Source organism: Triplophysa dalaica, chromosome 22 (genome assembly GCF_015846415.1).
Source record: "Triplophysa dalaica isolate WHDGS20190420 chromosome 22, ASM1584641v1, whole genome shotgun sequence".
Lineage (NCBI taxonomy): Eukaryota > Metazoa > Chordata > Actinopteri > Cypriniformes > Nemacheilidae > Triplophysa > Triplophysa dalaica.
In genome coordinates, this window is record NC_079563.1 from 5,150,665 (window position 1) to 5,222,753 (window position 72,089).

Consider the following 72,089-nt stretch of genomic DNA (forward strand, 5'->3'; position numbering starts at 1 on the left):
TCTTAAAGCTTTGAAAGTCCAAGAAAAATTATGATAAATAAGATAATTATGTTGCTTAACGTTAGTTGAAATGTTTAGCATACATGCATATTTCTTTTAAAATTTGAAGCAATATATAATAACATAGAATAAAAAAGAAATTCAGTGATAAAAGAAATGTTAACCAAAGAAAATCTACATCTTTAATATACAATTCATTCAATTTCAGATTTGTCACAATTAATATGATTCAACAGAGCCCCTGTTCCCCCCATAGTGGCCACTTTCAAACAAGTAGAAGGTGTCTCTTCACTGAGCAAAACTGAGAGGGCCAATTACCTTTCCAAAACTTACATGAAAGATACTTTTATTTACATAAAGTTATTATTATTGTTTTATTTTACAAATTGCAAAAATTGCACAAAACTGAACCTCGCACACAATCTCAGGCTCCTTCCCCGCCAGAGTGGTGACGTTCCATGTCCCTAGAGCTAGATTCCACATCCAGGGATCGGGTTGTCTAAGCACCGGCCCCTTACGGTCCCTCCTGCAGGTGGTGGGTCCACGGGAGGGTGGCCCCACGTCGCTCCTTCGGGCTGAGCCCGGCCGGATCCCATGAGGGGAGGACCGACCACCAGGCGCTCGCATACGAGCCCCAACCCCGGGCCGGGCTCCAGGGTGGGGCCCCCGGCTGCACCATGCCGGGCGACGTCACGGTCCTCCAATTTATTGGCATCATAAGGGTTTTTGAACTGCTCTTAGTCTGACCCGTCGCCTAGGACCTGTTTGCCTTGGGAGACCCTACCAGGGGCATATAGCCCCAGACAACATAGCTCCTAGGGTCTTTCGGGTTCTCAAACCCCTCCACCACGGTAAGTGGCAGTTCAAGGAGGGGCAAATTGCACAAATCGCATGGACTGTTTTAATGATGTTGAATACAAAGCATACTGTACACATACTGTAGTAACATGAATAGAAACAACATCAAAACTAATGTCAGCAATCTTTTGTCCTCGAGTCATGGTTCTGCCCCCTTAAGTCTTGATTTCCAAGTCTAGTGGCAGGATCATGACAGAGCCATGTGTTTTGTGTGGAGAGAAACATATTACTAGAGGTAGTTGAGATCACCTCTATGCACTGCTTGGGCTCTGGAAATACACTCTTCGAGAGAGGATGGACTCTTCACCACTCCTAGAGGCGGCGGGCTGGTGTGGGTTTGCTTATAGCACCCCAGCTCAACCGCCATGTGTTGGAGTTTACCCTGGTGAATGAGAGGGTCGCTTCCCTGCGCCTTCGGGTCGGGGATAGGTCTCTCACTGTCGTGTGCCAAACGGCAGTGTAGAGTACCCGGCCTTCTTGGAGACTCTGGGAGGGGTGCTTAAAAGCGCTCAGACTGGGGACTCCGCCGTTCTGCTGGGGGACCATTTTCAAGAATAAGGGTGTCCATCAGTGCACATGGTACCAGGTCACCTTTGGCCGGAGGTCGATGATCGACTTTGTGATTGTTTCATCTCACCTCCGGCCGTATGTCTTGGACACTCGGGTGAAGAGAGGGGCGGAGCTGTCAACTGATCACCACCTGGTGGTGAGTTGGATCCGATGGCGGGGGAGGAAGCTGGACAGACTCGGCAGACCCAAACGTACTGTGAGGATCTGTTGGGAACGTTTGGCCGAATCCCCTGTCAGAGAGATCTTCAACTTTCACCTCCGGCAGAGCTTCGACCAGATCTCGAGGGAGTCTGGAGATATTGAGTCTGAGTGGACCATGTTCTCCACCTCCATTGTCAACGCGGCCACTCGGAGCTGTGGCCGTAAGGTCTCCGGGGCAATCCCCGAACCCGGTGGTGGACACCGGAAGTAAGGGATGCCGTCAAGCTGAAGGAGTCCTATCGGGCCTGGCTGGCTTGTGGGCTTTCCGAGGCAGCTGACGGGTACCGACAGGCCAAACGGACTGCAGCCTGGGTGGTTGAGGAGTCAAAAACTCGGGCCTGGGAAGAGTTCGGTGAGGCCATGGAGAAGGACTATCGGTCGGCCTCGAAGAGATTCTGGCAAACCGTCCGGCGCCTCAGGAGGGGGAAGCAGTGCCCTACCAACGCTGTTTACAGTGGTAAAGGATGGATCGAGGATCTCCTCAATCCAGCCTTCACGTCTTCCATTGAGGAAGCAGAGGCTGAGGGCTCGGAGGCGGACTCGTCCATCACCCGGGCTGAAGTTACCAAGGTAGTCAAAAAACTCGTCGGTGGCATGGCTCCGGGGGTGGATGAGATCCACCCTGAATACCTCAAGTCTCTGGATGTTGTGGGGCTGTCTTGGCTGACATGCCTCTGCAGCACTGTGTCGCGGTCAGGGACCTTGCCTTTGGACTGGCAGACTGGGGTGGTGGTCCCTCTTTTTAAGAAGGGGGACAGTAGGGTGTGCTCCAACTATAGGGGATCACACTTCTCAGCCTCCCCGGGAAAGTCTATGCCAGGGTTCTGGAGAGGAGAATCCGGCCGATGGTAGAACCTCGGATTCAAGAGGAACAGTGTGGTTTTCGTCCCAGTCGTGGAACACTGGACCAGCTCTATACCCAGGGTGCTGGAGGGTTCATCGGAGTTTGCCCCACCAATCCACATGTGTTTTGTGGATTTGGAGAAGGCATTTGACTGTGTCCCAGGCGGTGGAGGGTGCTCTGGGAGTATGGGATTCGGGACCCTTTGCTAAGGGCTATCCGGTCCCTGTACTACCGGAACAGGAGCTTGGTTCGCATTGCCGGCAGTTAGTCAGACTTGTTCCCGGTGCATGTTGGACTCCGGCAGGGCTGCCCTTTGTCACCAGTTCTGTTCATAATTTTTATGGACAGAATTTCTAGGCACAGCCAGGGGCCGGAGGGCGTCGGGTTTGTGGACCACAGGATTTCATCTCTGCTCTTTGCGGATGATGTCGTCGTGCTGGCCCCATCAGACCAGGACCTTCAGCATGCACTGGGATGGTTAGCAGCCGAGTGTGAAGCGGCTGGTATGAGAATCAGGACCTCCAGATCTCAAGCCATGTTTCTCAGTTGGAAAAGGGTGGCTTGCCCACTTCAGGTGGGTGGAGAGTTCCTGCCTCAAGTGGAGGAGTTTAAGTATCTGGGGGTCTTGTTCACGAGTGAAGGAAGGATGGAACAGGAGATTAACAGATGGATCGGTGCAGCTTCAGCAGTAATATGGTCGCTGTACCGGTCTGTCGTGGTGAAGAAGGAGATGAGCCGCAAGGCAAAGCTCTCGATTTACCCGTCAATCTACTTTCCTACTCTCACCTATGGTCATGAGCTGTGGGTCATGACCTAAAGGACAAGATCCCGGATACAGGCAGCCGAAATGAGCTTTCTCCACAGGGTGGCTGGGCGATCCCTTAGAGATAAGGTGAGAAGCTCGGTCACTCGGGAGGAGCTCCGAGTAGAGCTGCTGCTCCTCCACATCGAGAGGGGCCAGCTGAGGTGGCTCGGGCATCTTTTCCGGATGCCCTCTGGACGCCTTCCCGGGAAGGTTTTCCGGGCATGTCCCACCGGGAGGAGACCCCGGGGAAGACCTAGGACACGCTGGATGGACTATGTCTCTCGGCTGGCCAGGGAAAGCCTCGGTGTCACCCCGGAAGAGCTGGAGGAAGTGTCTAGGGAGAAGGACTTAGACTGCTTAGACTGCTGCCCCCGTGAACCGGCCCAGGATAAAGCGGAAGATGATGGATGGATGGATGGGTGGAAGAATCATATTACTGTCGGTCACAACATAATAGGCCCTGTCCCAAATGTTGCACTCCGGTTTTGTGGACCTCCTCTGAGTCCACACTTGGTGACGCAGGAAGTGCAGTCCTATAGGGCACTAGGCACGAGTCCACAAGGGTACATGGGAGTATATTTTGGGACAGACTTGAGGTCATCACACCGGAAAGAGCAAGCGGTGCAGGACTTGTTGTAACTTTGTAGTTATTTGGGACTGGAGCTGCAGGTTTTTATAGTTCTGTATTTCATATGTTGATATGCCACCCAAGCATTATGCAATAGATACTTATGTTTGTAATCCATTCATTTGTCATGACGTTAATGCAACTGTTTATGTATATTTATTTATTTGTATACACTTTTCTTCTGTATACACTTCTTAATATACATATATGTTGTTATTTAATATTCCTCTACAATACTGAAGCTGTGTTGTTCAGCTTTACAGAGCCCAGAGACAAATACATATAAATCTACAAAATCTTTGTTTAGTTTTCCACCCGTTTCTCATTACCCACACCTGCTCAATGTTATCTTACCTTGTTAGTTCCCCTTTAAAATGCCCTCATGTCTGTTGTCCTGTGCTCGTTTGTTTTGCGTGTCTGCAGTGGTAGCGTGTTAGCTTGTTTTTCTTACACAATTCTGTAAATAACTCTGCTATTAAGTCAATGGTTTTCCTGTTGGGTTGCTTGACATTATTTCTCTAAACCATTCCAGTGTATTACAACCTGTTGTCAGACATCTACAACGGCCAGAAAACAAAGAATTATAAATACAAAGAGAAATATTTGAGAATCACAAAACTACACAAAACCAACATGCTTGTGTGACTGTGTCCAGTTCATCCAGCTATACAGGTAGTTCAATTTAAACCACAACAACCAGATCTACATCTATATTCTTAATTTCTTGTGTTGTTTCTTGAGCTGTGAAGTTGTTCATGTGGTAAACAAATGATTGACAAGTGCAGTGTTTAGTATTTGTAGCTCAAATAATATTTAAATCTTATCAGGTGACTTATAAATATGAATAAGATGACATCCTATTAAAATCCTTTAAGAAGATAATGAACTTTTTAATGTGTTAGTTCAAATGGTTACAAGTTTTTATATAACTATTAACCTGCAGCTATTCACTGCTAACATATGTGACATGTTGGAAGTCGTGTGTGCTAACATGAGCCTCAACTCAACTCAACTTTATTTATAAAGCGCTTTTTACAATTTTCATTGTTACAAAGCAGCTGTACATGAGACACATTGAATACAAGTATGAATTCTAAAGCAGCCCCCCGGCCAGGCCTATAATTTCTGGGAGCATTTCTTTCAGTGGTTTTGTAGGTATAGGGTCTAAAATTATAGATCCTCTTCTTAGTATTATTAACTCGTCTCTGACATTAGGACATGTGCCTAAAGCATTTAAGGTGGCTGTTATAAGGCCTCTTTTAAAAAAAAAAAAACTTGACCCTAAAGAACTAGGGAATTACAGGCCTATATCGAATTTACCTTTTATATCTAAAGTTCTGGAAAAAGTAGTTTCAACTCAATTATGCTCCTTCCTCCAAAGGAATGACATTAATGATGAATTCCAGTCTGGATTTCGAGCATGTCACAGTACAGAGACTGCTTTGATCAGAGTTACAAATGATCTGCTTTTAGCGTCTGACCGTGGCTGTATTTCGTTATTGGTGCTGCTAGACCTCAGTGCTGCATTTGACACCATTGACCACAGCATACTTCTACATAGACTCGAAAATTACGTCGGCATTAACGGAACAGCATTGAAATGGTTTAAGTCTTATTTATCCGACCGTTTTCAATTTGTAGCAATAAACAATGAGGTATCCCGCAAATCACAAGTCCAGTTCGGTGTACCACAGGGCTCAGTCTTGGGACCCCTGCTCTTCGCATTATACATGCTACCTCTAGGAGATATAATAAAGCGACACGGAATTAGCTTTCACTGTTATGCTGATGATACTCAACTTCATATTTCCACGATGCCTCATGAAACCCAGCAGTTTCATCGAATAAAGGATTGCATAGTTGACTTAAAAATGTGGATGAGTAACAATTTTTTACTACTAAACTCGGACAAAACAGAAGTGTTACTTACTGGACCGAAAACTGCTATGCGTAACAACCAAGAATACTGCTTAACGATTGACGGATGCTCCATAAAATCCTCGTCATCAGCTAAGAATCTTGGCGTTGTATTCGACAGTACTCTGTCATTTGAAAGCCATGTTGCCAACACCTGTAAAATTGCATTTTTCCATTTTAAGAATATATCTAAATTACGTCATATGCTGTCACTGTCAGATGCAGAGAAATTAATTCATGCATTCATGACATCAAGACTAGATTACTGTAATGCACTTCTAGGTGGTTGCCCTGCGGGCCTATTACAAAAACTGCAACTGGTTCAAAACGTGGCAGCTCGAGTTCTTACACGTACAAAAAAGTATGAGCATATAACCCCGGTTCTGTCAACCTTGCACTGGTTACCTATAAAGCATCGCATTAACTTTAAGATCTTGCTTATTACCTATAAAGCCCTACATGGTCTAGCGCCGCAGTATTTGAATGAACTTCTATTGTATCACAGACCTCCACGTACATTACGCTCTAAGGGGTCCTGTCAGTTGGTAATACCTAGAATTTCAAAATCAAGTGCAGGTGGTAGATCCTTTTCTTATCTAGCGCCTAAACTTTGGAATATTCTTCCCTGCACGGTCCGGGAGGCAGACACACTCTGTCAGTTTAAATCTAGACTAAAGACACATCTTTTTAATCTTGCATACACTACACGTCCATAATATTAATCCTCAGAGGATTTAGGCTGCATTATTTAGATCAACCGGAACCAGGAACACATCCAACAACAAATGATGTACTTGTTGCATCAAAGAGTGTAGAACAGTACTCTACTCTCAGCCAGTCTTGTCTCTTTGTTCCAAGGTTACCGCAGGATGCAGTTCATGCCTCTTGGGTTCATGCCTTTTGGGTTCCTCACCACCGTTTGCATATTGTTTTGCACTATCTGCCTGGCCGGGGGGGGCTGCTTTAGAATTCATACTTGTATTAAATGTGTTGTAAAAAGCGCTATATAAATAAAGTTGAGTTGAGTTGAGTTGAGCATGCATGTTGTTGATTTAGATGATCTAATGATTTTAGACAGTTCATCGTGATCTACTGAGATCCTAAAGAGAAGAAGTCTCTACAATGTTTTGACGCAGAGATTAAGGGCCAATGATGGTACTGCAAAGGCCGCTTGCCATTATGACTGATATAAACAACCCACATGCCTCTATGACATTTATAACTGAAAATATTCCTCTTTGGGTTTGGGTTGCTAGGGTGCTTGATAATGGTTGCTAGGGTGTGGCTAGAAAGTAGTCAATATAATTTATAATTTGCCTTTTGCTGCCCTGAGTCAAACTAGCCCACCCACATGTTTCGATGACAATGTGGCTTTTAAAGACCTGAGTAAAATGAGCTCACCACCTTGTGTCTATGACACTGGGATGCAGAATAATTTTCAATACAAAATCCCTTTTACCACAGTAAGATAAACAATCCCTGTTTTATGGGCAATCTCTTCACCATAGTATCTCTATGCGGCATTTTTGGGCGGCTCTTACACCCCAGGGGTATAAATCACACCTGATTTTCAAATGTCATCGACAGTGCCTGCCAGCCTCTAAAAAAACAATGTAAACCTCATGTTTCTACACATGAACCTTCGCTCAGAACTTTGACTTGCCAAAGTAGGTTGCAATGCTAAGTCTATTTTTCACCCACCCTACGAGCATTGTACACCTGATCACTTACTGGATAATAAGCCAGTGGATTTGAGCCCTCGTTCATGGGGACAAACAGTGTGTGGCAGGAACATGCCAAAGTTTTCTTTAGATGAAGAAGAATATGCCGTTGTGCTTTGCACCATTAATAATGGGAAAAGCATTATAAACAGAAGAGCTGTCGACATGTTCCTGTCATGTTTTCACTTAGGAGATCTGTTTTTAGAGATGACCAGATTGAGTAATGGAGAAAATTGAAAAAACGCTTGAATTTTTGGTTAATCTGTCTTTGAAACATTACCACAGTGGTGAGCTCATTCAGATATAAAATGTCCCGTAATCCGGCCTACAAAAATACATCAAGAGGTCACTTCTGCGTTTCGCTGAGAGAGAGAGAGAAATGCTGTAGTGTTATTGCTGAAGAAAGAACCTCTTATATGAGAAGAAATACAGATGTTTTTATTCATCCATTCCCAAACATCTGTGGCCGCTGCAAATGTCACGTGAAAATGAATCGTTTCTTCTCACAAACTCATTGACACTCATCAACAGAAATAGGCAACCGTCTCATGTCAACCTTAGGAAGAGTTTGGATATTGTGACTCAGATTGTGTTCAGATGAAGAAAAGAAGATGTGTACAGACATGATGGCGTGAGGGCGAACAATGCACATTGTGAAAATATAAATAAAATTGAATTGAATTGTTCTCATGAATGGCTGATTCAGTCAGAATAAATATGTAGGGTTGATGCATTGATGTTTACAGCCGTTCATTGCACTTTAAATAACCCAATGATGTCATCAGTCACGCCCAAACCAGCTCAATCCAGAACTGCCTGTAAATACATCAGAAATTCAAGATGAAAGTGAAAATATTTTCCTTCACAGCAGCTTTCACATCACATCAAGCAAATCTGACATCTGCTCATAAGACACGAGACGCTGAACCATGACTTAAATGTTGAATCTGTGTGGGCTGTTAATGAATGGGTTATTATTGAAGCCCATGGTCTCTCTCAGGTTCTCCTTAAGACCCTTTCATTGACAGAGGGAAAGCTCTCTTCCATCACATCAGCTTCATAACTCTGACTGAAGAACAAATCACACATCATTGTGTCTTAATCTTTCATTTTTATGATTTGTTTTGGATGACCACACCTTATAGAGTCATGCAGAGATCTGAAATGTCAAGCTCTCTGTCTTTCCATGTGTGTGTCAAAAGAAGTTATGTTGCGTGGCAGGTATGACCATGACGCCTATCCCTCACACAAACAAACACACAAACAGCTTAGCGATGTACGTCACCACTGACTGCCTCGGAACTGTCTCCATGCTGTAGATTTATTACAAACCAATCTCATGAGTCAGACAATCAAGCTGTCCATCTTCAATGAGCACAACATTAATGATGACTTTCCATCAGGCCAGCGGACTCCATCTTCTTTGGAGTGATTAAAGAACGACAATCAGTCAAAACATGACGATAAAGAAACTGCGATAAAGAATTGTAGCCATTATCAGATACTGGTGTAGATCAGAAATGTCAAGCAGGGAATGAAATGAAAAAGGACTTGTGAAGGATTGTGATCAAACAAGTAAAACGTCAACAGAAATAAATCTGAAACGAACAAGGCAAAGCAGAATGGCCTGACAAGAAAAGGAAAAGCTAAACATTTTGCCAGGTGACAAACGGTTACATCACTCATTTAAGAGACGTGTCAGATAAGATTTAGTGAGGGAGAATTGTTTAACTGTATGATGGCGGAAGAAAGTAGTTTCACAGAAACTGTGATGTTGTTTGTGATTGATCTACACCGAGTGTCTCACACGTCCAATGATCTTTGATCGCCCCCTGCTGGCGGCAGTACCATCTAACCAGCATATGTATAAGCATGGATGTGATTGGGCCAAAGGCACAAGATATAGAGTACTATCACACTCATACTCCAGCAATATTGCATTCATATATATTTATATACTGTATATCATCTGATGTGATGTGGAGCTGCGGTGAAGGAAAAGATGTTCAGTTTAGACATGAATTCTTTGTTATTTTAGGCAGTGGATTGAGCTGGTTTGGCCGTGACCAGTACTGTAGTATTGAGTTCAGACTTGAGATGTTATTCAGTAGTCTGGGACTTGTCTTGTCACTCAGACTTGCTCATTGCACTCGCCTCATGTTATTGTCGGTCTCGAGTGAGTCTGATGATATTTTCTCCCTGCAAACAAAAGCATTGATGAATCAGACATGTTTGCTCTAGTTGGACTCTTTCATTCTCTTTCCTCTTTGACTGGGTTACTTTTGTTTTGGGCGTCGAGCTGTAAAGAGATGTGAAATAATCCTCAATGTCGTCGATGACTGATTTGAGTCTTCTGCCTCACAACACTAAAATACTGCCACACATTAAAACAAACATTTTCCTGACATGAACACTCGACGGTGACAATCATCAGACTCATTCAGATCATCTGCAATGCATGCTGGGAGTCATGAATGAGTTTTGTACTGTGATGTTTCCCAGCATGCTTTGCATGAAGCTTTCTTTTGTTGATTGTCTTGTTGTTGAGTTTCATTGAACCTTGATGTCTGATTGATTCACAGATTTTAAGTTTTATTTGTGTGTATTCTCTGTCAATTCACAGAACACACCACAATCAATCAGAAATCAATCACACATTGAAGGAAGACTACAATCATTATCACCTGATCTCAATGATCTCAGTCACAACAACTGTATTTTAGCACCCTGTTCTAACAGACAATGAGAACCTAACGTTTAAACACAAGAATCAAGAACCCAAGTGAAGAAAACACTGATCACAATAATGATTTTTGTTGAAACTCTCAACATTAATTGTGGTTTCAAAAGTGATGTTGATTCAAAGCAGTTATGACTGACCAGTCAACAAACTGAGGATTAATCATGTGTAAATATAATGTGATAAATGTTATATATATGTCAGATATATTTATATTTGTCCAAAAAACCTGTCAAAATGATTTGCTGCGTCCGGGTCACCGTGTCTTTTTAGTTTTGAGTGGTTATTATCTAGGAATGATGAACCTGCAAACGTGGCGACAGGCCAATCAGAATCAAGCATTCCAACCAGCCGTGTAATAAACTACCATAAAAAGACTGAACATCTGAAGTTGCTCTTCCGCTTTATGTGACACAAAATTGCTTTACCTAAAGTCAATAAAATTACCTCATTTGATTCTTTTTGATCATAACAAATAAAGTATGTGGTCTTGAAGAGGATTCTTTTTCTGTCTCTGTCCTGACCGTCTTAGTGGGACACTTTAGACTCGGTCTCGACTATGAAAAAGGGTTTAAGTGCAGATCAGATCATTTCAGCTTCAGACGTGTCTGTGAACATGAGTCAGATGACACTTCAAAACATGAACAGTGTTGTGTTCTTATCTCTTTTATATAACATGAATAATACGCTGAGAAGAACTCAGACTTCTTCTTTATATATTGGTACAACATACAAAGGGATGCGCTCGAGCTCCCTCAAGTGCATAGAGACATTAAGTGCATATATCACATATTCCTCCCCACACAATGTTGTTGTACCCAATTCAATAGCCATGTTACGTACACTTAACATAAACAAAAGGTGTATCTTCTCTTTTTCTTTTTAGTTACTCTTCTATATATATTGCATGACACAATTAAACACCTATGTAACACAGTACTTCTAGTAATACCATAAATATAGAACAACTGTCAATGAACATTATTGCAATCAATAGATTAACTATTGGGTTTACCCTCTTAAACCAAACTTAGTAACATAGCTGTCCAAAATGTATACGATTTATACCTCCTAGGTGAACCTTATGGGCTAAACTATACTGGGGGCTTAATGGTACATTCAGGGTATCTCTTAGTCTCTTTGTGTGGAGAACCTAACACCTCCACCATATCGTTTGGGATTGAAACCACAGGCTGTGTCGACCCAGTCTGGACTGGTTCGGAACTCGGAAGTGATACTACTTCTGACACCGAATGTTCACAAGGATCTGTCTCACGAACATCCTTGACCTCTGGTCCCAGTTCATCTCCATTGTCACAGTTAGTTAGGCTTGCCAACATCTGATCAACATGACGCCTCCACTGAACTGAAAGTCCCACATCAACTGTCATGAATTATGTGACTGTTGTTCTTTTTTTGGCCATGTGGGGTCCTCATTGCTTCTTTTTTGTTTTATGCCTGTCACATGTTCTCATTATTGATTTGTTGGTTTCACCTGAACCTTGTTAAGATGCCTATGTCTTGAGTTGACACTGGTACAGTCCTGTTGACTAGCCACTCTGTGAATTGTCTACAGAGTAGTTACCACCTGTGATTTTTGCTTGTTACCGACCTTTTCTTGCTTGTTACCGACCTTTTCTTGCTTGTTACCGACCTTTTCTTGCTTGTTACCGACCTTTTCTTGCTTGTTACCGACCTTTTCTTGCTTGTTACCGACCTTTTCTTGCCTGTTCCTTGGATTACGAGTTTGCCTCCTGTGTCTGGATTTATGGACTTTGACTTTTGCCTGGATTTATTTTGTTTCTTTGTTTTTGTTTTTGCCTGTTCCTGGTCGGATATTTTTGGATAAGTAAAGTCTCTGCATTCTGAATCTAAACACACCACCTTGTGGCGCTGAGGTAGTGCTCCTGCGAGACCCAGGTTCGATTCCCAATCTGACATATCAACAGTATATGACACAGGGCCAGTCTTTGCTGAAACAACACCAGGTGTCCACTTCTTTCCCCTCCTATAATCACGCACCAGTGCTTTGTCACCCACCGCAAAAGTTCTGTCTTTAGCATGCACTTGCCGTTGCTGACACTGCTTACTTTGTGCTTTTTCAACCACAGAGGCAACATTAGGCTTCAACATGTCTAAACGAGATCGCAATCTGCGATGCAGAAACAACATGGCTGGCGATTCCTTCGTGGTAGCGTGTGGGCAGTTTCGGTATGCGAGTAGGAAGGTGTCCAGCCTTTGTTGCATTGAAGTTGACCCCTTAGAACAGTGGTTCTCAACTCCAGTCCTCAGGCCCCACCTGACAGAATACTTTGGATGTCTCCCTATTGAACACCTGAAGAAGTTAATGAGATAATGAAGTGATGATTGATCATTAATGATGAACAGGTGATGTTAATCGCTGAAGAAAACATCATAAGTAAGTTCAAAGACCATAATAATGTGTCCTTTAGTGGGGCTCTTACCCTTGATTTATTTTTTATATCAGCTGTTATAGTGTGTTTCTGAACAGCCATACAAAAGACAAAATTGTTGGAATGAAACCTTCTTAAATTGTTATAAGACAGATACAAATAAGGGGGATTTAAGTCTGACAGATATCGTGACACACTAAAAATCAACCAACATTTGCACAGCTATTACCAACACCAGGACAAAATAATTTTGTCTTTTGTCAGGCTCTTATAAATATGCTTCAGAAACAAACTATTTCAGCTAGCAAAAAATGTAACATAATAAATCAAGTGTAAGAGCCACACTTAATGAAAGCTCAACACTATTATGGTTTTTATTCTAGTGATTGTGTTTGTTAACATCACCTGTTCATCATTAATGACTCAATCATCACTTCATCATCTCATTAACTTGTTCAGGTGTTCAATAGGGAGAAATCCAAAGTATTCTGTCAGGGGGGGCCTGAGGACTGGAGTTGAGAACCACTGCCTTAGAACAACGCAGTGCACGCTTGAATGTTTGAACCAAGCGCTCCGCCAAGCCATTTGTAGCCAGGTGAAAGGGTACTGAACGTGTGTGTGTGTGTCACTCCGTTAGCCTTGAGAAATGTCTGGAACTCATCCGAAGTAAACTGAGGTCCATTGCCACTAACGAGCACTTCTGGAAGTCCATAACAACTTAACAGTCCCCTCAGTACCTGAATGGTCTTAGTAGATGTAGTTGATTCCATCACACACACCTCAGGCCATTTGGAGTGAGCATCCACTACTACGAAGTACATGTGTCCTTCAAATGGACCTGCAAGGTCCACATGTATGCGTTGCCACGGTGACTCTGGCCAGTTCCACGGGTGTAATGGTGATGGACCAGGAGCCTTTTCTGTCTGTTGGCATGAGTGACAGGTTTTTGACAATTGTTCAATTTGAGCATCAATACCAGGCCAACAGACATAACTTCGTGCAACTGCCTTCATCGTTACCCCGATGCCCCGAGTGCAATTCTGCTATTACCCTGGATCTCAGCTTAGGTGGAATGACCACTCTCCAACCCCACATAAGACACCCCAGTTGCATCGTCAACTCATCTTTCCTGTTCACATACGGGGCAAGCACATTGTTTGAATCTGTGACTTGTGGGAAACGTCCAGTAGCCACCAACTCCAATACTTGTGTTATAGTGGAGTCAGATCTGGTTTCCTTACAAACATCTGAACACAGCACTGGCAAGGAATCAAGATGCTTTATTTGAAGCAACTCTACAGAATCCTGTTTGACTTGGGAGGCGGTAGCAGGGGTAGTCGTGATAACCCATCTGCATTGCAGTGGTGTGGACTATCTCTATACTGGATATCATAATCGTAGACTGCCAGCAACAAAGCCCAGCGCTGCATCCGAGCCGCAGCCATAGATGAAATGGCTTTTGTTGGACTGAAGATTGTTGTCAGCGGGCGGTGGTCTGTGAGCAACCCTCTCTGAACCCTGAACTTTCGGCCGTACAAATATTAGTAGAATTTCCTTACTCCAAAGACAATCCCAAGTGCCTCCCTTTCAATTTGAGCATAGTTTTGCCCCGCCTTACTCGGCGATCTCGATGCAAAGGCTATTGGCCTTTCCTGCCCATCTGGGAGTATGTGTGAGATGACGGTTCCAACACCGTATGGCGATGCATCACAGGCCAATCTGATCGGTAACTATGGATCATAATGTGTAAAAACTCTCTGTGACAACAACAACTCTTTCGCCTTATCGAATGCATCACCCTTTGCACAGAAGAACATTGAGGGGTGCTAACACTGATGATAAATCGACTGTAATAGTTTATAAGTCCCAGAAAATGAACGAAGTTGACTGACGTCCGTCGGGATGGGCGCGGGGTGACATTTTGAGGGGACTGCACCAAGAACATGGGCATCAAGGCATTGAACGCACCACAGAATTGGTGCGTCGGCGATGCTGCTGGCCAGGTATGACGGCAGAGGTTGCCCGATGGTGCCAGGAGTGTGAGCGGTGCCAGAGGGCCAAGGTTTCTGAACCAGTGGCCCAGAGTTTCATGGGGCATTTGTTAGCATCCCGACCAAATGAAATCTTGGCTATAGATTTTACATCGTTAGAAACTTCTCGGTCAGGGTTGGAGAATGTTCTGTTATGACAGATGTTTTCACAAAGTTTACCCTTGCTGTCCCTACTCGAGATCAGCAGGCTGAAACTGTAGCTCAAGTGCTGGTGAATGAATGGTTTTACAAGTTTGGTGTCCCAGGGAGACTTTATTTGGATAAGGGTTGTGACTAAGTCATTCTTAATCCAGCAACTTTGTCTGCTGTATGGGATAGAGAAGTCTCGCACTACACCATACCACCCAGCTCGAAATGGTCAGTGATGCGCTTCAATAGGACTTTGCATAATTTATTGCGTACTCTGCCAGTTTCTAAGAAAAGGGATTGAGTGTCATGTCTTCCTCAGGTGCTCTTCTCATTTAACACCACTCTGCACCAGGCTACTGGAGAATCACCCCATTTTTTGATGTTTGGTCAGGAGCCACGGCTTCCCGTAGACTTCCTGTTAGGTGGAGTCTCTAACCCAGCTAAAGGGGAAATACATGACTGGATTGTGGAACATCAGGCAAGGCTGCAGGTAGCTTTCGATGGTGCACAAGATCTGTTTTGCCAGAGGGTATTTCTTCCCCCACAGTAAGGTCAGCTTCGCGTACAGTGGAAGGGGTTAGCCGTTCTCCTGATCTGGAGGTAAATGTAGGGCAACCACCAGGTTTATCCGTAGAGTTGCCTCTGGAGGTCAAGGAGGCCTACTTCTGGCCAACAATCAAATGTGTACCGGTTGCCCAGACCAGTTGGAGAGGCCCTAGGGAGAGTTCCATCAGTCCCTGATGTGCAAGTACAAACAACGACTGTTGTTATTCGAAGTCATTCTTGCTTCCAGTGTACAGTGTACATGGACGGGTGACTGTAAGCTTCCGTGTTCATTTAATACTGATTGCTTCCAATTTTGTTTATTGGTTGTGATCTTTTGATTAGTTTTGTTATTTGAGTTGGTTTTCTTTCTGTATGTTTTGTTTCTTTCTTTAATTTCAGTATTTGGAAGTTCAGAGACGTTGGCTGGGGGTATAAATTCACAGATTGCTGTGCTGGACATCTTGGCCCAGCCGGCCATCTCTCCCTCCTTACTGATTGGATTGGTGTTTTCTATGATTTTTTTGTCATTTGATAAAGCCACACTAATATAAACTACTAGAGTTTCTGTGATGATCTCCAGTTCTTAGCAGGATGGGTCTATTTAGAAATAATATATCACAACAAAATGACTTTATTTACACACACTTGTGTTCCAGTCTGTGAAATCTCATTAAAGTCAAGCTGATCAAACCAGTGCTTTTGGGATTGTATACAGTACAAAAACCATCTAACCTTAACTCTGAACTGGCTGAGTTAGACACAAAACTAACCCTACAACCTGTTTGTTAATACAAATCACATTTTGTTGCTAATGATTAATGGATATGTACAAAAAAATAAACAGGCTATTCAATGCTTTTGGAATTGTATTTGACAAAAGGATTCAACTTGTGAGAATTTTTCATTTGTCAGTGTTTTGTAAAATGTCTTTGCACATCTTCTATGCTTTTACACGAGTTGGTCCAGCAGTGTTTCGAACGCTTCGCAAATGGTTCATTAGATTCGAATCTTTGTAAAGCTTCGTTTCTTCTATCGCGCAAGTTATGGCTAGAAAGGGATACATACAGCTTCCTCCACTGGGCATGCGCACTTCATCGTGTTTGACAAGAGTTAAATGCAATTTTTTATTATAGTATGGTTAGCGTTAGGGTTAGTTTGGGGTAGATGTAATTTTACAGGTTTTGCATCACTTCCGGCAGTAGCTGTATCTCTTCTAGCCACAACCCTTCGCAACCCACGTGAACGCGCCTACGTCAGCGTCAGTGTCCTTGACGTCAGTTGCGTGATGTCCGCTAGCGTTAGCAATGTTAGCTGAATAACGGTGTTGATGCTTTGAGGATTTGATTTTGAGGATTAACCGATGTGATCGACAGACTATCAAATGTGAGTGAGCGTTTTATAACGACGCGCCTTTATTTCGTGATGGTATCGCGAACGAATGTGAATCAGATAGAGACGTTGTTTTCACACGCTCCCTGGATTTAATTACAACTATGACAATAACACCAGTGTAATAATAAGTGTAGTAATAACGTACTAATAATACAGTTTAAGGGTTGACGTGTCTGTATATGGTCACGTCATGAAAGATATGGTCACGTCAGTATACACACGATTAACACGGCGTATTATGGTGTACGTTATATTCTTTAATCGGTTAATATTTGCTCAATCGCACTCAATAAAGCTTTGACGCGTCCATGTTTATGCGAGTAGTAACTTCTGTTCTATATCTTTCATAGTCTCGTGACGTGATTATCATTTTGTCATTTGATGCGTTGTTTCGTTCCAGCAGTTGTGTGTGTGTGTGTGTGTGTGTGATGTTGAACGACAACACACTTGACCTCTGCCTGAAGAACCACACAAACACCACAACAAGTGTCCTGCCCCCGCGAGGCATCATGGGAGGCCTGGACGACGAGCAGCAGGGAAACGATGGTGAGAGCAACAGCAAGTGGATGAAAGAGGACCAGAATCAGAATCTGCTTCAACAGCACAACACCAACCCCAACCAGAACTCCCAGCGGCGTCACCAAGAGAAGAACAAAGCTCTGAAATCTCTCTGCTCCGAGCTGCACGACTGGAGCCACGACCAAGCGCTCCTCATTTACTCCTCTGACGACCTGAAGGAGAAACACGAGGAGCCCAAGAGAGACCAGCCCGAGCAGGAGGAGAATGTTTCTGCGGATGACGTTCAGAGGAGAGAGGGTGAAGGTGCCGTCAGAAACGTTTGTTTGCTGTTGGCTAAGAACGGAGCTCACAGCGATGAGGACTCCAGCTGCATGTCGCTGTCGCAGGGGAGCACCGCCAGCAGCACGCCGGATGGAGAGCCGGGTAAGAAGCTTGCTGTTTTTTCTTCCGTTAGCAATTGAGTTGTTCACAGTAACCAAACTGGCACCTGCGTCCTTCTCGCTGGTAGAGTCGTACTGGGACGGCAGCGCGTTTGAAACAGACTCTGAACTGCCCTCCGGATGGATGCGGGTGCAGGACACCTCCGGCACATACTACTGGCACATTCCCACAGGAACCACGCAGTGGGAGCCGCCCGGGCCGCTGGAGGAGAGCACGTCGCCCGCAGAACAGCCGCAGGTATTACGCTCAACAAACCTTATCTCAATAAACTGAGATACAGCTTCTGAGTTTGAAACAATCCTCTCTGTCTGTAGATGATGTGGAACGATGCTTCACGGCCAAACGCCTTCAGCGATGAAGAGCTCTGGCAGGTGGGCTTATGACTATCTTCTGTTTCTTTGGGGAGATTTTTGTGCGATGCGATGGGTTCCATTCTAAAGCAGCTTTCAGGAGAGCAGTAGTGCAAAGGGGAAATGAAGTGGTGGGTGATGTTCACAGATGGGTTTGTGTTGTGGTGAATGGATTTGTTTTTCTTGTGTAGAAGGAAGACGGACCTTCCGATGACAGTCTGAAAGAGTTTGAGGAAGCCACTCTGCGTTACGCCTCCGTTCATCTCAGGTACACAAACACCCTCACACACGCTCATTCAAAACAATAGCTGATGATGTCACATCTGCTTCTCCAACCGATTGGTCAAGAGCCGTCGGTGGATTGAATGTTGTTAGGTGTGTATGAGCGAGAGTGGTGATGGTGTTGTGTGATTCTCGTGTTGTGTGCAGTTGTTCTCAGTATGAGGAGGAGGAGACTAGCGTGAGCAGTGAGGATGAATCAAAGGTACAAACACACACACACATGACACAGGGCTCGTGCCCCTGATTAATTGATGGAAGTGTAAGACTTCAGTGTCTCCGCCCACTACATGCTTCCGATAGAGAGCCATGCACTAGCACATACATCATCCTACGTGATGTGTTTCTTCATGTCACAGACACACAATGAAACACATGCAGGATGTGTTAATGCAGCGCTTCTCAAAGTTTGGGGCGTGTGGGCAGATACAGGACATCACTGAATCACTCTCACCGTACATTGATGTTTCTATGCTCCGCACATCACGTCCATCACTGTTTTTCTAGAGCTGGGCCATATGAAATCCCAGACTTTTTCACAAAAAATAAGATTTACAAATTAATTTTGCTTTTTTTATGAGAGTACGGGACCACAATTTTTTTTTACAAAACAGATTTTCGGGTTCAAAAAAAACTTTACGAAACCAACTGTATCTGAACGCTACGGGAGTGTATTGAGCACAGAAATACTACTTCATCTGTCCAACTTTTGTGACAGGTGAACCATGTCAAGCATGAGAAGACAGCACGTTTAACAGTGTCAAGTCAGAATTCATGAAACACCGTTGCACATCCCCTTTAAAATTGGGAAAAATCTATATTTTAATTCATTGTAAAAATACAAAGAATCAATCAATGCCAAAATAATTCATGATTAGTTGAATAACGCCTGTGGTATACTTCTTCTGAACGCACAGCCTCGCAAAAATATACATCCTTCAAATCATCCGCTCTTCTACGGCCTTGAATCCATGCTCTCAGGACACTGTTGCCACCTGGTGGTTAAACCAACTACTGCAAGAAATGGAATGCCCATGCGTGGCCATGGTAACCAAATTCCTGTGGTGTGTTTGCAGTACACTCGGACTATTCTGATGACGAAATTTGCATCGCGCAAATCTCTGGAGGCCACAGTATTCTTCAAGTTTCGTTCAATTATTGTTTAATGAATTATTACTGATTACAATTACAATATTATTACAATTTCAAATTAAAAGTAAAAAAAATACTTCAGGTATGCCATTTGTTAATGTCATCTTATTTGACACTAGCAGAAGATATTTGCACAAAACATCAACCAGTTTGATTAGATATTGTTTAGTTGACTATTTAACTAATAAACCTTTCAACCTCTTATATCAAAATTGCCAGTCAGAATTCTGTAATCATAATAGTTTGGTTATTAAGTGAAAAATATCTATCTTTGCCAAATAGTTGCCTTTTTTAATCAGGGAAGATGTAATTATTAAAATTTAAGAGTATTTTGGGGGGATTGGGGCACATGCCTGTATCTGGTGATGCTGAAAGTAAATGTAACAGGTAGACTGATTTATCAGCTGATTTTGGGGATTATTTAATTAATTGGCATAGGCTAAGGCTGAGTGACAGGCGGTTCACCAGATTTGCCAGATTTGGTGGACAATATCCAGCCCAAAGGCTCAATAAAACCCGCCCACTTCAACAAAAGCCAGCCCCAAATTTGAGCTGCCAGAACATGTGCTAGAAATTGATTGGAATGTCAATCGCTTTTCAGCCTTTGGTTTTGACAAGCGGATGTCTTGATAACTGAAGCGTTTGTTTTGCAGTGTTTCTCGGTGCGTTCTCTGGGTTGGTTGGAGATCTCAGAGGAGGAGATGGCTCCTGGCAGGAGTAGTGTTGCTGTGAATAACTGCATCAGACAGCTCTCTTATCAGAAACAACATCTGGACGACAAGGACGCCATCTTCGGCAAGGTAAGTACATATGAATGTCAGAGCTGGATTGTTGACACTCTGAATTCTCATTGGATGAGCATGTTTGAAGCAGATGTACACGCTGCACGTCACCTTTTTGTTTTACACATGACTCTGTGAAGTACTGAATTCTGATTGGTCGAGTCAGTTATTCCCAGATAACAACAGCTGAAAGTGATGTTCCAGTGCTCACACAGGGTTTAACCTTTCCAGAGAACATAGATGAGTGAGATGATGGTGTGTTTGTCTCTTGAGCTTTGTGTCTGATCATCATCATAACACTGTCTGCTGTCCTGAGTTCTGACAGCAACTACTGGCCAATCAGAATCCAGGATTTCAGCTGTCATGTTGATGTTGTGTAGGGGAAGGAGATGCTACTCTTTCTGGAGAATGAAACACTGAATCTGTTGGAGCCGGACAGCCGGATGGTCCTGCACTCTCAGCCAATCGTCAGCATCCGTGTGTGGGGCGTCGGCCGTGATGACGGCAGGTCAGCAGCGTTTTTCTTCTCATCACTTACAGCTTGAGATTATGGCTTTAGATGATGTGTTGAATGATTGTTTTTCATCTCTGTCTCTTCTGCTGCATTCTGGATCTCAGGGAAAGGTAGGGTACAGTCCTTCTTTCAGTAGACTCTTACAAGACCCCCTAATGTGTGAAACTAGGGCCTTGTGATATGATACATATTGCGTCGGATGGGTCACAATACAAGATATTCGATGCGATACATGTTGCATGACATTGCAATCGTTTTTCAAAAAAAAAAAATGTAAAAAGAAAATAGAAACTTGCTTTGGACCACCTGAGGTATTTTTCTAACAACAATAGACACCGATAGAATACATCACATACCAGTAAACCATTTAAACCAACACATCCATTCAATGTTCTTTTGTTTTGCTGGTCTTCAGTTTATTAGTGTTTATGTCAATTCATGCACACTTTGGACTGCATTTTAGGAGACGAAAGGTTTTATTACTTGCAGTTGTTGTTTGGCAGCGGAGCACAAACTTTCACTTTCTCAACTTTATAGTCTTGTGCCTCGTTATCCAACCATTTAAAACACTCTGTGCCTTTCCTCTACATTGTCGTGATATAATATGACAGAAAGTAAACAAATGCCTGACAGAAATGACACAGGTTGAAGTGTCATACATTTGACTCATGCGCAGACGTTTGGCACTCTAAAGGCTTTGTGTTCATCACAAACACGGCAGTCGAACATCCCTGAAATCACAATGAACATGTGTTTCATGCGCACTGTAAACACAACGGCTGTGAAATCAAAGCACATCTACACATCAGATCTGAAAACTCACTCCCGCTCGAGGCAATGGCCGTCTCAACTGTATTAGGACATTAAAACAGGATTTAAAAATCTATGGGTAGTAGAGGCTGGACTATCAATACACTATCGTGAAAAATAAATATTGTGATATTTTTGCACAGCCCTTTTTGAAACAGACATAAGAAGCTGGCCCTGCACATGATTGCCCGCAAAATGACAAAGAAAACACATGGTTCTTGTAACGTTAGTGTCCGTGTTGTTTTTGCTATATTCTGACTCACGAAATGAGGAGCGAGTGCATGCAACTTTCACTTTCACTTGCTCAGAAGTGGTTTTGGGTTCTGTCATTGTTGTGGGGTAGGTAGCTTGTTCGATGTTTTGTATTTATTGGTATATTTACGTACACTTTAGACTTTAAAAGTTTGTAAAGTATCAATTTGGCACTGGCAACATTTACATGTAGTCATTTAGCAGACGCTTTTATCATTAGCGACAAGTTGGGTAAACAATGGAAGCAATTTGGTCAAACATTAGGACAACAAAAGGCATAAGAGCAAAAAAACTATCACAGTGTACAGAGCCAAGTTTAGTTTATCTAAGCCAGCTTTTTGATTATTTTTGATTAGATATTGTAGAAAAGATATAGAAATCAGAAATGATCAGTCAGGTGCTGACGGAAGAGATGTGTTTTCAGACGATTCTTATAGATGGCCACAGAATCTGCTGATCTTGTAGCAGCAGGCAGAATATGTGGAACCGATCCAGAGAAGGTTCGTGAGAGCGAGTTTTTACCTTTTTGGGATGACACCACAAGACGTCGTCCGTTTGCAGAGCGTAGGGATCTGGCAGGTACATATTTCTGGATTAGCGAATGAAGATGGTGATGAAGGGGGTGCCGAAGCACTGGTGGTCTTATAGTTCAGGAGCAGAGTCTTGAATTTGATGCGAGCGACTATAGGGAGCCAATGTAACTTAATGAAGAGAGGAGTGACGTGTGCTCTCTTCACTTCATTGAAGACCACTCGCACACGCATTCTGGATCATTTGTAGAGGTTATGCTCGGAAATGAAAGGTCTAATTTTCCTGATATTGTAGAGGAAGAATCTACAGGACCGAGGGGTGCAACATAAAAAATCTAGTGAAACTCAGCCCTAGTAGAGAGAGGAGTGATGCGTGATGTCTGAAGATGAAAGATATTTTCCCCGCTCACATACAACATAAGCATTTGTGCTGTTGTTGTAAAATAGGATTTCAGATAGACTGACAAAAGCCTAATTCATGCGCCTGTCAAACCACCAATTTGTGACACATTTTTCACATGGACATTTTAACCACTACTAATGAACTTGACACCTGATTTACATCTGTACAAATCCCCCCAGTCACATTCAAACCGGCCAGCCATCAGTCTTCCTTCACACTTACACTCCCTGTTTTCTGACTGTGATAGCTCGGTTTGTAAACTATGAAAATAGAACCATTGTCATTTCAAAAGCAGCATTTCTTTCATTCATCTATTTGTATCCGGATTACAAAAAGAAACATGCTTTGTGTAGATGAATTTATTGAAAATACCATGTGTGTTTTGCAGAACCAGACCACTTAATGAGTTTTTCTCATCCTTGTGAATCTGTGTCCTGTGTCCTGTGGCAGGGATTTCGCGTATGTGGCCCGAGATAAAGTGACTCATGTGCTGAAGTGTCACGTGTTTCGCTGTGACACACCTGCTAAGAACATCGCCACCTGCATGCACCACATCTGTTCTCAGGTCAGCACCTCGCTGAATAAAACTGCATTAACCATGAGAGCGTGATCTGGAGAAAATACTCTAACCTTCAGTGAAAGTTGATAGACTTATGCACATGGTAGTTCTTGTATAGATTCAAGGTAGTTTCTGATCTCTCTCTCTCTCTGTGTGTATGTAGATCATGGCCCAGAGAAAATCCTCCCCCAGATTAAACACTGACTCCTCCAGACTCGTGGACGTCTCTTTCCAGGGTAATACATACACATTCAACCCTACTGAGAAAACAGTTCTAGCTCTTCTTCATAACTTGAATGGGCTAGCATAGGGTTTTATGTGCAACACAACAATTTAAGTTTAAAGTGAATTTACACAGAATGTCTACCATTTCAAAGCATTTTTAATAGGGATGCACCGAAAGGAAAATTCTTGGCCGAAAGCGAAAACCGAAAAAGAGGAAACCAAGGCCGAAAGCCGAAAACCGAAACACCGAAAGAAATTTGGCCAATTATTAGTACCCTTGCATTTATGGCTATTACTGTGTACTAACTTTACTAAAATCAAGGCATTGCAATTGCATAATTAAAGTTTCAAAGAATAAATCAATTACAAATTTTGCAAATATTTATTTAGCACATTGCAACAATGCACAGTATAAAATAAAATTCAACTAAGATGTTTAACTTGACCCCACTCATGTGTATATTAAATAATAATGTACAGGGTACTGGCCTGCTGAAAAGTTGTACAATTAAATGTTCTCTCATGAAAACAAAGTGCATTTAGGTCAAGTGCATTTTACATTTTTCTCTGTAGGACTACTACAAGAAAGTCTATTCAGAACAAGTGCAACTGCTTAAAGATACAACAATATTTTCTCTGTAGGCCTTCAACATAATAGTGTATCCAAACAAAGACTCCCATAGCCCATATGTTAACTGTAGAACTTTAACAACAACAAATGCACCAAGAATTGCAGATGTGCAAAGTTGATAATAAGTAGCGTAAGAATAGAATAACCAACTTATTCTGTCGCCTGAAGCGCTATGATGTTCATGAACGGAATTTGGAGAAAAACGTGTTTAAAGTTAAGTTATGAAAATAAAAGCCCAACAGTCCAATATCACAAGTAAAAATCACTTTACAGTGGTAAGAGACTTACTCTAATAACAATTTAGTAAAAAAAACATTTCCTAGTGTTGAAGTCTATAAAAATACTGTACAAAACCGTTGGAATAAAACGAAAGTAAGGAAAATGGTGCAGCGCACATTTAAAGAACGAGAGCTCTGCCATTATCACTACACGAGGAAACATTACGGACAACAACTAATAAGCAGTGAAGCAAGTTTTAAGTTGTTTATCATGTGCATAGTGTCTGGACTTTTGATCATCTCTTGTATATTTTGCGATCGCGGTCCGGCTCGCATGAGCAGTGGAGTGGGCAAAACTCCTGGTGCTGTAGACACGGAGCTCTGTCATCTCACGAAAACATTGTATAAAAAACTTTGCATGCCATAGTTTACACAGGACTGGCGGGAAATGTGCATTAATACTTCTTCATTCTTCATGTTAAGTGGTTTACTTTGATAGGTGAACTGTCTTTCCCGTGTCCCAGCGTGACATCCGACGGGTTTTCCCAAATCGCATCACATGTCTAGTCAGTCAAATGACAACGACACGCAGATCGCTTCACGAGCATATCCCGCTGAAGGGAAACGGGTGTTTACAAATTGCCCTCATTGTAATCTGGCAGAATGACGGCGTCACTGGTAAAAAAAAATCTGTCAATGACAAAGAATCTGTCGGATTACGTGACCTCTGGTTCACACACGTAAAGGAATAATGGTCGCACTCTAGAGCTCTGAGGGTGAATGCAGTTTAGGAGACGCTTTAGTGCTGCGATTAAAGGAATAACGTCCGCTGCAGATGCATCAAAGGAGAGGTATCTGTTTGTGTCATCCGTATTGTTTCGGTGATAAAAGTCTTTCGGCCGAAAACCGAAAATGCACTTTTTGGCCATTTTCGGCCGAAAATTTTCGTTGGCCGAATATTCGGTGCATCCCTAATTTTTAATCAAAGCAGATGTATAAACAGCCACAGAAAAAAATGACAGACCGTTTATACTATTTCTAGGTATGTGTTCAGGGTTCATTCTGTAAACTTCAATATAAAAAAAAAAATATTGTGTTTCTAATAACATTTATTTGCAGAAAATAAAAACTGGATCAATGCTGGAAATAGCAGAAAAGATGCTCTGTGTTTTTTCGACCTCAAATAAAGCAAAGAAAACAAGTGCAGACTCATTTTTTACATGTACTTAGGAGAAATTCAAACATGATATTTTATGTGATAACCAGGATTTTTCTCAAAGTTTTCATGTGTCTTGGCATGATGTCGGTCTGATGGATGACTTTATGTCACTCCTAAGCTTTGGTTTTGTTGAAACGCAACAGATACTGCACTGGAATGAACACAATGCATCTAGAAATTAAGTGAAAATTTGGAATGGTCTCTTCCTTTTTTCTGCGGCTGTAAATACATGCACACTTACATACAGAAAGTAATCAAACTTAAAGTCATAAAGAGACAAAGAATACATGATTATAATTATTATAAACCTTATTAAAATACATAAACATAATTCATATTATATTATACTCAACATCAAAGTCCTTCAAACACAATGATGTAATATTATGGGTTACAGAGTGAAAAGAGAACAGAAGTGATGATGACAGACAGTAGTCAAGTGTCAATGAGGCGGTTTCACAGACAGGACTGAACATTAGTTTCATACAGATTATTAAGCAGCTTTTATAAACACACCCTAACATCACCCGTCTGTGCCCTTCATGAGAGTTCACTTAAAGAAACCTTACACTATCAATGAGTATTAACCCTTAACTAAAATCATTCCTCTTGTTTGTTCCGCAGAGTTTCCAGTACCTAAGAATGAAGTCGTCCAAGGTTTTCACGTGCGATACTTGAGCTGTGTTGCAGTGGCGAAACCAGTAGGTAAGACCATCTCGCTTTATTCCTCAAAGAAATCACTCATTCTCATCCTTGCAAGTGACACTGAACGAATGAGCAACTGGTTCTCTTACTTCTTGATTAAACTCTAACTGATCATCAGGCATGGACATTATTAACGTTGCTCTGGAGACGGCCCTCGGCGGCAAAGACAAAGATGAGTGGACACCTGTGACGGTGAACGTGGCGTCAGCGACGCTCACTATCCTGAAGTCTGAGGTAAGAGTAGCGTCATTGTGTAGTCCTAACCAAACTCAACTCAACTTTATTTATATAGCGCTTTTTACAATTTTCATTGTTACAAAGCAGCTGTACATGAGACACATTGAATACAAGAAAAACAACTAAAGGCATATACCTGTAAAAACAAGAAAAAGGTGAAAACAAGAAAAGACAGACATACACATGCTCCACACACACAATATGCATGTATACTTACACACATTGACATAGACGCACACACGCAAACACACACACACAATGAAAGCACACATTTGAGATAAAGGAGAGAGAACCACAGGTCAAATAATAAATGGACTATAAATTCTTATATGCGATATTAATTATGTCTAACTTCTGAATTCTAAAGCAGCCCCCCCGGCCAGGCAAATAGTGCAAAACAATATGCAAATGCTGGCGAGAAACCCAAAACTCCAATCGAGAAAAAAAACCTCAGGAGAACCCAGGCCCAACCAGGGGATTCCAGTTCCCCTCTGGCAAAAGCTGCTGCCTCTGCACAAGCTCAACAGTACTTGCACAACAAGAAAAAATAAATAAACTTACTAATAAGGTCAATTATAGATTTAAGATTATCATTAACAATGTAATAGCATTTTAAATTTTTTAGTGAAATCATGTCAAGTCGCCGCGCCCTTTATCCAGTTCTATCATCTCGGCTCTTGTCAGGTCACCGCTGCCCATTCTCAGCTCTGCCATCAGGTCTGGGCATGAACTGCATCCTGTGGTAACCTTAGAACAAAGAGACAAGACTGGCTGAGAGTAGAGTACTGTTCTGCACTCTTTGATGCAACAAGAACATCATTTTGTTGTTGGATGTGTTCCTGGTTCCGGTTGATCTAAATAATGCAGCCTAAATCCTTTGAGGATTAATATTATGGAGTGTAGTGTATGCAAGATTAAAAAGATGCGTCTTTAGTCTAGATTTAAACTGACAGAGTGTGTCTGCCTCCCGGACAGTGCAGGGAAGAATATTCCAAAGTTTAGGCGCTAGATAAGAAAACGATCTACCACCTGCACTTGATTTTGAAATTCTAGGTATTACCAACTGACAGGACGCCTGAGAGCATAATGTATGTGGAGGACTGTAATAGAAGTTCATTCAAATACTGCGGTGCTAGATCATGTAGGGCTTTATAGGTAATAAGCAAGATCTTAAAGTTAATGCGATGCTTTATAGGTAACCAGTGCAAGGTTGACAGAACCGGGGTTATATGCTCATACTTTTTTGTACGTGTAAGAATTCGAGCTGCCGCGTTTTGAACCAGTTGGAGTTTTTGTAATAGGGCTGCAGGGCAACCACCTAAAAGTGCATTACAGTAATCTAGTCTTGATGTCATGAATGCATGAATTAATTTCTCTGCATCTGACAGTGACAGCATATGATGTAGTTTAGATATATTCTTAAAATGGAAATATGCAATTTTACAGGTGTTGGCGACATGACTCTCAAATGACAGAGTACTGTCGAATACAACGCCAAGATTCTTAGGTTACGACAAGGATTTTATGGAGCATCAGTCAGTAGTTAAGCAGTATTCTTGGTTGTTACGTATGGCGCTTTGCGGTCCAGTAAGTAACACTTCTGTTTTGTCCGAGTTCAGTAGTAAAAAATTGTTACTCATCCACATTTTTAAGTCAACTATGCAATCCTTTGTTCAATGGAACTGCTGGGTTTCATGAGGCTTCGAGGAAATATAAAGTTGAGTATCATCAGCATAGCAGTGAAAGCTAATTACGTGTCGCTTTATTATATCTCCTAGAGGTAGCATGTATAATGCGAAGAGCAGAGGCCCCAAGACTGAGCCCTGTGGTACACCGTACTGGACTTGTGATTTGCGGGATACCTCATTGTTTATTGCTACAAATTGAAAACGGTCAGATAAATAAGACTTAAACCATTTCAATGCTATTCCGTTAATGCCGACGTAATTTTCGAGTCTATGTAGTAGTATGTTTGGTCAATGGTGTCAAATGCAGCACTAAGGTCTAGCAGCACCAATAACGAAATACAGCCACGGTCAGACGCAAAATGCAGATCATTTGTAACTCTGATCAAACGCTGTATTGACCACATCCCTCATCAGTAATGACCTGATCTGTCACCCACGCAGACGGAGGAAGTTCTTCACGAGTGTCGCGTGCGTTTCCTGTCGTTTATGGGCGTGGGGAAGGACGCGCACACGTTTGCCTTCATCATGGCCGAGGGGCCCGGAGACTTCATCTGTCACATGTTCTGGTGCGATCCCAACGCCGCCGGTTTGAGCGAGGCCGTGCAGGCCGCCTGTATGGTGAGCACACAAACACACAATTTACACAGAAATCAATGAAAACTTGTTTGTGATTTCTGGATGAACTTTATTAGTCTCGCATTATCATCACCATCTTTGTAAAGAAGCTCTGCTGGATTCTGAGTTCTGAATATCCTGTCCATCATACACTACTTTATTTTCGGTCAATGCCGACCTCACCAGTCTTTTGCAGATTGTGTAAAACCATTTCCACAACAAATGTCAAGTCGTCACGTAGAGTCTTCCACCTGTAGTGGCAACAATCCTCAAACTAGAGGGCCAATCAATCATTTACATTTATGCATTTGGCAGACACATTTGGACTTACATTGCATTGTACTTCACATTTAGCCATTTGCATTGATTTAAATATATCAAAAGGGTTCTTTAAAGTTAGTTTGTATAATACTGATAATAATAATGTGATGTGATGGGAACAAAAAGGTGTTAATCAAGAGTGAGAGCGGTGCAGTGTTCAGAGAGCACACACGTCATGTGTGCAGAGACAGCGGAGGAAGAGCAAAACAAACAACACTACCATTCTACTAAACTGAAAGATAAACTAAATCAATGTCAGGATGTGAGGTCTCTCTGTGTAGCGCAGCGGTCCACAGGTCACTCCAGTGTTTCCAAAAACCTCCAAGTCACAGTCATTCTCATAGACACAGAAACATGAACATACAGCACTGTGTAGCCACACGTTCCAATTTCCACTCCAATAAAATTGTGTTATTGACACCAGGAACACCAGCTGTTCCCTTTCTGTCGGTCTCTCGACGTTGTGCCCTTGAGAACCAATCAACTCTGACTACTATAGAAAAGGCCAATGAAATTTGGCGAATGAAATTTGCATGCCGGTCTCTGCCTCGGATGTCCGGTATAAAAGGAAGCCGGCGTGCAGGATTCATTTACCTTTTGTTCTTCAGAGCCTTCGCTCATGACTACGCACGAAACGAATTCAACAAATTCTTCTTCTACATTGGCGGATCTACGACGTAGAGCAGCGGATCATCCCCACTGCAGCTACCTTCCCCTGGGCGTCTCGGCAGTTCCAGAGGTGTTAGATATTTTTTTGAAAGATCCTTTTCAGGACTGAGCATTCTCCAGCGCGGCATGTCCCGCTGTTCTCTTGGGTGCGGCACCCTCATCGAGGAGGGGGACGGACACGATCGCTGCGTTAGGTGTCTGGGCGTTCAGCATGCTGAAGCAGCGTTCGTTGACACATCTTGCCCGCACTGCGGGCAGAGTGTCATTCAGAAGTTGCGGTCACGGGTGGCTGTCTTCCTACGGGAACCAGCCACCATTTCGTCTGTAACTCGGGCCGTGACATCGGTGGCTACGGCCCCGAAGTCCGCCTGTGATAGCAGCGTTAGTGATGTGGGGACCTCTGCAAACGTAAACCCGCCAGCCAAGTGCTCACGGGCCCATTGCACCCCGATTCGCTTTTCTGAATGTTCCCCAACTGGCGGTGGCATACCGCCCGGATCCTCAGGCACGCACTTGAAGACGATGCTAGACCCCCACACTGTCTCGGTGGCTAATGAGGACGGACCGTCTTGGTTACTCGATCCAGTTCGCTAGAGACTCTCCCAAGTTTCAGGGCATCAACTGTCCCTCTTTCAGAGGCAGGGACGCCTCCGTACTTCGGGTAGAGGTCACCACCTTTCTGATGAAACAGGCATCGAGTTCGTCCCTCAAAACCAAGATGTTCAGTGGGTTACAGCCCGCACTTCATCGTTACCAAGAAAGATGACGGGTCGCACCCCATAGGTCTGCGTACCCTGAACAAACCACCTTGACAAGCTTCAGTTCAGGATGCTAACGCAGGGGGGCATCCTGACATCCACCACATGTCAGGATTGGTTTCGTGGCAATTGACCTGTTCTCCCTTTCGGTCTGTCCCTGTCCCCACGGTCTTCACGGAGATCGTGGACGCCGCCCTATCTCCCTGAGGGGAGGAAGGTGTACGGGTACTAAACAATCTCAACGACTGGCTTATCTTGGCACACTCGCAAGATCTGTTATGCGTTGGACGAACCCCTGCCTGTGCTGGCATATCAATTGCCAAGAGTTGTGCGTTGTACTACTTGCACTGAGCAGGCTGTGGCCTCTCGGGCAAGCAAGTGCTGGTCCGAGCACTACAGCTGTGGCCTACATCAATCGTCAGGGTGGCTTACGCTCACGGCAGCTAACACGACTTGCTCAACGCCTCCTCCGGTGGAGTCAACAGGTGACCCGTTCCCTGCAGGCCACACACATCCCGGGCAAACTGAACCAGACAGCCGACGTGCTTTCTCGTCAGTATACGCCTCGCGGAGAGTGGCGACTCCACCCCCGCGCTGTCCAGCTCATTTGGATGCTGTTCGGGTAGGCCCTGGTAAACCTGTTCGCCTCCCGCAACACCACCATTGTCGCTTGGTACTCCCTGTCCGAGGCCCACTCGGCACGGATACCCTTGCGCACAGCTGACCGAGGGAGGGGCGGAAGTACCCCTTCCCCCCCAATGAGCCTTCTTGCGCGGACACTGCGCAAGGTCAGGGAAGAGGAGTACCAGGTGTTATTGGTTGCGCCACACTGCCCAACCGCACTTGATTTTCAGAGCTGAGGCTCAAAAGTTCCCACTACTCCCTTCCCAGGCCAACTGGTGAACTTGCAGGCGCTCCCCATCGTGTTGTGTCCTGGACTGCACGCAGAGCTTCAGTAGCTCTGACCAGCTCCTTGTCTGTATTGGAGGACAGCAGAAGGGGAAGGCTGTCTCCAAGCAGAGGCTGGCGCACTGGGTCGTGGATGCCGTTACGACGGCATACCGATCTCAGTATCTCCCATGCTCATTGGCAGTGAGGGCTCACTCCACACGGGGTATAGCCACCTCCTGGGCACTGGCCAGAAGTGCCTCTCTAGCAGACATCTGTAGAGCTGCGGGTTGGGCTAGACCCAAACACCTTCGCAAGGGTTAACAACCTTCGCGTAAACCCGATGTCAGCACACGTCCTGCGTGGCGACATGTAGGACAGGCATCAGGGGGGCCGTATCCCTGCGAAAGCACCTTTCCACCCTCCAGTAGGTTAGGTCAGTGTGCTATCTACCCCTCTTCTTACCCAAACATATGGCTAAGAACCGGTATCTCACCAACCTTCCATTTTACCCAAAACACTGGTTAAGAACAGGCATTCCATCCATCACTAAGCAAGCACCCCCTGGGGGTTGGCTGGGCAGAGCAGCCTTCCCCCTTAGGCCGGGACACCATATGAACTATCGCAGATAGCCCTAACCGGACCTAGTGCTACCGGACGTTTGTAACACCCCTTCCGTGGGCTGTTCCGTCTGATGTATCCTCATGAAATGGTTCCCACTCCTGGTAACCCATGATCTTCCCCAGGTTGACCTCCACCTCTCGGTTACTCAGCCCGCACGTTCCATGCGTTCTCCTCTAAGGACGAGACCATACCTATGTCCACCGTATTCCTACCCATGGGTAGGAGGTGGCCTCTGCAGCGCATCCCTAATTAAGGAAGTTGCGCTTACCTGGTGTAAACCCGAGACGGACAGCCTCTTGCCAGTAGAGAGCTAAGGCGATACAGCGTTGTGGCGTTTTCCAAAGGTAACCCCATCTGTCGTTCTCGACACAACGTAGAGAGACCAACAGAAAGGGAACGGCTTGGTTACGTCTGTAACCTCAGTTCCCTGATGGAGGGAACGAGACGTTGTGTCCCTTATGCCACAAACACGTATCGTATTCTGCTACAGTCGTGAGAGGCTCTCAGGCTCTTCAGAACAAGAGGGAAATTGATGCTGTACGCTTTTATACCGGACATCCAGGGGCGGAGACCAGCATGCAAATTTCATTCGCCAAATTTCATTGGACTTTTCTATAGTAGTCAATTGGTTCTCAAGGGAGAAGCCCATCTGTCGTTCTCGACATAACGTCTCGTTCCCTCCATCAGGGAACTGAGGTTACAGACGTAACAAAGACGTTTTCCGACATATATCTCACTGGATTATTATAATTAATGGCAAAAGGAATGTTTGGAAATGAAAACTGATTTTCCCTACTGACACACATCCGGAAAAAAAGATGTCAATAACTGGCTTAAAACTATTTTTTTTGGGTGAAAACATGGCGAAGACTTTTACTCAGTACTGTACATCATCTGTGAATGTGTGAACATGCACCTACACACTGCAGAGCTTCAGGAGTGACAAGCTCATTTAAATGTTGAAGAGATTTCCCTAAACAATCTCTTCATGTGTGTACGGAACAGGTAGTCACTCCCGCATTGTGATGATTGACACACTGGTAACCATAGCTACGTTCTAACTTATCCCAGCTGCGAATAAGAACTTAACCTGTCTAACATCATAAAGCTTGGCCCTTTAGGTGAGATCTCTTGGTGTAATAAATGCTGCTCAAGTGAAGGGCTCGTGAGAACGGCTAGCTCCGTGTTAAACCGTATCAAAGTCAAGACTTCTCTCGATGCAGCTCAACAGATGAAGACAAATGTCTGATGACCATCGAAAGACATAATTAACAGCTGGTTGTTGAGTTGGGCTCCGTTCACACACTGCGTTGTCTAGTTTTGCTAAATGTGGCTTTCACTTTCTGCATGTTGACATCCTTTAATTGAGCGAAGTGTGTGTGTAGTAGGGATGCATCAATACGGCTCACCCACAGTTCAATACCACCCTCTGTTTTTCACATTTACATTTATGCATTTGGCAGACGCTTTTATCCAAAGCGACTTACATTGCATTGTCCTATACATTTATACATAGGTATGTGCAATCCCCTGAGATCAAACCCAGAACCTTGCGTTGTTAACACCATATTCTTTCCACTGAGCTACAGGAAACGTTTTCAGGTCGGTTCCGATGGCTTCGGCACATTCTTTTTCAAAAACGATTTTACTGAAATTCTCTTTATTTTATTTTATTTTACTTATTTTAATATCTTTAAGCAAAAATCAACTTGTACAAATTCCTGGTGTACTGAATAAATGTAAAGATTTACACTGGCCTCTCACAGCAGTTCTTGGTTAAGGGTTCATCACCATGCCATAAAATACGCTTCTTGAAGAGGTTTTGCGCATCAGAGTATTTAAAATGACGTGATGCAAAAGCTGTAACGGAAGTAATTGTGTGCTCAATGGGAAGGCCAAAGATAATATATGAACAAGGTGCGTCACTGCCATTACAATAAATGAGAAGAAATGCCATGCTAAATAGCTGCCCGGAGGCGCTCTTGCTAAGACGTAAGTAGCTGTCCGAAAGGCATGACCTTGGTTAAACAGACTTTTTCATGATGCTGTAGAAGCTCTTTCTGCATGTGCTGAGAGCAACGCCAACGTGCTGCTTTCCTATGCAGTGTAAAATGCATTCTTGATGTGCCAAATTTGGACATGATCACTTTAGTACAAAAGGCATACAATAATGCCAGCACTCGTCTGTTCATCAGCATTATACTCAACAGAACATTGCTTCTCGTGTTGCATTCAGTCTCGCTTCACCGCCTGACCACCAGCACATAGACAGAGCCAGTTCACAGTGTCAGTAAGCGCACAGAATCATTTAAGCGTAAATTCACATACACCCATTGAACCTTGGAGGTCATACCGAACACTGTACAGACCAGGATTAAGGACCAAAAGGGGAAGTGACGGCCCAATTTATCTGCAGTGTGTCTGTGGCCACGGTTAGGGAGCCGCTGCGGCTCAATAGTGCTGATCACTGCTCTTTAACAAACAGATGGTGACACAAATGATGCTGCGCTTCTAAATCAGGATGTTAGTAGTTCAGATGTTAGTAGTTCAGGGACTGGCCACACTATGCCTACACGAGTCTGAACATAAATGTAAAACAGTGACATGACAAATATGCTTATTACCACGTCAAAAATGAATTACAGATACTACGGATTTCCAGCCCTGCCTCAAACAGAGATTCATATCAGTTTTCATCCCTGTGATAATCACACCATCATGTTTGTTCAAGTGGAATTGGTGATGATTGTTTTGTCTCTCTCAGTTGAGGTATCAGAAGTGTTTGGATGCCCGTCCTCCCAGCAGCGGTGGCAGTGGATCATGTCTGCCCGGCCCCCCCTCTGATTCTGTGGCACGGCGGGTGAAGAAAGGCGTTCAGAGTCTGCTGGGCAGCTTCAAGAGGTCTGGATCTCAAACGCCATGAGAACACGGCCTTAAACACACGCGCACACACACACACACACACACACACACTACAGTTTCTGGTTGTGCTCATGTTGATAGGTGAATGTAGTAGATGTCCTGTAGACACTGTGTAGTAGGCATGCTGTAGAGCATTAAAGTCAGCTTGTATAATAAGCAATGTGCTTATTTTGCTTTTGTACTTGTGCTTCTGCGTTTTGTGCTGCAGTAGATTTCAGTGTCAGTCAGAAAACACGTCTACTGTGGACGGGCGCCAGGATTTATTTTTGATTCTTAAGAACTCAACAGTCATGTCATTGTTTTACTTCATTTACTTCCGTTCACCTGTGATATGTGGAGTTATGTTTGATTTTTACACAAATTCTAGTCTTCCACAGCGGATTCCTGGATAACACTCACTTTGTCTTACTTGAATTTCTTTAAGCATTACTCTCTTCATGTTTAGGGCTTTTAGATGTGCTGTGTTGTTCATGGATGTGTTTTAGCTGAACTCAATTACAATGAACATTGCTTGGTTTATATTTGATGTCATGGACGGAGGGGTTTGTGAGACTGCAGGGTTCACTCTTAATGTGTGTTTAACCCTGTGCTCATACAGTTGCTGTCCAGTGACCCCAACCTCTTCTGTTTGTCACACCATCAAATGTTGAACTATTCCCACATCCAGTGTGTTTTTCTCTTATTGTTTAATATAAATGACATCTTTCTGTCTCTCTCATGCTCACTGTAACATATGTTGAACATTGAAGAATGTGTACCTACATCATGTGTACTTTAAGCTAACTTATATGATGATGGGGTGCTCTTGCTAACACTCAGAATAAATGCTTTTTATTTACCTTTGCATGACATCAATAAAAACAGAAAAGAAAGCGAAACAACATCACAAGCTGACTCATAAACAAGGAGACGTTACTTGGAAAGGTAGTGGCAGAATCTAGTTAAGCAAAGTTCCAAATACTTTTTAAGTATAAATAAATCTTTTAATAATTAAATCAACTCAACTCAACTTTATTTATATAGCGCTTTTTACAATTTTCATTGTTACAAAGCAGCTGTAATCGGACACATTGAATACAAGTATGAATTCTAAATTCTAAAGCAGCCCCCCCGGCCAGGCAGATAGTGCAAAACAATATGCAAACGGTGGTGAGGAACCCAAAACTCCCATCGAGAAAAAAAACCTCAGCGGAACCCAGGACCAACCAGGGTATTCCAGTTCCCCTCTGGCAAAAGCTGCTGCCTCTGCACAAGCTCAACAGTGCTTGCACAACAAGGCTTAATAAAAATATAAAAATTAAGGATTTAAGATTATCATTAACAATCTAATAGCATTTGAAATGTTTTTTTTAATTATCATTAACAATCTAATAGCATTTGAAATGTCGTTTATCAAGCTCTATCCTCTTAGCTCTTGTCAGGTCACCGCTTCCCATTCTCAGCTCTGCCATCAAGTCTGGGCATGAACTGCATCCTGCGGTAACCTTGGAACAAAGAGACAAGACTGGCTGAGAGTAGAGTACTGTTCTGCACTCTTTGATGCAACAAGTACATCATTTGTTGTTGGATGTGTTACTGGTTCCGGTTGATCTAAATAATACAGCCTAAATCCTCTGAGGATTAATATTATGGAGGTGTAGTGTATGCAAGATTAAAAAGATGAGTCTTTAGTCTAGATTTAAACTGACAGTGTGTCTGCTTCCCGGACCGTGCAGGGAAGAATATTCCAAAGTTTAGGCGCTAGATAAGAAAAGGATCTACCACCTGCACCTGATTTTGAAATTCTAGGTATTACCAACTGACAGGACGCCTGAGAGCATAATGTATGTGGAGGACTGTAATAGAAGTTCATTCAAATACTGCGGTGCTAGACTATGTAGGGCTTTATAGGTAATAAGCAAGATCTTAAAGTTAATGCGATGCTTTATAGGTAACCAGTGCAAGGTTGACAGAACCGGGGTTTTATTTACTAATACTTTTTTACGTGTAAGAACTCGAGCTGCCGCGTTTTGAACCAGTTGCAGTTTTTGTAATAGGCCCGCAGGGCAACCACCTAGAAGTGCATTACAGTAATCTAGTCTTGATGTCATGAATGCATGAATTAATTTCTCTGCATCTGACAGTGACAGCATATGACGTAATTTAGATATATTCTTAAAATGGAAAAATGCAATTTTACAGGTGTTGGCAACATGGCTTTCAAATGACAGAGTACTGTCGAATACAATGCCAAGATTCTTAGCTGATGACGAGGATTTTATGGAGCGTCAATCGTTAAGCAGTATTCTTGGTTGTTACGCATAGCAGTTTTCGGTCCAGTAAGTAACACTTCTGTTTTGTCCGAGTTTAGTAGTAAAAAATTGTTACTCATCCACATTTTTAAGTCAACTATGCAATCCTTTGTTCAATGGAACTGCTGGGTTTCATGAGGCTTCGAGGAAATATAAAGTTGAGTATCATCAGCATAGCAGTGAAAGCTAATTACGTGTGGCTTTATTATATCTCCTAGAGGTAGCATGTATAATGCGAAGAGCAGAGGCCCCAAGACTGAGCCCTGTGGTACACCGTACTGGACTTGTGATTTGCGGGATACCTCATTGTTTATTGCTACAAATTGAAAACGGTCAGATAAATAAGACTTAAACCATTTCAATGCTATTCCGTTAATGCCGACGTAATTTTCGAGTTTATGTAGAAGTATGCTGTGGTCAATGGTGTCAAATGCAGCACTGAGGTCTAGCAGCACCAATAATGAAATACAGCCACGGTCAGACGCTAAAAGCAGATCATTTGTAACTGATCAAAGCAGTCTCTGTACTGTGACATGCTCGAAATCCAGACGAAATCCAGATCCAAATCAAATGAAACTGTATGAAAAGGATGTGTCTGGATCTGTAATGCAATGATTACAAGAAATGTGCATGAATGAAAACGTGTTCTTGTTGAAGGATTGCTCTTTAATGGATCTGATTGCACAGCAGAATCAAACCCACATCTGAACCAGATACAAGTCAATGTAGTCAATCCAACTTCACCAGATTCAGCCAAATTCAAGTGAAACACTACTTCAGCCATACCGCATTTAAGCTGAGAGGAGCAAGATTTGAGCCGACAGCAGGAAAAAGTGTCAGTTATCAGTGTACCACTTCCTCAGCTGGGCTGGTTCTGCCGCAGACATGGAAACTCTGTTCAGCGATCAGTGGAAGAAATCCAGAACTGACTGCTGTCTGGACGGATCTCATAAACTCATTTAAGTCTAGTTCTAGTCTTCTTAAGCCCTGTACACCAGTGGTTCCCAAAGTGGGGGTCGCGACCCCCCGGGAGATGATTTACAGAAACTTAATAAAAAAAAAAAAATTGTATATGTTAAAAAAGGTTGTAATGATGCGAGTATAAATTTAGGATAATTAAAATAAACTGGAAATAAAACTTCCCGACCAATATGACTGGATAAGGTCACCATTTAATGTAACCACAGAAAATAATCTGGCGTCAGATATGGAAGAAGCGCTGATGGAACTTTCATCCGATCGGATCCTGAGGACGGCATTTGACAGCAAGACGCTGGATGAGTTCTGGGTTTCTGTTGAGCTGGAATATCCACAGTCGTCGAAAGCCGCGTTGGATGTAGTCATACAAATTGGCTCAACGTATTTATGCGAAAAGACATTCTCTGCGCTGACTTACATTAAGAATAAACACAGTTCACGGCTTAACGTGGAAGATGATCTGCGGGTGGCGATCTGCTTTGCTCCGCGCACAGCGCCCATCCATCACATTAGGCGTTTTTTTCTGAATACAAAGTTATTGTTGTATGCATGTTACAGGCAGCTTGTTCGTATTCTGTCTTTAGGCATTTCACAGTTATGGGATGTATTTGTTTTTTTCCATAATTTGTTAATAAAATAGCCTGGTTTAGAGATTGTGTTCCTTTTTGTTTTAGCTCTGTCAGTATGTAACCAAATCGCAAATCCTTACAAGCTGTCGGAGGAAAACACAAAGAGGAGAAAGGAGGGGGAGGAGGGGGGGTCGCGGGTCGTCAGCAGTCTAATATTGGGGGTCGTGGTCTGAAAAGTTTGGGAACCCCTGCTGTACACAAAAGCTTTGTTTCAAAGCAACAGCACAAACATTACTGCGCATGTTCCTGGACTGCTAAGTTACTCTGAAAAAGTAATTAATTACTAGTTACTCATTACATACTCAATAGTGTAATTAGATTACTGTCCAAATTACTCTGTCCAAAAAGTATTTAGTTACTCATTACTAATTACTTTCTATATCCTACATCAACCTCGATTAGTTAAGTGATTCAAGGATAGGCATGAAACTGCTTATTTAATTCATTCAAATAAATAATATTATTAACCAAAGTATTACAAATGTGAGAATTATACATTAAAGCACAGATTTTAAAATAAGACTTTGAATTTTGATGTCAATTACACTATTGCACACGCATATATTTCACAAAGTATTTAGTTTAATTACATCAAAAGTAACTGTAATTAAATTACAGAAAACATATGAGTAATCCCTTACTTTACTTTTCAAGGGAAAAGTAATTAAATTACAATAACTAATTACTTAGTAACTAGTTACACCCAACACTGAATATGATAATATATGTTTGTGTATTGTGCATATTCATTTTATATTTATAAAAAGATACATGAACATATATTTAAGAAAAATAGAAGATAGGAAAAATATATACACATTTGTATATGATTTTAATTATTTTTCAATATAAATGAATTCATCTAAATATTTCATAAATACAGTATATTTACGTACACGTAAGTTTTTGCATTTCTATGTATTCAGTGTTACTGATAGTGGGTTATTTATACTAATATGTTGTTCAAAGTAGTTACAACATATCAGTCATTATTGTCAGAACAACAACCTAAAATGACCATATAACAGAAATGTGTGAAAATATATCATAACGTGCAAATAGAAGTTAAATGTAATGTGTTTATTGAGTATAATACTCAAGAAGCAATGTCAGCAGTTTCCCTCCACTTCAAATGTAAACATGAATACATGTGGAGCATTAACCTTCAGGAGAGCCACTCCTCTTCATTACTGTGAAGTGCTATAGAAATACATTAGAAATGAATTATTTTAACCCTTTCTATCACAGAGGTCACTTATATCTTTACAACTAAACACATACTGGTCCATTGATCTAACATAAGCTTAAATCTTGTTTTAAATTCCCAACACATGATAACACAATTCAAATGAACATTAATATTTGTATTTTTCAATATATTTAATGAATGTATAAATCTATAACGAAGAGATTTAAGCAGGTAGATTACTTAAGATTAAAAATGGGATAGGCCCTCCAACTTGATGAAAATAACAGAATTCAAACAGGATTGTTTTTTATTGAAAATTAACATAAAATTGGCATTAACAAACAATATAAACCATTTACAATTCTCAGGGGGCAGACATAGTTGGAATTTATGATATGTAACAGCAATAATTATTCAATCAAATACTGTATAAATTGAAGGAGAGTAAAGCCGAAAAAAAGAAAAATTAAAGAAAAAAGTAAAACCAAGCGGATTGTCTCGTGGGGCGTTTGCTGTTGTGACGTCATACTGGAGAGCTAGAGGCAAGCATCTCGTGAAGAGAAAACTGCGCACACTCTTTTGGCTTTGGTGCTCGTGAGACTTAAAAGCAGTTTTTCGAGACTTGTCGTGTTTTTTGATGGCTCTAGTCATTAGTTTTCATTGAGCGCTTACACGAAGTGAAGCCGTAGACGTTGTTTTGGGAGATTCTCGGTTAAAAAACCCTGAGGGAAACCCGGGAAACACTGCCAAATGACAAAAAATCGAATCGGCCCCCTGTCCCGTCAAAAGCTTTACATAACTCTAATTAAAGGCTTGCAACTGTCTTGCTTCTTGTAGTTCAATAATAGTACTAGCACAATATTTACTGCTGGTGATTTGTACATGCATGCAAGTCTAGTATGCAGTTCGCTATTTGATGCAAGATTAAAAGAAAACATAAAACATGTGCTGAAGGCTATCTTTTACAGTCTCAATGTATTTTTATTGTAAAATTGACAAAATGTAAAATTATCTTATCAAAATGATTATTAATTATTAATATTATAATTTTTAATGAAAGATTTTAAAAAAGAAAAACGATCAAACTTAAATATATATTAACTTTTCAATCAAAATAAATTAACATCATCCTCTCAAAACAATGAAAACAGCAGATTTTTTTACTTAGCGTTATTTCACTATGGACATTAAGCCAACAGGTGAATTAAGCTCATAGACTATAGGCTACCCTCTTTTGTTGGTGAAAAACTGGGTTACAGTTTCACAACCTTCCTGTGTTTTTCCTCTCAATCTTTCGAAAACCAGATTTAGATTTAACGCTACTAGGCAACATTGTTGTCACTGTAGTTCTGGCGCATCTACTGACTCCAACTAAACACCGTCACTGAGACCCCCTTTCCACCAGCAGGAACCAGGTGCTAGTTCTGAGGAGGGGTGTCGAAATTAATCGTTTTTACGATGCATCGTGATGCAAACTAGGACGATTCGGTATCGGTTCAGTTACAGACCATAACCGGTTATTACGTACTTACGTTTTTCTGACGTCATGTCACATACGTGCTTTAATCAAAAATGCTTCAATTACTTTAAAAGCCGACATCTGTGCAAATTTCGGCTTTTATGAAAGATGCGGTAAGCACGACCTGGACAGGACACAAACTTTGTGTAAATCTTGTCACGCACAAATAAAACACACAGGGTCATGGGCGAAGAACCCGGGGGACGGAGGGGACACTTACCCCCCACATCAATTAAACTCATATTCTCTATTGTCATATATATGTTTATGTTTACCTAAACTAATTGTGCACTGCCTGCTCTCCGCGTTCATCTCACCTGCGCATTGCGCAACATATTTAAGTCAGGTATGTGATCAGTTCATCCGTGGTTGTTGAACTCTAGTAAGAAGGCTATTTTATTCACTTTAAATGAAGTGATTCTCTTTAATGTAGCTGATGTTGATTCATTAATAAATTAGTTTTCGCAAAAAATGCTGATTACCGATGTACTTTTTCATGAATCTGCTATGTAAGCGATTAAAACGTTACTTAGCTAGTAAACGTTAGCGAGTTAACGTTAGCTTGTTACAAAAGACGTCACACACTGCAACTAACACGCCAAAGCCGTTTTCCATGCATTGTTTTATTTTTGGCGACCTGGCATGATGCGAACATTAACCGCTACAATTAGCCACTCAGGTCCCGTGTCACACACAGCCGCGAACATACTGGTTACAATTTTGTGACGCTGGCACTATATGTAAAGTCCAAAAAAGTTGCACAGCTTTCATTCAGTTGGAGAAGGTTGTTTTCCCAGCATCTATTTTGTGCAGTATGTGCGCGGCGGATAAGATAAACATTCAGTTTACTGAAACTCGGGCGATTCATCAACGAGTTCAACACAGAATTTAAGCATTTGTCAATGTTACTGATTGTTTGTTTGGGTACACGAACATGAACAAAGTTTGTTGGAGGAGGCAGTGCACTACAAGGGAAAATTACAACCACTCAATAATTTAAATGTACGGTGACTTTATCAGACGATTTTGCTGTATAAATCAGGATAACGTCTTGGTTACGTCTGTGACTTCAGTTCCCTGATGGAGGGAACGAGACGTTGTGTCGAGAACGACAGATGGGGTTCGCCCTTGAGAACCAATTGACTACTATAGAAAAGTCCAATGAAATTTGGCGAATGAAATTTGCATGCCGGTCTCCGCCCCTGGATGTCCGGTATAAAAGCGTACAGCATCAATTTCCCTCTTGTTCTGAAGAGCCTGAGAGCCTCTCACGACTGTAGCAGAATACGATACGTGTTTGTGGCATAAGGGACACAACGTCTCGTTCCCTCCATCAGGGAACTGAGGTTACAGACGTAACCAAGACGTTCCCTTTCTGTTGGTCTCTCCACGTTGTGTCGAGAACGACAGATGGGGTTACCTATGGAAAATGCCACAGCGCTGTATCGCGTCACAATCTCTAGCGAAGCGACGCCTGGGCGTGTCATCTTGAAGCTTTCGCGAAACTAACCTTCCAGTGTGGTGGTCGGTGGGTCCCAGTGCTTTCTTGGAAAAAGATGGATACACCCTGACCGGTCACCTTTCACGGATGGAGGCCTAAGCTCTCTACTGGCAAAAGGTCGTCCGGATCGGGTTTATACCGGGTGAGCACGACTACCTTTGTTAGGGATGGGCTGGTCTCGCCCTTATGGGAGATCGCATGGAGCGTGCAGGCCGCGAGGTGGAGGTCCATCTGGGGGAAGTCATGGGTTACAAGGAGTGGGAACCAACTTATGAGGATACATCAGATGGAACGTGGGTGTTACAGACGTCCGGTAGCACTAGGTCCGGTTGGAGCTATCTTTGATAGTTCATATGTTGTCCCGGCCTAAGGGGGAAGGCTGCTCTGCCCAGAATGCCTATTCTTAACCATGTGATTGGGTAAGAAGGGAGGTAGATAGCACACTGACCCAACCTGCGGAGGGTGGGGAGGTGCTTTCGCAGGCATACACCCCACCAGATGCCAGTCCTACATTTTGCCACACAGGACGTGGGCTTGACATCCGCAAATGTTGTAAAACCTTGCGAAGGCGTTGGGCATAGCCCAACCCGCAGCTCTACAATGTCTGCCAGAGAGGCGCCTCTTGTGATCGGTATGCCGCGTGACGGCATCCACAATACAGTGCGGCAGTCTCTGTTTGGAGACTGCTCTCCCTTCTGCTGTCCTCCGGAAAAAGACAAAGAGCTGCTCGGAGCTCCTAAAGCTCTGCATGCGGTCCAAGTCGAGGAGTAGTGCGCATACTGGACATAACACGGATGGGGTTGGGTCTGCCTCCTCACTGTGGAGCGCCTCCAAGTTCACCACTTGGTCCCGGGAGGGAGTCGTGGGAACTTTGGGCAAGTATCCAGGCCTGGTTCTAAGGATAACATGAGAGTTACCAGGGCCGAATTCAAGGCAATAGGGGGACACAGAGAATGCTGAAGGGCCCCTATCCTCTTGAAGGAAGAGAGCACCATCAGGAGGTCGGTTTTATTCGAAAGGTGAGGAAGATCGGTAGGCGTGGCCTATTCTTCCAGGTGGCAGCCATCCGCAGGCACAGGTGCACCGAGACCGCATGTTCCACCTGGGGTATATCAACATAACCTTTGGCTGCCCAACCAAGGAGGGAAGTAAGGGAGCTAGAACTGGTTTGTCTGGAGCAAGCCGTGAGTGGAGCGCTCCAAGTCTTTCACAGCTCTTTCTGCACCTCCAGGAAGAATGGCCCCGACGACGGGCACAGACCCCAGGAACCACGTATCCAGCCGCGAGCATTGGGGTGTGGTGTGCACTGTTACCCAATGTCTGCGGCTGCCTGGGTAAGCATGGTTGACATATCAACATCTGCTTCCTCCTTAGCTTGACCCCCCTTGAGGGGGAGCTTGGAGTCTTCAGCGGCGGATACCAGCAAGTCTCCCTCCGATGCTGCAAGCGACATCTCATCATCGTCATGCATCGTTTCCGGATACGTGCCTGAGGATCGGGATGGTTTGCCACCGTCGGTTGGGGAACGATCAGAAGAGCGAGGCGGGTTGGGAGCGGCCCATGAGCGCTTGACTGGCAGGTTTAAGTTCGCAGAGGTCCCCGTATCACTAACGCTGCTAGCTCTAGCGGACATCGGGGCCTTAGCCACCGACGTTACATCCCGAGTAGCAAACCGAGTGGTGGTTGGTTCCCAGAGGAAGACAGCCACCCATGACCTCAACTTCTGTCCGCAGTGCGGGCAATATGTGTCTACGAAAGCGGCCTCAGCGTGCTGGACGCCCAGACACTTGATACAGCTATCGTGTCCGTCCCCCTCCTCGATGAGGGTGCCCCACCCATGCCGCGCTGGAGAATTGCTCAGTCCTTGAAAGGACTTTTTTTGAAAAAATCTCTGAACACCTCTGGAACCGCCGAGTCGCCCATGGGAAGGTCTCTGCAGGATAGGGACGATCCGCTGCTTCACGTCGTAGATGTGGCAATTGTCTTAAAACATTTAGTTTAAGTTCTTAAGTCATGAGCGATGGCTCTGAAGAACAAAAGGTAAATGAATGCTGCTCGGCGTCTTCCTTTTATACCGGACCACATATGTCGGCTCGACACAACGCCGAGAGACCGACAGAAAGGGAACTTCTGTTACCTAACAACCTTAAAGCTAAAGTTCCATGAAGTCTTTTTCAGTAGCACTGCATAAATGTATGTTTTGTAATATATTTGTAATATTTGCAGATATCGTGTCAAGATGGCAGAAAGTCAATAGTCCAACTAAAGCAAACACTGATCACCATATTGGTGACTCAAAACATAAAAAATGGCTGCATAGCTGTGAGTGTTTGCTAGGCTCAGCAGCATGCTATTGATAACCCCATTGTGAGGAACCTGTTAGGTTTTACATCTCCGAGTAAGTCTGTATATATTTGGTGATGGTTGTACTAGTTTTTTTAGGGGATTTTATATTCTTATTATGTGTTGTACATTTGTTTAGGGATTTTTCTTTAACAGCCTCATTAACAAAGAGATTAACATTTCATGTGGACTATGGTTCATTTACCATCTGATGGATCCTTTGATGGATTATACTCCCGAATGGAATGTTACTACAATGACAGATTTCAACACTATGCATGTTGAACTGTGTTTATTGTTGGACTCATAAACTCTTGAACCTGTGTAAACTTATATCTGGACTAAATGTACTCAAATCAATGATGGATTAAAGTTTATTGATGTTGTAGGGTTATCCTCCGTCTATTGTTGAATGTGATTGTCTCTACCCTTGAATGATTGGATCCCCCTTATTATGAAATGTGCATGGCTTAAATTAGCATCGTTACACCCTTAGTCGGCAGGGCCAGGTCCCCTGTGACGTGTCACAGCTGCACTCAGTGACTTTTATTAAAAGTTACTGAGTATGATTAACAATAAAAATTTAAAAAGATATAGGTTTAATCAAAACAAAAAAATATTGTCATTCTCAACTGACAATAACTAACAAGCTGATGAGTGGAAACAGATGTTTTAAACACTGAAAACAACGTGGATTATGATTTACTTAAAAAAGCTAGAAAATGTTTTCCCTCAGAAAAAGAGACATTGTCTTAAAATAGCTCTCATGTTATATTCAGCTTTCATTAAAATTCTCAGGTAGATATTACTTTGATATGTAACCCCGACAGTAAGCAATTGCCATCAAAAAACAGCATTACTGTGATCATTGTTTGATTTAGTTGAGCTCTTGAATTATAAGTTTCATTAGTCACAAACTACAATTAGCTATCTTAAATGAAAATAACTTGCCCTGAAATATCTTAAGATATGTCAGTGCCATTGTTTTGTCTCCGTGTAAGTGTGTGGGAACGATCGAACAACAAACAATCAAATAAAAAAATTGATTAATTATGTAGTAATCGATCACTCGATTTGGTGCTCGTCTCTAGCAGAACAGATCTGACGCCAATAAGGTTCCAAAAACGGACACAATACAAAATCTCTCTTCTTTTGATACATGATAAGGGGAGAGCGCGAACGCAGTCCCCCACTACCAGAAATTATGCAGTCGAGATTCCCACATTTGGGGAATTCGCAAAAGTCAACCCAACCTGAGTGCAATGGCCGAGCCTCGTCCTGGGTGAACCGCCTTCGTGATCATGGTGTCTCCCCTGCCAGGTAAGTATGATTTGCCCCGTTCGGGCAAGACATCGCTTACTTGCCTCTGCCATGCGCATCAACGCTGACCCCGAGCGAGCGTTCGGCAACTGCAAGTTCCAGTTGATTGCTCTGTAGAACCCGTGGGAAAGCGCACGAAGGCGACGGTCCACAGGCAAACATACACATGAACAGACAAATACATTAAGAATTCAACGCAAACAGTCCACATATGTGCTGAAAGTGTTTCATTTGGATGCTGGACACCTTTTGCATTTAAGCATTTGGCAGACGCCTTTATCCAAAGCGACTTACATTGCTTTATTCTATACATTTACATAGGTATTTGCAATTCCCAGGGATCGTACCCACAACCTGTTAACGCAATGCTCTTACCACTGAGCTACAGGAAGCCCCGTTCTCTCTCTATCACACAACAGCATTTAAGCCAGGCGCAAGCGTCTCTAACAGGAACTACGTTCTTCAACACATTAGTGATGGGAAGTTCGGATCATTTTATTGACTCGGACCTTTGAGTCTCGTTCAGCAAAATGAACGAATCTTTTTTCGAGTCATATCGTTCCTTTCGTTCATTTTAGGAAAGTATAATTAAAATGTTACATGTCACTTTCCTAACAAATCTACTACTTATGATCACATTACAACCAATACAAAACTATAATGCTATAATAAACAGAAAAGATGAATTACTTGTTTACCTTGGTATTTAGTCTATGATTATCTCATCTCACCTTTCAATTCAAGTTTATTTATTTATATAGCGCTTTTCACAATGTGTATTGTTTCAAAGCAGCTTTACAGGGGCAAACAGGAAAAACAGAAAAGTTAAAACACAGCACAGTGCATGGTATTATACAACTAGTAAGTTCATTCTAATAAATAACATCTAATTTATAAATAAATAAATAAATGAATGAATGCAGTCTCCCGGTGAGCAGGCCAACACTGCCCTGCTGTGGCGAGGAACCCAAACTCCAATGATTGATTAATGGAGAAAAAAACCTCGGGAGAAACCAGGCTCAACCGGGAGGACCAGATCCCCTCTGACGTGTCATAGCTGCACTCAGACTGCTGACGTGTGGTTTAGGTTTAGCATTTAATACCAAATATTGTAACTTCAGCGTTAATAAGACAAATAGTCCGTCTTTGCTCTTGGTTGGGGATGTAGTGGTCTGAGCTGGGATGGTCCGATGGTCGTATTTCTCTTGGCAGCTGGTGGAATTGCCTTAGATGGAGCTGGGATGGTCAGTCAGTCTGCAGCTGTATCTGGTGTAATCTCAAATTGGGGATGGGCATCTGTCGGTCGCCTGGACATGGTGGAACATCTTCCTACCTTGGGATGGGCATCCCGAGGCAGAGGCAGAAAGAGAATAAAGAGAATAATTAGCGTAGCTGCTGTTCATTAACTATGCATTAATTGAAAGCTTGGCTGAAAAGATGTGTCTTTAATCTAGATTTAAATTGGGAGAGTGTGTCTGACCCTCGAATAGTATCAGGAAGGCTATTCCAGAGTTTAGGTGCTACGTATGAGAAAGCTCGTCCACCTTTGGTGGATTTTGTTATTCTAGGTGTTGTCAAAAGTCCTAAGTTTTGAGATCGTAGAGAGCTTGATGGGTTGTAACGTGATAAAAGCTCGGTTAAGTAAGTAGGGTCTAAACCATTCAGGGCTTTGTAAGTAATTAAAAGAATTTTAAAATCAATACGATACTTAATGGGTAGCCAGTGAAGCGATGATAAAACTGGGGTTATGTGATCGTATTTTCTTGACCTGGTAAGAACTCTGGCAGCTGCATTCTGAACTAACTGTAGTTTGTTTATCGATGATACAGGACAACCACTAAGTAGAGCATTACAATAGTCAAGCCGTGAGGTCACAAATGCATGAATAAGCTTTTCTGCGTCTGCAACACATAAACTATTTCGTAATTTGGCAACATTTCTAAGGTGGAAGAAGGCTGTTTTTGTTATATTTGAGATGTGATTTTTAAATGACAGGTTGCCGTCTAATATAACGCCTAGATCTTTAACTGTATTTGTTGGAGTAACAGTGCAGCTTTCAATTTGCAGGCTGTAATCGGAGATATTCTGTTTACTTGATTTTGGTGCTATAAGTAATATTTCTGTTTTGCTAGAGTTTAAAAGGAGGAAATTACTAGTCATCCAATGTTTTATGTCCTCGATGCACTCTGCCAGTTTGGATAGCTTAAAGGAATCATCTGGTCTTGATGAGATATATAGCTGAGTATCATCTGCATAACAGTGGAAGCTAATTCCATGTTTTCTAATAATGTTGCCGAGGGGCAGCATGTATATGGAGAAAAGCAAGGGTCCTAAAACCGATCCCTGAGGTAATCCATAATTGACTTGCGTAAGATTTGACGATTTCCCATTTAAATGGAAAATCGGTGAGGTACACCTCACCTCTTATCTTGATTAATTTGTCATTTCACTGTCTTTGTCTATCAATAAAGAAACACTAGGGCTAGGCTATACACCCTTTTGTTAGGAAGGTTGTAAATTAGCTAATTTATGTGTCCAAAGCTGTCACGTCACATTACAAAAGACCGAATGACTCGAACCAGAAGACTCGAGAGGTGAACTAATCAATTCTCTTTCCGGCTCTGATTGCATTTGTTAAACGTCCGGAGCATGTTGCGCAATGCGCATGCGCGACTGAACGAATCACGTCCCATGACGTCTCGTTCTTCCCGAGTCACATTTAAGATTCGTTCACGAACGACCCATCACTTCAACACTTAACTATCCGCATACATTTAGGGCTATACGCGTACACAATCAAACGAGAGTGCTTGCGTGCGTGCGTGCGCCTGTGAGTGAGTGAGAGAGTGAGTTAGTGAGTGAGTTAGTGAGTGAGTGAGAGAGTGATAGAGTATTTGCCAACGAATTTTTCCGTATAAGACAGTCACGTGAGAAATAAAACTTTGCGTCTTCTCATCACTACCTTTCAACACAAGCTGCTATCCCCGAAAGGGGAATGCACCGTTCCTGGAGACACTGCAATACCAGGTCGATGCGTGGAGTGGGCGGAGCAAGCCCCGCTTCCAGCTCCGCGTTTCAAAAATCCATTTAATATATGGTCCCCAGATAGGGGACGTATCAGATATTAAACTGATAAGAACAGATTTTTTCTTTCGAAAAGTTTTATTGTCATCATGTCTTATTTTTGATCTCCATTTCACAATAATACAATTATTCAATAAGGTAAAATTCTGAGGAAAAACGGAGGTAAAACAACATAAAACAAGGTATTACATAAAATATATAAAAAACTCATCTGAAACCCAGTTAAAACCATTTTACGATGTTTTTAAAAGTACTCAAGCAATGAAAAAAAAACAATAAAATCACAATCCCAAAAAATCACTGTCTCTCGTCATCTGTTGTCCAGGACCGGGTGGAGTCCCTAACAAAAATACCTTCACCAAACTCTATAGAACGAGCCAATTTCCTTCTGTTTCCGCCAGCCAGCGGAAATCCTCTCCCTCCAGCCCGCTGGCCCGCTGTTCCCGTAGCCAGATTGGTGAGGGTGCATCTACGGGCGACCATATTTTTTTTATAAAACGGATCTGCCCTTGATTTGTGCCGCTGAACTCACACATCAGTGGACTTTGATGCTAAAAACAGGACGAACTAACAGTAATAGATGTCGCATTTACGAATTTAGCAGACACCTTTATCCAAAGCAACTTCCACGGGCCTTTTAGTCTATGCATGTCTTTTATCAGTAGCAGGTGATTTTGGTTTCCATATTACAAAAATGTAATGACTATAAGGATGCAATATTGTTGCGCAATGTTGTAATGTAACAAGCATGGACTTATTAATTCAATATAGCTGACACAGCCCAAGTCAATGCCAAATGCCTTACCGTTTACCTCCGTGAAGAGGCTGACGATATATCGTGTCCGCAAAGAAGCATACAATGAATAGCCACATTTCCTTTTGAAATGGAAAAATATTATGCATTATTTTCTAATTTTCAGCACATGGATATAGGATTCAGGCCCAGTGACCCACCCATGCAGCCAAGCATATGCGAGAACGTAGTAAAATTGAGTCGGGATGCGCGCATTTAGCTACAGGCAAACAATTGAAAATTGTCGGTTTGCACAAAGATGGTTTTTAGCCTACGGATCCCTTTGCTCCGAATAATTGCCCTTATTAAACATAATTACATTCACTGTAAAAAATATTTAAAAAAAACTTAATTAAAAAGCATTTCATACATATTAACGCACATATATATTCTAGGCTTAATAAAGTGCATTCATTACTTATTACTGCAAAAGCTGCAAAGATGCTATGTCCACTTCAAGAAGAGCAAGTCTGACTACTGCGCTAAATGAATTAACATACTGTATACTAAAGAAAATAAAGTGAGGCACTTGATCGATGTTAAGGGTTATTCCAAGATGTTAATACACAAAAATGATCTTACTCTGACTGAAACATCCAAAGTGTAAGCATCAGAATGTATGTGTCTCGCAAACATAATTATGTCTTAACTGAATGCTTGGTGAACTGCCGGGGGAAATATTGGTTCATAAGGCCTTAACTCTCGATGTCAATCAAACAAATTCAATTAAATACACATAGATAAAAATACCTATAGATGTGGGTTTTGAGTTGGTGTGTGCCAAATTTGGCGGAATTGGATGCACTAATTTGATGTCAAATTTTCTAATTTGTCATTTTCTATTTTATTTACATCTGAAACCTCTTGATTTTGAATGTAAAAATTCACTTGATAAAAGGATTTTAATAAAAATCTGCATTCCACAAATCAAAACACAGTAACAGAAGCTACAATGATTTAGTAGCTTCTCAATGGCTCGATTTAAAGTTTTAGATTACAAGTTTCAAATTTTTATTTTTTTAAAAACCAATTGTGTTGGGTAAAACGTTGCTGAGCAAAAATATGTTTACAGAAAAATCTGACCATACCATTGTTCTGCTACAGAATTAATTGAAAACTTTATAAAACACATTGAATGGCTCAAAATGTCCCGTTTTGAAGGGCTATGAATATTTTTCTGATGTAAGAATGAATTACTACTAACACAATGAGTCTAACTTGAGTGGAACTCAAACTGTTCCTTTAAGTGGGCGGGCCTTGAAACTGAATACCGCGCAATTTTGGTAAGTTCATCAAGGCAAGACTCCATTGACGGTTAGAATGAGCTAACAGTATGCGAGTATGGCGGATGGTGGAAACCGATACAGAAGACGAATTAACAATCTTCGAGACAAAATGAACGCCCAGTTCAATCGACTACTTAATGAAGACCCCCCCAGAGGAGGAACAGACCAGTCTTCTGGATAGGTATGTGACCCCATTTAAGTAATTATATGTATTTGAGTATTTTAATATTTTAATATAATAAATATATATAAGTCATTTTTACCAGTTATTTAATAATCAAAATTTGAATTTATTCATTATTGAATTAATCACCAATGCACACGTGGTTAAGAAATGTCAATAATCACAGAAATAATCAAATGTACTTGAACGATATACTTGCATATTTAAACGATGTGCTTATTTTGAAATGCTTTGTTTGTAAAGAGTTGTCACAGGGATAAGGTGTTTTTGTATGCAAAACCAGGTAGCCAGATAACAATTTAGCACGTCTGGTTCCATCGCACAAAACTAGGGGTGGGTTTCCCTATAGAGGGTATGCATCGACGTCATTTTCCCACGTGAAAATGCCGGGACATGCTGCCCTGAGTGGCAAAACACCCAGCTTATAGGCAGAGAAACTGGGACTAAAACACGCAATTATTTGCTGAAATTACAAGCAGTTGGACTCGACTCGATCCATATGGCTTCACTACGACGTTTAGGAATGTTTTGCCACCCAGGCGACCGCGGACAGGCTCACGTGGTGTTGACGTGGTAAAGTGACGAAACGTCCGTACCCTCTATAGACCAATTTGGAGTCGACGTCACGGTTATGTCACTGCCAGCTGTGCACGCATACTGGTTGTATTAAAACTGTGGAAAACAAAGCAGCAATGAGTGAAACGGAGGAGGCAATTGAATAAGAATGGCAAAAATTATGGTATTTTTCCTATGGAATACCGTCGTTGAATAAGCCATTTTAAGCTAAACAAGTCATTAAACAAACAGGCTGGAATGACAAAATCATCCGGATCTGTATTTATTTTATTCTTTATCCGTGTAATTCTCAAGTCATTATACAGGCTATCTATTCTGGGTTTTCTGCAACCAAGATGCGCGTGCATCCTGAATGTTTACAAACGTATAATTAGCCTTTTCGCACACAATTATGGTATTCAAAATAGACTTACTACGTCCTAAATTCTAGTAGGCCTATAGTAAAATTATTATTTTCCAAGTGCCCTGATGGTCTAATGTTTCCGGCGAAAATTTCGAAGCCTGCGTCCGAAATCGCCAACTTCCACACTATAGTAGACAAAATGAGTCATGAATAGTATATCAATAACTTCCGTATGCAAAAAAGCAGTTGGCGACATTTATCAATCCCATGGTGCCACGGGAGCTGAACAAAGGTCAAATTTTAAAAGTAAATCCAATAAATATAGCGGAAAACTTCAAGGCGGGCGTCCGTTTTTAATATAAGTGCTAATAAATGAAAGTCTGGTGAATAAATTAGGTTTTTATCAACGTTTAGGTTGTTGTTAATATGTCATAGATCAAAGAGCATACGGGTCACATGACCATAAAAAATGGCGGACGCAGTATCTCCCAAATGAATTCATACTACTCCCACTCAACTCTTTATAGAACGTTCTGTTTCAACGGCCGATACGTAGGTACTTATTCATATTCAGAACTTACTGTCGTAGAATACAATTTCGTGTAGTGTAGTGCTGTGTCTTATCTTTTCCTTGTACACTCCGTCATAGTGAATAACCAACCTATATAGTGAATACAATTTGAGTCCACTATATGGAGAAGTAAATGAAAATGAGAGCGATTTCAGGCAAGGACGAGTAGCCTGTATTCTCTCTGTCATGGACATTCAAACTGCTTCAACATGTTTTTTACAGGTGTGTCTTGTCTAGTAAAAAGACTATCGTCTCTTATATATTTCTAACGTTCGAGATGTTTAGAAATTCGAGTGGTGGTGGGCCGATTCGCCAACGAAGGCGCAACAGAGTCCGAGTACAAAGACAAATCACTTTTAAAGTGTCTGTGCTTAAAAACTCCTCCATTTCCCACAATAGATCACATAGGGGTGAGTTTACATAATTTTCATCGTAACATTACTATGTTTTGCTTTATTCACCTGAAAGCTGTGAAATATATATTTTTTATATTTTCAGATTCCACTCCACCCAGCCGTGTTGTAGTGCGACGGGATTTGGATGAAGAAGAGTTCAAGCAAGCACTGAGAGATCATTTTCCTCTTCCAAAAGATTTTGAGCTATGCAAAGTAAATGGCCAAAGACAGGTCATCCCTTTGCAGTTGGAAAGTTTGAATCCCGATCAGATTTACTCGAGCAGTGCATTGGGGAGATCTGCCCTTTATATTCGTGTGAAGGTGAGTGAATTATTCAGTAGAGTTCTTAAATATTCAAAACGTTATGCTGGCCTAAGGCCTTTCCTTGTTAAATCTGCATTATCAGATAAAACAAATACTTTGTTGGGTTCTCAGTTAGTTTGGCATCTTCATTGGACAAAAAAATATACTAAAAGTCCTTTAGTTTGGTTCATATTTTAACTCTTAAGTTTCTTTTTCTTTAAAACCCATGTGACAGGTTGACCAGACAACAACAAGTTTGCCCATAGATGGGAGCAGCCAACCTCCCCACTCCACCTCAAGTGCGCCCACAGATGGGAGAAGCGGACGTCCCTACTCCACCTCAAGTGCGCCCACAGATAGGAGAAGCGGACGTCCCTACACCACCTCAAGTGCGCCCAAAGATGGGAGAAGCGGACGTCCCTACACCACCTCAAGTGCGCCCACAGATGAGAGCAGCGGACGTCACTACACCACCTCAAGTGCGCCCACAGATGGGAGCAGCGGACGTCACTACACTACCTCAAGTGCGCCCACAGACGGGATCAGCGGACATCACTACACCACCTCAAGTGCGCCCACAGACGGAAGCAGTGGACGTCACTACACCACCTCAAGTGCGCCCACAGACGGAAGCAGTGGACGTCACTACACCACCTCAAGTGCGCCCACAGACGGGAGCAGCGGACGTCACTACACCACCTCAAGTGCGCCCACAGATGGGAGCAGCGGACGTCACTACACCACCTCAAATGCGCCCACATATGGGAGCAGCGGACGTCACTACACCACCTCAAGTGTGCTCACAGATGGGAGCAGCGAACGTCACTACACCACCTCAAAGGCGCCCACAGATGGGAGCAGCGGACGTCACTACACCACCTCAAGTGCGCCCACAGATGGAAGAAAAATTCAGATTTTTTTTTATTTGTGGTGTAAAATATATAAAATTTTATAATATTATATATAATATTTATAATAAATAAATATTTTTATTGACATATTTTGTGATCCTTAGAGAGGACTTCTATATGGACTCGTCAGAAGTTGACATTGAAGAAGTGACCCTTGCTTCTCCAGTGAGGAGTAATAGTCCTGCCGCCGGCTAGTTTGTATCCTCTGACACTTGGTTCACCTCACATTTGTTCCTGGTCTAAATATTAGTGTATTTTACTATAGTTACCTATCATTGTCGTTGCCGAATTATTTATAACTTTATTTTCTTAATCTATATTAATTGAAGCGTAACGCCGCTAGCATATTAGCATGTTAGCTTGCCTTCTGTTTACAGTGTGGAATATCATCTCCCCCTATTTGTCTTGTGTGCTAACTGTTTCTCTTTTTAAGCGTATATACTAAGACTCATCAAGCAACCTTGGTAAGTTAGGATTGCACTTCATACCCGGTGAGTTATGGCTTCTATTCCTATTGTTGTTACTTGCACCTCATGTCATATGTTTAGTTTAGCCTTCTCTGTCAGCGGCGAGGGTTTTACATGTGATAAATGCAGGGAAGTAGTTAGGCTGACGGAGAAGATTTTAGAATTAGAGTCTCGCATCCAATCTTTATTTGAGGATAGTAAGAGTGTAAGAACCGTAGAAAACACTTCGGATGCGAGCAATGTTAGCGCACACAGCTCGGTTCCGGTTGAAAATCCCCTGCAGCTGGGAAACTTTGTGACGGTGAGACGGCATAGTCGCAGGACAAAACATCACTCAACCGTTCCGATTAAAGTCTCGAACAGGTTTGCCCCGCTCAGTGACGCACCGACTGAGAAACCTGCTGAAAGTGCCCTAGTGATCGGTGATTCTATTGTCCGGAACGTTAACATAGAGACACCAGCCACCATAGTCAAATGTTTACCGGGAGCCAGAGCGCCTGACATCAAGTCAAATTTAAATGTGCTGGCTAAGGCTAATCGTAAATACAGTAAGATTGTTATTCATGTCGGCACAAATGACGTTAGACTCCGTCAATCGGAGATCACTAAAGATAATATTAAAGAGGTGTGTGAGCTCGCAAAAACGATGTCAGACACTGTAATATTCTCTGGCCCCCTTACTGCTTACCGTGGTGATGAGATTTATAGCAGATTATCATCATTAAATGGCTGGCTGTCTGAGTGGTGCCTGCAGAATAATATAGATTTTATAAATAACTGGAAGAGTTTTGAGGGCAGACCTGACCTGTTGAAACGAGATGGTCTCCATCCCTCCTGGGATGGGGTTTCCCTCCTCTCTAGAAATTTGGCACACAGTCTTAATAATGCTAAAGTCTGACTGCCTAGGGCCCAGGTCAGGAAGGAGACAGAATGGCTTAACCAACTGTCTGCTTGCCGTCTCGCGTTACAGAATACACAAAATATACAACATGTAATAATCCCTTCTTACAAACAACATAAAATAGAGACTGTGTCTGTCCCCCGGATTAGCAAACATAAGATATTGCGTAAACCTCTTTAAAGTAATTTAATAAACGTTAAACAAATCAAACATGAACAAAATACAGATAATCAGCTGTTACGACTCGGATTGCTTAATATTAGATCTCTCTCAAATAAAGCACTTTTTGTTAACGATTTGATAACCGATCATAAAATAGACATGCTTTGTTTGACAGAAACATGGCTAAAGCCAGATGATTTTATTACTCTAAATGAATCCGTTCCCCATGATTATTACTATAAACACGAGCCTCGTCTAAAAGGTAGAGGGGGAGGTGTCGCTGCACTTTACAAGAATTCTTTTATTACCTCTCAGAAGTCTAATTTTAAATACAATTCTTTTGAAGTCATGGTACTTCACGTATCGACACCTAATACTAAGGACAAAACATTTTTAAAATTTATTCTAGCTATTGTATATAGGCCTCCAGGGCACCACACAGATTTTATTAAAGATTTTGGTGGGTTCTTATCAGAACTAGTACTGGCCGCAGATAGAGTCCTTGTCGTCGGTGACTTTAATATCCATGTAGACAATGATACAGATGCCTTGGGACTGGCTTTCAAAGACACTCTTAACTCCATGGGCGTTAGTCAACATGTGTCAGGACCCACTCACCTTCGTAATCATACTTTAGATTTAATACTTTCTTATGGTATAAATGTGGACGATGTTAAAATCGTTCAGCAGAGTGAAGATATTTCGGATCATCATCTGATATTATGTTTGCTTCACTGGCCTACGGCTGCAAATCAAACTCCTTGTTACAAATATGGTAGAACGATCACTTCAACTACCAAAGATGCGTTTCTCGATAATCTGCCTGAATTGTCTAAAATATCTAGCATGAGTAATAACGTTGACGATTTTGACACTACTATTGAAAATTTTAACTCTACTTTCTCGGAAATATTAGACACAGTTGCTCCTCTGCGTTTAAAGAAAATTAAAAATAGCAGCCCAACACCGTGGTATAATGAACACACTCAGACTCTAAAAAAGGCATCCCGTAAAATGGAGCGCAACTTTAAGAAAACGAATTTAGAGGTATTTCGTATAGCATGGAAGGATAGTACTCGAAATTACAGGAATGCAATAAAAACGTCTAGATCCGCCTACTTTTCAACACTAATAGAGGAAAACCATCACAACCCTAGGTTCTTATTTAACACCGTGGCTAAATTAACAAAAAATAAGTTGTCATCGACGTCAGATTCTGATTATCAGCATAACAGTGATGAATTTATGAACTACTTCACGAGTAAAATCCAAGATATAAGAGAAAAAATTATAACAATGCAACCTGTAGTGAAATCCGCTGAACAAACTAACTACAGCACCCCTAAGGAGAAATTGCAATTATTTTCTACAGTAGATCACGATGAACTGTCTAAAATCATTAGATCATCTAAATCATCAAAATGCATGCTAGACCCTATACCTACAAAACTACTGAAAGAAATGCTCCCAGAAATTATAGATCCTCTTCTTAGTATTATTAACTCATCTCTGACATTAGGACATGTGCCTAAAGCATTTAAGGTGGCTGTTATAAGGCCTCTTTTAAAAAAAACCCAAACTCGACCCTAAAGAACTAGGGAATTACAGGCCTATATCGAATTTACCTTTTATATCTAAAGTTCTGGAAAAAGTAGTTTCAACTCAATTATGCTCCTTCCTCCAAAGGAATGACATTAATGATGAATTCCAGTCTGGATTTCGAGCATGTCACAGTACAGAGACTGCTTTGATCAGAGTTACAAATGATCTGCTTTTAGCGTCTGACCGTGGCTGTATTTCGTTATTGGTGCTGCTAGACCTCAGTGCTGCATTTGACACCATTGACCACAGCATACTTCTACATAGACTCGAAAATTACGTTGGCATTAACGGAATAGCATTGAAATGGTTTAAGTCTTATTTATCCGACCGTTTTCAATTTGTAGCAATAAACAATGAGGTGTCCCGCAAATCACAAGTCCAGTACGGTGTACCACAGGGCTCAGTCTTGGGACCCCTGCTCTTCGCATTATACATGCTACCTCTAGGAGATATAATAAAGCGACACGGAATTAGCTTTCACTGTTATGCTGATGATACTCAACTTTATATTTCCTCGATGCCTCATGAAACCCAGCAGTTTCATCGAATAAAGGATTGCATAGTTGACTTAAAAATGTGGATGAGTAACAATTTTTTACTACTAAACTCGGACAAAACAGAAGTGTTACTTACTGGACCGAAAACTGCTATGCGTAACAACCAAGAATACTGCTTAACGATTGACGGATGCTCCATAAAATCCTCGTCATCAGCTAAGAATCTTGGCGTTGTATTCGACAGTACTCTCTCATTTGAAAGCCATGTCGCAAACACCTGTAAAATTGCATTTTTCCATCTTAAGAATATATCTAAATTACGTCATATACTGTCACTTTCAGATGCAGAGAAATTAATTCATGCATTCATGACATCAAGACTAGATTACTGTAATGCACTTCTAGGTGGTTGCCCTGCGGGCCTATTACAAAAACTGCAACTGGTTCAAAACGCGGCAGCTCGAGTTCTTACACGTACAAAAAAGTATGAGCATATAACCCCGGTTCTGTCAACCTTGCACTGGTTACCTATAAAGCATCGCATTAACTTTAAGATCTTGCTTATTACCTATAAAGCCCTACATGGTCTAGCGCCGCAGTATTTGAATGAACTTCTATTGTATTACAGACCTCCACGTACATTACGCTCTAAGGGGTCCTGTCAGTTGGTAATACCTAGAATTTCAAAATCAAGTGCAGGTGGTAGATCGTTTTCTTATCTAGCGCCTAAACTTTGGAATATTCTTCCCTGCACGGTCCGGGAGGCAGACACACTCTGTCAGTTTAAATCTAGACTAAAGACTCATCTTTTTAATCTTGCATACACTACACCTCCATAATATTAATCCTCAGAGGATTTAGGCTGCATTATCTAGATCAACCGGAACCAGGAACACATCCAACAACAAATGATGCACTTGTTGCATCAAAGAGTGCAGAACAGTACTCTACTCTCAGCCAGTCTTGTCTCTTTGTTCCAAGGTTACCGCAGGATGCAGTTCATGCCCAGACCTGATGGCAGAGCTGAGAATGGAAAGCGGTGACCTGACAAGTGCTAAGAGGATAGAGCTGGATAAAGGACGCGACAACTTTGTTTTTCCTACAACATTTCAAATGCTATTAGATTGTTAATGATAATCTTTAATCCTTAATTTTTATATTTTTACTAAGCCTTGTTGTGCAAGCACTGTTGAGCTTGTGCAGAGGCAGCAGCTTTTGCCAGAGGGGAACTGGAATCCCCTGGTTGGGCCTGGGTTCCCCTGAGGTTTTTTTTCTCGATGGGAGTTTTGGGTTCCTCACCACCGTTTGCATATTGTTTTGCACTATCTGCCTGGCCGGGGGGGCTGCTTTAGAATTCATACTTGTATTAAATGTGTCTCATGTACAGCTGCTTTGTAACAATGAAAATTGTAAAAAGCGCTATATAAATAAAGTTGAGTTGAGTTGAGTTGAGTCCAAATGTATGTATTATGAATGCATGGACAACACTGGTTGTCTCAAAATTTTATTTTCAAGTTAATATAGTTGTGAATCACCCGTATGGTAAATTATTTTGTGCATATCATATGTGGGTGCTAATTTGAATATTTTATATTATCAGCTTGACAGAGAACTACCGGATATTTTAAAGGAGTTCTGCGAAGAAAATCTGGACTGTCATAACAGCATAACATAACAGTCATAGCACGACGCAAACGCATTTTAAGGGGTGCATGTATGGCCTTATCAAGAGGCTACTTTGAATGGTACAAAACTCCCAATATTGAGTTTGTGGGAGAAATGGCAAAGGACTATGGAGGTCCCAGAAGAGAATTTTTCAGGTACATTAGAAGCCAGCTTGTTTATAATGTCCACACAGCCCATTAATGGTTTGGGGAAAAAATCCTCTGTGTTTTTGCTATAAATGCATTAAACAGCAGCTGGATGTTCATTAAAGAGCAGGGATATTATTTTTCAAGACATAGTGTAAATTCATCCATGTATCAGTGAGACACATGTCAAACAAGCCTCTTTGGTAGAAAAAAATACTGTCTCTCAGCACACCTTATAGCTTACTGATTATAGTTTTATGTTTTTAAATAGGGGTGCTCCGATCAGGGTTTTTTGAGCCGATCACCGATCCTCGATCAATGAAAGCTGTATTGGCCGATACCGATACCGATCAACGATTATAGGAACTATTTGAAGCTTTCTGAGTACCAAAAGAGAAAGTGTCATGAATTAACTAATGAATATTAGTAAGTAACATATTTGGTAACACTTTCCTTGAAGCATTTATGTATAATGCATTATAAAGATTTATTAAAGGGTAGAATGCATTATTAATATTCATAATGTGTGTTGTAATGCATTATATGTAGTTGTAAATAATTATAACTAGAGGTGCTCCGATTGATCGGTGGCCGATCATAATCGGCCGATAATCACTTTGGGAAGTATGATCGGCGGTCTCTAAAAAGGCCGATCCAGAAAAGCCGATCAGATGACGCAAAATTGACGAGACATTTATTTTTCGCGATATGAAAATGGCTTCACCGGTCTGGCAATTCTACAAGGTGTGTGAAATAGACAATGCTTTATCAATCTGATGCGTGTGTACTATGTGAATTCCACGATGCGAGAAGCACCTAAAACATTTTTACACCAACAACCTCTTTAGACGTTTGAGGGTTAGTCACGTAAAGGAGTGCGAGTAGTTTTCAAAGTTAGCCTCGCGCAGAGTGAGCGGGCAGTTCAGCAGCTCGAGCGCCACTCAGATGCAGAGATCGCGTCAACCGAAGATTCATTTGTTCTACCAGTGATAGAAATATCTGAAGGCAATCGTCATTTTGACGGACTACAATAAAGGCGATTTGTAATTCCCCTTTTTATCATTTCGTGTCATTAGAACGTGATCGTGAATGAACGTGATTGTGAGCGGAAGGAGGTAGACTATCGCGAAGGGACGTGTGTTTCTATTCATGATCTTACTCTCAAATGTCTGCTCAGTTTTGCTCAACGCGCATGTGGTCAACAGAGACTCGAGATGCATCCATCACTCCCCGCATACACACAGGCGCGATGTGGTGCCGTCTTTACAGAGTTTTTACTTCATAAAATAGCGTCTTTTTGTATCAATAATAGCTTTCAGTGAGTGGAAAAATATCTCTAACTGCGTTTTCTCTGTTCAGTGAAGCAGCACATATATGTGAAACCGGACAACAAAAGAAGTCTTATTGGTACATTTTTGGAAAATAAGATTTTTACATAATTTGAAAGCTGAATAATTAAGCTTTCTATTGTATCGATGTATAAGTTGTCATGATATGATCATATCTGGCGGAGATATAACCGTTTACAACTCTGGAATCTGAGGGTGCAAAATATTCAAAATATTGAGAAAATTGCCTTTGAAGTTGTTAATAAAAGGCCCTGTTAATGGCCATCCACTCACAAAAATAAAGTTTTGATATATTTAATATATTGAATTTACAAAATATCTTAATGGAACATGAGAAAATTCAATCATTTTGACCCATACAATGTATTTTCGACTAACTAAAAATATTCCCGTGCTCCTTAAGGTTTCGTGATCCAGGGTCACATATGACCAAACCACAGCTTTCTTGTGAGTACAAAACACCTTTTACAGGCACCTGTCATTGTTATTGAATGGACATAAGAACATAAACATTTGCTTGTAATTAGATTATTATTTTATGTCCGACAACAGAAACATTGAATAATAAATGAAAAGTCTAAGTCTAGCACAACCTCTCCTCAGCTGTCAGTAACAGAGACATTTTTTAAAGCATCAACCCTACTGCAAGGACAGTAAGAACCATAAAGAAATATCATATTATCAGATAAAATAATGTAATAAATTTGCTGTGATCATGGCCACTTACATTGCGGAAGACAAAGGGTTTCTGGGACTCATGTCACATGCTGCTATGTTTTATGAAAATATGTGGTAACACTTTCCTTGAAGCATGTATGTTTAATTTATTGTAAAAGTAGTTTTCAAGCAGTGTAATGCACATTTTAATGTTTTGTAATGTCTAATAGATAATTGTTATTACAGTTAATTCATTATAACACTAAGCAATTCATTGTAACACGACACATTTTAAATTGGTTATAATTATTTACAACTACATATAATGCATTACAACACACACTATGAATATTAATAATGCATTCTACCCTTTAATAAATCTTTATAATGCATTATACATAAATGCTTCAAGGAAAGTGTTACCAAATATGTTACTTACTAATATTCATTAGTTAATTCATGACACTTTCTCTTTTGGTACTCAGAAAGCTTCAAATAGTCAAATGTTTACCGGGAGCCAGAGCGCCTGACATCAAGTCAAACTTAATGTGCTGGCTAAGGCTAATCGTAAATACAGTAAGATTGTTATTCATGTCGGCACAAATGATGTTAGACTCCGTCAATCGGAGATCACTAAAGATAATATTAAAGAGGTGTGTGAGCTCGCAAAAACGATGTCAGACACTGTAATATTCTCTGGCCCCCTTACTGCTTACCGTGGTGATGAGATTTATAGCAGATTATCATCACTAAATGGCTGGTTGTCTGAGTGGTGCCTGCAGAATAATATAGATTTTATAAATAACTGGAAGAGTTTTGAGGGCAGACCTGACCTGTTGAAACGAGATGGTCTCCATCCCTCCTGGGATGGGGTTTCCCTCCTCTCTAGAAATTTGGCACACAGTCTTAATAATGCTAAAGTCTGACTACCTAGGGCCCAGGTCAGGAAGGAGACAGAATGGCTTAACCAACTGTCTGCTTGCCGTCTCGCGTTACAGAATACACAAAATATACAACATGTAATAATCCCTTCTTACAAACAACATAAAATAGAGACTGTGTCTGTCCCCCGGATTAGCAAACATAAGATATTGCGTAAACCTCTTGAAAGTAATTTAATAAACGTTAAACAAATCAAACATGAACAAAATACAGATAATCAGCTGTTACGACTCGGATTGCTTAATATTAGATCTCTCTCAAATAAAGCACTTTTTGTTAACGATTTGATAACCGATCATAAAATAGACATGCTTTGTTTGACAGAAACATGGCTAAAGCCAGATGATTTTATTACTCTAAATGAATCCATTCCCCAAGATTATTACTATAAACACGAGCCTCGTCTAAAAGGTAGAGGGGGAGGTGTCGCTGCACTTTACAAGAATTCTTTTATTACCTCTCAGAAGTCTAATTTTAAGTACAGTTCTTTCGAAGTCATGGTACTTCACGTATCGACACCTAATACTAAGGACAAAACATTTTTAAAATTTATTCTAGCTATTGTATATAGGCCTCCAGGGCACCACACAGATTTTATTAAAGATTTTGGTGGGTTCTTATCAGAACTAGTACTGGCCGCAGATAGAGTCCTTGTCGTCGGTGACTTTAATATCCATGTAGACAATGATACAGATGCCTTGGGACTGGCTTTCAAAGACACTCTTAACTCCATGGGCGTTAGTCAACATGTGTCAGGACCCACTCACCTTCGTAATCATACTTTAGATTTAATACTTTCTTATGGTATAAATGTGGACGATGTTAAAATCGTTCAGCAGAGTGAAGATATTTCGGATCATCATCTGATATTATGTTTGCTTCAATGGCCTACGGCTGCAAATCAAACTCCTTGTTACAAATATGGTAGAACGATTACTTCAACTACCAAAGATGCGTTTCTCGATAATCTGCCTGAATTGTCTAAAATATCCAGCATGAGTAATAACGTTGACGATTTTGACACTACTATTGAAAATTTTAACTCTACTTTCTCGGAAATATTAGACACAGTTGCTCCTCTGCGTTTAAAGAAAATAAAAAATAGCAGCCCAACACCGTGGTATAATGAACACACTCAGACTCTAAAAAAAGCATCCCGTAAAATGGAGCGCAACTTTAAGAAAACGAATTTAGAGGTATTTCGTATAGCATGGAAGGATAGTACTCGAAATTACAGGAATGCAATAAAAACGTCTAGATCCGCCTACTTTTCAACACTAATAGAGGAAAACCATCACAACCCTAGGTTCTTATTTAACACCGTGGCTAAATTAACAAAAAATAAGTCGTCATCGACGTCAGATTCTGATTATCAGCATAACAGTGATGAATTTATGAACTACTTCACAAGTAAAATCCAAGATATAAGAGAAAAAATTATAACAATGCAACCTGTAGTGAAATCCGCTGAACAAACTAACTACAGCACCCCTAAGGAGAAATTGCAATTATTTTCTACAGTAGATCACGATGAACTGTCTAAAATCATTAAATCATCTAAATCATCAACATGCATGCTAGACCCTATACCTACAAAACTACTGAAAGAAATGCTCCCCGAAATTATAGATCCTCTTCTTAGTATTATTAACTCATCTCTGACATTAGGACATGTGCCTAAAGCATTTAAGGTGGCTGTTATAAGGCCTCTTTTAAAAAAAACCAAACTCGACCCCAAAGAACTAGGGAATTACAGGCCTATATCGAATTTACCTTTTATATCTAAAGTTCTGGAAAAAGTAGTTTCAACTCAATTATGCTCCTTCCTCCAAAGGAATGACATTAATGATGAATTCCAGTCTGGATTTCGAGCATGTCACAGTACAGAGACTGCTTTGATCAGAGTTACAAATGATCTGCTTTTAGCGTCTGACCGTGGCTGTATTTCGTTATTGGTGCTGCTAGACCTCAGTGCTGCATTTGACACCATTGACCACAGCATACTTCTACATAGACTCGAAAATTACGTCGGCATTAACGGAATAGCATTGAAATGGTTTAAGTCTTATTTATCCGACTGTTTTCAATTTGTAGCAATAAACAATGAGCTGTCCCGCAAATCACAAGTCCAGTACGGTGTACCACAGGGCTCAGTCTTGGGACCCCTGCTCTTCGCATTATACATGCTACCTCTAGGAGATATAATAAAGCGACACGGAATTAGCTTTCACTGTTATGCTGATGATACTCAACTTTATATTTCCTCGATGCCTCATGAAACCCAGCAGTTTCATCGAATAAAGGATTGCATAGTTGACTTAAAAATGTGGATGAGTAACAATTTTTTACTACTAAACTCGGACAAAACAGAAGTGTTACTTACTGGACCGAAAACTGCTATGCGTAACAACCAAGAATACTGCTTAACGATTGACGGATGCTCCATAAAATCCTCGTCATCAGCTAAGAATCTTGGCGTTGTATTTGACAGTACTCTCTCATTTGAAAGCCATGTCGCAAACACCTGTAAAATTGCATTTTTCCATCTTAAGAATATATCTAAATTACGTCATATGCTGTCACTGTCAGATGCAGAGAAATTAATTCATGCATTCATGACATCAAGACTAGATTACTGTAATGCACTTCTAGGTGGTTGCCCTGCGGGCCTATTACAAAAACTGCAACTGGTTCAAAACGCGGCAGCTCGAGTTCTTACACGTACAAAAAAGTATGAGCATATAACCCCGGTTCTGTCAACCTTGCACTGGTTACCTATAAAGCATCGCATTAACTTTAAGATCTTGCTTATTACCTATAAAGCCCTACATGGTCTAGCGCCGCAGTATTTGAATGAACTTCTATTGTATTACAGACCACCACGTACATTACGTTCTAAGGGGTCCTGTCAGTTGGTAATACCTAGAATTTCAAAATCAAGTGCAGGTGGTAGATCCTTTTCTTATCTAGCGCCTAAACTTTGGAATATTCTTCCCTGCACGGTCCGGGAGGCAGACACACTCTGTCAGTTTAAATCTAGACTAAAGACTCATCTTTTTAATCTTGCATACACTACACCTCCATAATATTAATCCTCAGAGGATTTAGGCTGCATTATTTAGATCAACCGGAACCAGGAACACATCCAACAACAAATGATGTACTTGTTGCATCAAAGAGTGCAGAACAGTACTCTACTCTCAGCCAGTCTTGTCTCTTTGTTCCAAGGTTACCGCAGGATGCAGTTCATGCCCAGACCTGATGGCAGAGCTGAGAATGGGAAGCGGTGACCTGACAAGTGCTAAGAGGATAGAGCTGGATAAAGGACGCGACAACTTTGTTTTTTTCTACAACATTTCAAATGCTATTAGATTGTTAATGATAATCTTTAATTTTTATATTTTTATTAAGCCTTGTTGTGCAAGCACTGATGAGCTTGTGCAGAGGCAGCAGCTTTTGCCAGAGGGGAACTGGAATCCCCTGGTTGGGCCTGGGTTCCCCTGAGGTTTTTTTTCTCGATGGGAGTTTTGGGTTCCTCACCACCGTTTGCATATTGTTTTGCACTATCTGCCTGGCCGGGGGGGCTGCTTTAGAATTCATACTTGTATTAAATGTGTCTCATGTACAGCTGCTTTGTAACAATGAAAATTGTAAAAAGCGCTATATAAATAAAGTTGAGTTGAGTTGAGTTGAGTTCCTATAATCGGTGATCGGTATCGGTATCGGCCAATACAGCTTTCAGTGATCGAGGATCGGTGATCGGCTAAAAGAACCCTGATCGGAGCACCCCTAATTATAACCAATTTAAAATGTGTCGTGTTACAATGAATTGCTTAGTGTTATAATGAATTAACTGTAATAACAATTATCTATTAGACATTACAAAACATTAAAATGTGCATTACACTGCTTGAAAACTACTTTTATAATGCATTAAACATACATGCTTCAAGGAAAGTGTTACCACATATTTTCATAAATGTAAAGTGTAAAGTAAACTGCCTGGGGTTCTTCCTGTGAAATGCAGAAAGTCAAGCATGCATAGAGCCATTGCAAACCAAAATATATTTATGTTTGTTATTTGTTTATGTTTGCGACTTTTCTAATGTTTTTACAAACATCTGAATCTGTTGAATTTAGTACAGTTATGGTAAAGATTATGGGCAGGATCCAAGTGGATTTTATTGTCATCATTTTTTTTTATGAGAAAAAGTTTTGGTGTAGGCATGTAAAATAAAACTTTATTTTACAAGCATTCAACATTGTTTTTGATTCGTATTGACAATCACAAAATCATATTTACATATTATTATAAAAGCTACACAAGCTATACAAATGTTGAAAGGTGAACAAAATCTGAAAACTTTTGATGTTTTTTGGTGTGACATAACATAAAAGCAATAACATAATGGAACATACTCTTTAGTAAATGTACAAGGTTAGCTCGGTTTAGTCCTTTAAAAGTCAGTTACAATATAAAACCTACAGCTATATACAACTAATTCTATTTTGTGATGAACTTCTCATATACTATCGATTATGAGAAGCCAAAAAAGACAAAACATTACAAAATATGTCCAGTCCAAGTTCTCCTCTTGCACCACCAAGCGGATCAAATTGTGCAGCAAGTTACTCAAAGGTCGCATTGTCCAAAGTGTAGCGATTTTGTGGTACTGCTACTCTCTCTGGCCAGTCAACAATTGCTGCCCCCTGCCTTCCTGATGTGGTTTGTCCTTGTTCAGGTGTTGCGTCAGTTTCATCTGCTGGCCAGGCTGTTGTGCCAAAAATGTCCTGCATTGCTGTGCTGCTTTGTCCTTGTTGCTCCAAGCAGCCTCTGACAAAAATCTGGATGGGGGTCTGATGTCCTTCTGTTATCAACCCATGGTTGTTCCACTGCCGGGTGAAGGCAGTCAAGTCCCTGTTGATCCTTGGTAAGAAGACATAGTGAAGAGCCCATAAGTGCATCTCATTGTCTATGTCCATTATATCTTCACTCTCCAGGAAGTTGAAAAGATTATAATATGCATTGGTAAATCCCCTCCACATGTCACCCCAGAGCCACTCAATGCGCTGGTTGTGAGTGCTCCTGCCTCTGATAGCACTACCTCTTTCTAGGCCCCTGAAAATGTTCATCATGACGCAGACAGCATTGTTTTCGCCTCCATGATCTGTTCTGACCCTAGAAGGCATCCCATGCTTGGCAAGAGCATTCAAAAAGCAATCCAACACAGTGCTGCTCCGGTTGTTGTCTGAGGGGGAGGTAAATAGTATTTTAATGTCAATGACATCTTACTAAATATTACATGTATAAAAAAGCATAGTTTTGTAAGCACCGAATCTCTAACTTATCAATTTGTGATTGCCATCAAGGTGCCACAGAGAGGTCCAGCTACTCTGTACAATCGTCTATGTGGTCTTTGAGACATTGCCCTTAGTGCAGCTGCCCTAGGGTTTAATCAAGCTAAAATCTTCCTGATCCGATATCTCTGCACCCGAACTCCACCAGCCCGTAACTGTGCTCTGACGGCCTCAGATCCCAGCTGGTCATTCCCAGCCACAATATCCTTGATCATTTCATCGAGGGCGTCATCAGTTACCTCAGAAAATGACACAGCATGATTTAAATTGAACTTCCTGGAGAAACAAGTACGCAAACATAAAAATAAATGATTATCAAGATAATGTTAATAATTGCTAAAAATATAAATTTTCTTGTGGCTTAAGTAGGATGGAACTATATATAGTCATGCAAAGGCCATGTATTTGATAACCAGGGACTGGTTTTTCAAAAGGTTTAATCCGGATAAAATTGATCCGGATTTAGTGATCCTTTTTTTGCGATCCGTGATCACGTAATCCATCTTACTTTTAGAGCCAGTTTTTTAAAGCAACATCGGATTGGATCAATCTGATCCGGATAGGAACTTTTCAGGATCACCAAATCTGGATAACCAGTGCTGGATAACCTCCTACCATGGCTGATGACTCCTTTTCTAACAGCAAATACACTGGCGCAGGCACGCTTCAACACTGCTCATTGCAGAGCAAGATGTGCAATTGCGCGTTTAAATGGAGTTCTGAAGAGACGCTTTGCATGCCTTAACTACCTGAGAGCGGAACCACAGAAAGCATGCAACATAACCCTTGCCTGTATTGTCCTGCACAACATCGCCACTAAGCGCAATGTCCCTCTCTCTGCTGACAATGATGCACCTCTCAGCCCCTTGGAGACCCTAACCACCCTCCTGCATTCTACCAGAACGAGCAAACAGGACGTGCAACAAGGGACGCAATAGTTAGACACTATGTCTGATTTGGATTTGTATTGGATTTCAAAAATCAGTGATTGCCATTCTTTGCATTTTTTTGGTTATTCTGTAATCATTGCATGCATCACTAATAAATATTCTAAAAACAAAAATTATTTCGATTGTGATGAATATATATATCAATTAGTGACAGAATAAAATGTATTGTTTTTGGTCAATTTTGATAGCTGTTTGGAGAATTATTTTATGAGGCCAAACTCTTTCTACTTTGCTGTAGGCCTATACTGAAAGGCTGAATACGTTAAAACTTACCTAATCACTGTAGCCTGATGGATGAACAAATAATATTAAAAACTTATGAATAAATAGGATAATTTGTAAGATACTGCATGATCCAAATATAGTATTATTTGATACATTTTTTAAGTTTTCATTACATTTTGGTCATGAAATCCACGTTGAATCCACCCTTCTGGGGCCAGTTGTTCAAAGGTAAACTGATCGGATGTTATCGGATTGGATCAAATCTTGAAAATGAGTTGTTCAAAAGGGAAAGAAGGAATCTGAAATCAGATTAGATCAGGGAATCCAATCCTAGTTTTAATCTGGATCAAACCTTCAGTTTGTGTTGTTCAAAACTTGTCAGTGGGATTTGGATAACTTTGATCCAAAAAAAACAGGATTATCCTGATCCCAACAGGGGGTAGGATTTCAAGGTGGATTTCAGGAAGAAAATGTAGTAAAACTTTAAAATTGGTCAAATAATACATTTGTATCATTTAGTGTATATACTTTTATTTATATTTTGCACTTGACTTGTGTAACCGTTGTAACAGTGATAAAGTAGACATAGGCTAACAATTAAGCTATTCAGTATAGTAAAGTAAAAATAAAATAAAAATTATCGTGTCCCCATGAAATAATCCCCCAAACAGATTTCAATAAACAAAAATAATATATTCATTTTTCGGTCATTCATCACCGTATATTAATTTCAAAGAAACAATTATCAGAGATGACCCTGTCAAAAATAATGTCTAACAATTGCATCCCTTACTATACGTCCAGTCAGTCCCTGATTCTGACAGACCACCAGAGGTTGGTCTGGTTCTTCAACAGGCTCAGGTGCATCACAAACATCATCACAGAGAGGGACATTGCGCCTGGTAGCGATGTTGTGCAGGACGATACACGCAAGTATTATGTTGCATATTCCCTGTGGTTCCACTCGCAAGTAGTTAAGGCATGCAAAGCGTTTCTTCAGAACTCCATTTAAACGCTCAATTGCACATCTTGTTTTGCAATGAGCAGTGTTGAAGCGTGCCTGCGCAGGTGTGGTTGCTGCAAGAAAAGGAGTCATCAGCCATGGTAGGAGTGGATAGGCACTGTCTTCTTATATTATGCCATCCGGTCGGTTGGTTTGGAGCTCTCTGTATAAAGCACTCTCTCTCAGGATGCGTGCATCATGAACAGACCCAGGCCACTTCACGACACAGTTTGTGATGATGAGGTCAGCATCGCCCACAAGTTGGATGTTGATGCTGCGCCTCCCCTTTGGGTTGATGTACTCCCAATCCCTCTCATGAGGTGCTTGGATTTGCACATGAGTGCAGTCAATAACCCCAATAGTACTGGCCATATTCCCCAAAAGAAAAAACTTGTGCTTGGTCTGGGCAATCTGGACATCCTTTGGAAGTGAAACAAACTGATTGACCAGGCTGGCCAATGCAATTGACACAGCTTTCACTACATCACTCACAGTTGATTTGTCCACTCCTATATTGTCACCAACAACTTGGTAGAAAGTCCCAGATGCATAGAAGCGCAGAGCAATGAGGACCTGTTCTTCCACAGACAGACTGTGGCTCCTTCGGGTTCTCCGTTGAAGTTTTGGCCTGACAAGGTCTGCAATGTACTTAATATCAGCATTCCCAAAGCGAAAGCGAGCATACAGTTCTTCAGTGGTGTATTGCTCCAGTGGTTGTGCACGCTCAACATACACCCTTTGACGGTATCCTCTTCCACCAACACGGTGGTAGCGATGGACAATACCTGCCATGTCAGTGTCTCTCTCTAAGTCCTCTGAGAA

General features: G+C 41.6%; 2 protein-coding genes, 1 non-coding gene and 1 pseudogene across 5 annotated transcripts; 2 read left to right on the forward strand and 2 right to left on the reverse strand.

Moving 5' to 3' along the window:
* Positions 1 to 16,652: 16,652 nt before the first annotated feature.
* apbb1 (amyloid beta (A4) precursor protein-binding, family B, member 1 (Fe65)) lies at positions 16,653 to 35,965 on the forward strand. 2 transcript variants are annotated; one of them, XM_056736092.1, is made up of 14 exons: positions 16,653 to 16,807; positions 17,220 to 17,758; positions 17,844 to 18,013; positions 18,091 to 18,147; positions 18,318 to 18,394; positions 18,556 to 18,610; positions 20,211 to 20,357; positions 20,720 to 20,847; positions 23,299 to 23,413; positions 23,571 to 23,643; positions 26,325 to 26,405; positions 26,524 to 26,639; positions 28,772 to 28,948; positions 34,970 to 35,965. In XM_056736092.1, exons 2-14 carry the CDS (start codon positions 17,245 to 17,247, stop codon positions 35,126 to 35,128), a joined length of 1,869 nt encoding a protein of 622 aa, XP_056592070.1. In that variant the 5' UTR covers positions 16,653 to 16,807; positions 17,220 to 17,244; the 3' UTR covers positions 35,129 to 35,965. The 2 variants fall into 2 exon arrangements, with proteins under 2 accessions (XP_056592070.1, XP_056592071.1); XM_056736093.1 differs by having other exon boundaries at positions 16,654 to 16,807; positions 17,217 to 17,758.
* Positions 35,966 to 46,741: 10,776 nt separating this feature from the next.
* LOC130412533 (U1 spliceosomal RNA) lies at positions 46,742 to 46,905 on the reverse strand. Its single transcript, XR_008905368.1, has one exon. It is a non-coding gene; the product is annotated as a U1 spliceosomal RNA (small nuclear RNA).
* A 19-nt stretch (positions 46,906 to 46,924) lies between these two features.
* LOC130412099 (mucin-5AC-like) lies at positions 46,925 to 59,730 on the forward strand. 2 transcript variants are annotated; one of them, XM_056737231.1, is made up of 3 exons: positions 46,925 to 54,144; positions 54,233 to 54,450; positions 54,668 to 59,726. In XM_056737231.1, exons 1-3 carry the CDS (start codon positions 54,012 to 54,014, stop codon positions 55,385 to 55,387), a joined length of 1,071 nt encoding a protein of 356 aa, XP_056593209.1. In that variant the 5' UTR covers positions 46,925 to 54,011; the 3' UTR covers positions 55,388 to 59,726. The 2 variants fall into 2 exon arrangements, with proteins under 2 accessions (XP_056593209.1, XP_056593208.1); XM_056737230.1 differs by having other exon boundaries at positions 49,927 to 54,144; positions 54,668 to 59,730.
* LOC130412506 (U2 spliceosomal RNA) lies at positions 49,888 to 50,061 on the reverse strand (annotated as a pseudogene).
* Positions 59,731 to 72,089: the final 12,359 nt, after the last annotated feature.

Bases quoted from the DNA above. Each gene is read 5' to 3' on its own strand.
- apbb1 (XM_056736092.1), top strand. From the start codon at position 17,245: ATGTTGAACGACAACACACTTGACCTCTGCCTGAAGAACCACACAAAC. The intron at 18,611-20,210 runs GTACAAACACAC...TTTGTTTTGCAG, and splicing joins GCAGTGAGGATGAATCAAAG to TGTTTCTCGGTGCGTTCTCT. The intron at 26,406-26,523 runs GTAAGACCATCT...ACTGATCATCAG, and splicing joins TGCAGTGGCGAAACCAGTAG to GCATGGACATTATTAACGTT.
- LOC130412099 (XM_056737230.1), top strand. From the start codon at position 57,033: ATGCTTTGTTTGACAGAAACATGGCTAAAGCCAGATGATTTTATTACT.